At 40.3% G+C, this 72089-nt stretch overlaps 1 protein-coding gene across 1 annotated transcript; it reads right to left on the bottom strand.

Annotated features, from left to right (window-relative positions):
- Positions 1-14670: 14670 nt before the first annotated feature.
- LOC124172704 lies at positions 14671-59897 on the bottom strand. Its single transcript, XM_046552172.1, has 7 exons — positions 59361-59897; positions 58985-59206; positions 42686-42832; positions 35798-36104; positions 28038-28198; positions 22846-26180; positions 14671-14745 (listed from the first exon to the last, which is right to left on the bottom strand). Exons 1-6 carry the CDS (start codon positions 59496-59498, stop codon positions 22905-22907), a joined length of 4251 nt encoding a protein of 1416 aa, XP_046408128.1. The 5' UTR covers positions 59499-59897; the 3' UTR covers positions 14671-14745; positions 22846-22904.
- Positions 59898-72089: the final 12192 nt, after the last annotated feature.

Consider the following 72089-nt stretch of genomic DNA (forward strand, 5'->3'; position numbering starts at 1 on the left):
GTTGATTTGAATGTTCCACCACCAATGTTACCGGGTGGTAGTGATATGTGCAAGGCACTTGTAAGTAGGAGTGTACCAATTAACGTGTTACCTTGGTTGACGAACGTGAGCGAGTTGAAGAACACCATTCACGGTAACCTGAGTGTGAATGAGAAATTAACCCTGGAACCGTACACCGGGGCACTCAGTGCCCCTGAGAATTTTAACTTTGCCGTAAATTTTATTTGGCAACACTGGCTGCAGCCGGATCCCGTGACTTTTACTTGACCATTACGACCTGTCAGTTACTTTGTTTGCTGTGACCGTGGCACATCGCATTCCTTTTCTGGAACGTTTTTGGGGCACTGAGTACCCCAGTGTACGGTTAGTGTGAGTTTTTATTCAAGTGTGTATATTTCGTTTTCGTAGATTTTTTGGAATTTTACCGAAGTATTTTTACACTTTATTAGTCATGGATAGGCTACGAACTGAAGAGGACATTTTAAGTGAGTTAGCTCTCCTCTGAGCCAGAGAATTTTGAAGATAAGTCTGAACGTGAAAATGAATGAGACATTTTGGAGGAAGATGATGTTATGTCCGACTTTTTTTCACCCGACGCATCTGAAGATGAGTTTGTTCTTGGTGACAGTGATTTGGAAGGGGAAGAAGGACAAACAACACATTGAGACGTTAATTCTTGGGGAGGGAGATGCTATAACCATCACCTGGGATGGAGAGAGGCTTACCGTCGAAGATTTTAGGTACCTGTCATATACCTTCATTTGATACTGCATTTTTTTATATGTTTTTATAACATATACTTTTTTCTCTTTCTTTTATTGCAGATTTCTTCAATAAAATAAAAGAATTTAAATATAAATGGAGGAAAATAAATGTAGATTGATTTAGATTATCCCAAGAGTGTACACAAATAGTTTATAGTAGCTGAATAGTTTATATTCAGCCACAAAATTGTTAATTTTCTTATTTTTTGCGTTATAATTGCATAACTAGTATTTCATTCATTTGCATTTTTGACAAAAATGTGTCACCATCTGGTTTTCTATACGCACATGTTTGAAAAACTCATCGATCGCCTTTTACGACCGCCAGAGATGGCGCAGGAATATTCTCTTAACCCCCTTTCCTGCAGGGGGACGTGTTTGTGCAACTTGTCGTTCATTCAATTTCATTTTTGATATTTCATTACAATATCACAAATAATTCATTACAATTAGCATGCATTACGGTCAGCAGCTTTCATTTTCCCTTCTCTTCAAAGGGACTTTTTTCAATCATATCGTCGTGAGCCGACAGGTTGCTAAGGCCCTCTCTCCTGTACGCTAGCATTTGTCAACCCTCGCCCATTAAATTCCATATTCTTTCGCGACCTCCGACGACTATTGGAGTCAAGATTTTCTCACACTATCTATATTGAAAATGAGGTGAGTGAAGTGCGCGAAGGTGATAGAAGTGATGCGAATCAACACCATGAGGAATTGCCTGAGCCTGACGTTTCTGCAGACATGACTTTAAAAACACCTGTTGATGCTTGTGTGAGTGAATCTGTTGAATGCAGTGCAATTTTTTTTTACGTATTTCAGTGCCTGGGGACGGACAATGTTGCTATGCGGCTCTGAGTGTAGCTGCAGGTGTGAAGTCGAATCCCCGCGAACATTTACTGCGTTCGAAGTATGTGAGTGATTATTTGAGTAAATTGTTGAAAGATTGGAATGAATGGGGTGATGAGCAGGTCATTTTTTTGTTTGCTAGGGAGTTCAAGGTTGACGTTTGAGTGCACGTTTCTGAACATGCGCATCTAGGTACTGGGTGCGTATTGTTTCGTAGTGGATTTTCTGACGCGCGGCGAGTGCATTTGGAGTGGAAAAGAAACCATTTCAATGGTCGCGTTCAGCAGTCTCAACAGTTGCGGAACCGGTGAGACGATTTCTGCTGAACGTCCTCTGGGAGGTCACCGGTGTTACTGATCAGACGCCATATTTTCCACTGGAGAAAATCACCGATCACTGGTTGGAACATGTTGAGAATCAATATGGCTGCGCCCAGTACTAGCACGTCTTCTGGTGCTATAGTTGCAAAAACATATGCGTACGGAGGAATGACGTATGAAATTCAGGATAATGAAGAAAAACAAGTAAAACTGGCTTCAGGTTTGTCATCGACCGAGTAAGCTATCGTCCTGAAAATGAGGGACTATCCTTTCGTAATAGTTTTTAGATATCCTATAATAGCCTATTTCTTCTGAGGCGTACGGCTTAGGGATTTCTTCTATAGAATTTCGTCTCGCGTTGAATTAAACCGAACAAATTGTCCACAGTATCATCGTCTCCTGCAATTAAAATCGCCAGCGATTCTACAGGAATCGCATTATCGCCCATTTTAAATGTTTATGCTATTTGGTCACGTGACTGATCACTGCTCAGCAACCGTTCAGCAGATCGCAGCGACCGGTCGCTCACCGGTGAGGGATCTCTTGATCACGGTGAGTATCTGCTGAACGCGACCAATGCGTTGGTTGATTTGAAAGTTCCACCGCCAATGTTACCGGGTGGTAGTGATATGTGCAAGGCACTCGTAAGTGGGAGTGCACCAATTAACGTGTTACCTTGGTTGACGAACGTGAGCGAGGTGAAGAACACCATGCACGGTAACCTGAGTGTGAATGAGAAATTAATGTGCGAAAGAGAATGAATTTGATTAGTGACTCCAAGATTCCAAGTCATTATTTTAATAGATCGCAGGTGAAGTTGTAGGAAATATTTTCAGAATTTGGTAAACCAGAAGGAGTATGTGTAGATCTTCGTGCGGCTCCTGGCGGGATGACACGGGCAATGATGATGTGCCCGCGAGTCACAAAGGTGATCATTGTGACGAAATTTGGTGGCTTGGACATTGGTGGTGACAAGTTTGTGTGCAGGAATGATTGTGAGAATGTGTGGTGTGACATGGATTTGTTGAAAGATGAGTGTTAGGATGAGTTTAGAATTAAGTTTAAGGAAGTTGTTGACTATGGTATGTTTGGAATTGATGATTTTGATAATGAGGGGTGTCAAACGAACCCATTGATTGAAGTTGAAATTAAATTAATGTCAAATATTTTGAAAAAGAAAGGTAAATTTGTTATTAAGTTCATGGATGTTTTCGATATTAAAACTTTAAATATGATTGACTGGTTAGTATCAAATTTTTCAAAAGTAACAGCAGTGAAACCAGTCATTAGTAGGGCCACTTCATCAGAAAAGTATTTCGTTTGCGAAGAATTTAATGGTTGTGAATATGTGGGAGTGAATGTGAATGTCAGCGCCGCTGTGTCAGTGTTTCCATCATTGCTTCCAATCGTTTGTGAGCAGATGAGGGCGTTGGAGATGTTCAATCTGTGTCGGAAGAACAAAACGGTGTCTGTCAATGTGGACGGTGACAGATATTGGCGTATGGTTAACAACAGTTTGGTGGGAAATTATGAGTGGGTAAACTTGACAGGAGCTATTGCCGACGGTTGTGTGATTTTGGATGGTACTATTATATATCATGCGCAAACGAATCCTTTTTTGAGTGGTTATGTGGATGAAACAACTTCCAGTGTGGATGAGAATGAATGTATAAATCCCTTTGAAGTTCAAACCCCTGTTATGCTTGAGTATGAAAGTGACTCTTTTAATTCTGAGTGTGATTCTATTTCAGCTGTAAATGAGGGTGAAAGTATTGCCTCGGTGGGTGACAGTATTCCCGTCCGTCTGAGCTGCGAGTATCAATGCCCTTGATTATATTTATGCAGAGGATAGATTTTCAATTCATTTACTCAGAATATTATTGAAAATTAATTAACATTTCATAAATTTGTTTTTTGTTTCACTTCTTTTCTTTGTGTCGCACACCTCGAAGGTACCCAAGCAACGGCATCGTTCACTTCTATATTCAAAATACCGTCTTTTTCTAAATAATTCTTGTAAAAATAAGCCCTGTGTAATGTTTTATAAACTCATTGATCGCCTTTTACGATCGCCAGAGATGGCGCAGGTATATTCTTTTCACCCCCTCACCTGCAGGGGTAGTTTTGGCTATTATCATCTCCATTTATTCTCATAGTGTTGTAAGAGATATTGTAAAAGCCAACAACAAGTACATTCAGACTAATGATTCACACTCAAGATACGTTGTACCTGACATATTTGGACACTTACAATCTGTACAGTTAGGCCTTGTCCGGACCTCTCCCCTGTTCAAATTTCAAATGGCTCTCGTTGGAGGAAATTGAAAAATTCATGTGTTCCCCTGGACTGAAGCCCTACCCTGCGGCAATGCAGAAACTGCGATCGAAATCTTCAAGTTCCTTGCCACCAGACTTGTCAGGAAATTTGACCATATCTGCGAAGAAGTCATCTTATCATACCTGATATCAATCACTCGTAGAGAATCATTGTCTCAGCGAGTAAAAGACAGGCTGTAGCGAGAGTTCACAGGAAGAAGGAGAAAGGCTTCACTGATTCCCTTGAGTGTCTCGGTGAAAACTTGCTCTCGGGCAAGGAAAAATTTCAAAACAGACTGACTCACATCTGACGAAGATTATCAACATCATCATTTGATCCGAGAACTTACACTTGGAAACCAACCGGTGCTATCTACATCTATCTACCTGCAGAGGGACGTATTTGTATATCTTGTCGTTCATTCAATTTCATTTTTGATAAATGTGTGTCATCAGATTTTTTTCTGTATACATATGTTTTATAAACTCATTGGTCGCCTCTTACGACCGCCAGAGATGGCGCAGGAATATTCTTCACCCCCTTACCTGCAGGGGGAGCTGCCGATGGGTATAATGCATACTGCTACCACACCCAGAGCCTATATGATGATCGGAGGAGCCCCACTCACCTTCATACATTACCTGAACTTACCAATTCGACCACTCACACCTCAGAAGATTCAGCCGACTGCATCTGCCCACCTTTCTCGATCCAGAATCCAGTCGACTTTTGCTGCAACTCTTCTCATATCTCTAAGGCACATGTCGATGGCTAAGATCTAAACAAGACGCATCTGGGCAATTCCATTAACTATGCATTAGGATGTTTCAATAAAATTGTAAAATACACAAAACTCGCAAAACTTCTAGCTGGGCATGATCAAAAAATTTTTTTGAAGGTGATGGTCATATGCATAGAAGAAAAATAAATAGGCTTTGCGCACTCTTCCGCACACTGAAAGGGGAAAAGGCATGGGGGGAACTACGGAAGAAGATTGAATACCCCAGCTATATTGGTAGGCATGATCACCAATTCAAGATGAAATGCCGGCCGCAAAGGACTGACGTAAAGAAATTCTCTTAGTTTCCCTTTTCTTCAGTGAGTGTGCCTAGAAAACTTACCTGAATGACTGTGTGGTACTTCAGGTACCACATTTTATAATTAATAAATTATACTTTGTATTTTAGCCATTCCAGTTTCTCAACACCATGACTTTTTTTTCAATGATACACCATCTTGTAATGTATAATACATGTTCCGGTTGATTCTGGAGCAAATATTATTTACAATTCATAATGAATGGTATCAGAGTTGTGATGTATGTGTATTTATGACTGAAATCACTTTTGTATGCGCTTGGTTTGTTTTCTGTTTTTGAGTTAATTTGTTGTGTTTTATTTGTTTGTAAGCATGTTTGTTTTTATTTTGATTTCTTTTTGCTGATTTGATGGTGGTGGTGGCTATGGTGATAAGATATAAACAAGTGATTGTTAGAGAGAAAGCCATCTTGAAGTGAATGTATACAGTGGAACCCCGATTTATCGTTCCCGCATTCATCGTTTTCCCGCATTCATCGTTCGCCGCTCCTGGTCCCAAATTAAGTTCCATAAAGACAATGTAATTTTTTCCCGCATCTATCGTTCCCCGAAGTATCGTTTTCCCGCATTTATCGTTTGAAGATCGCGGTCCCGTCGAATAATTTTCCCGCATTCATCGTTTGATAAAAATGAGACGAAGTCTTTACAACGTGTTATTTATGGCTAATCACAACAGACATAGTTTGAATCTTCCCCAGGAGATTGAAATGCAATAGGGAGAAGCAGAGTGCCGTGGGATAGTTACATAAGCGCATTTCCCAAGATCCGGTATCCCCCCCCCTGGTTGAAGCTTTCTTCTTCTCTGAAATAAAAAAAAGGTCCCAGCTCGAGCAGGGATCGTCTTACGACGACCTTAGCTTCGAAAGAAAATATCAAGTTACTCGAGAACAAAAGAAACCTTTTTCACGCCTCCCCCTCTCTCGACCGCTAACTTTTTTTTAGCCGACTCGCTTCAAAGGTGGAGGTCAACTGCTGCATGAATCACCTATTAGCCCAAAAGGTATCTAAAAATGAATTTCGGCAATTGGTATTATACTTTTATTATATTGAGATATTAGTGATGTGCACGTAATTCAGTAAAGATTGATACCAAACACGACGTATTTCTAACGTTATTTAAGCATTTTAAGCAAGGAAATAGTTGGAATAATACGATGGTGATTTCTGGCGAATACCGATATCCTCGCAGCTGATAGTGAGCTTCACGGAAGTTGATGCGATTTTTTTCGAAAACAATTACAAGTCTGGTTACAATTTACGAGTTATGCTACAAGTTTCACTTGTCTGAGTTGCTAACGAAGCGATGTCTTCTCAGGATATTTTGTTTCTCTCGACTAGCAATCTGAATTCATCTGCTCATCTAGAGCTACGCTACTTATTGTTAGAAATGAGTGGGTAAGTTGCTTTCTCTATAGGATAAAAAATTTAATTGCGCAGTCATATGGTCATGCTTCACCCTCTGCAGTAAGCTCTGCCTACGCCGTACGTGATAGCATTAGTGCCGAACTTCACCTCGTACGAGTGGTTCCGTACTTTCCGGGGTGGGTTGACTTAAAACCAGCGAGTGTTTTCCGTGTGGGTTCAATGGAGTCCGGTTTCATTTTTATTAGTTTTATTCTTATTCGTCTTCGGACCATGGCCCTTCCGAAGATACAAGTGAGAACTTTAAAAGATGGACTCAAAATAATTGATGATGAAGAGAAGAATCCGGGCTAGAATGCGTGAATATTGTAGAACGCCTCGGTTTGTCCGGTAGCACATCACGGCAGGGATGGGGGTAGAGCGAGATCCCTGGTGAAAACAAGAAGTGGGATGAAGCCGAGGATCAGGTGGGCGTGCCGCTGACGATTAACGCCACATTGCCTCAATCATATTAAAAATTTCATTGCTAGAAAGGAACATTTCCAATAATAAACTATTTTTGGCCTTCTTGATCCATCTCATAACCAATCACTGCGACGGCGAAATCAGTTGTTTGAGGCATAAGACGCACATTTCTCGCGTAAATACGTCTACTTGAAATGGAATTTGATGGATAAGAATGTTTACAGTGAAATAGCAGTGATAATTCCGAGTGGAGTTCAAAAATTTTTTAGCAAGGCGTCTTGTTCCCTTAGGATATTAGAAAGAGAGATAAGTCGAATCAACAATATGACCTAAGTGTTTCGATAAAGTAATAATATTCCTGTAATCAGCTGAAATCTCGTTTGAATCCATTAATGAATGTCATAATTCGCAAAAATCCAACGGATCCTGGGACATAGGCAACCCGGACAACCATTCCCGCATTCATCGTTTTCCCGCATTCATCGTTCTTTTCATCCATCCCCCTGAAAAACGACAGATCGAGGTTCCACTGTATTAAGAAAAGATTAAAATACAGAGTGTCAAGTGATATTTTCCTTGAGTTAAATCGCTTTGATACGTTAGTTGTTATAAGCATTTGTTGGAAATATCGGTAGTGGAGGGATTAATTTATTCAGGTATTATAATGGTAAATTCAGGTTTTTTTCAGTTAAATTCAGTTAAAATGGTAAATTCAGGTCGTGGGGTGTTTGTGAGTGAAAACAAATTTGTATATACATATATATATACACAGAAGTTCTTCTTCTTGAAGATTCTTGTACCTAACTCCGAGGAAGGTGGTAATGCCACCGAAAATTCAGCCAGTTTTGTGAGTTTTTTAATCTTTATCTTGTGTGTTCTACTGCCCATCCTAGGGTTTTTAAGTTATTTACCTTGCCGAGGAACATTTCAAAGTGTATATGTGTCTCCTACCTAACTCTGAGGAAGGTGGTCATACGCCACCGAAAATTTAAAACTTACTGTGTTTTTATTATCTTTTTTTGTGTACTGTGATTCTGCCCAACCTGGGGTTTTTTTTAACGTTATTTACCTCGTTGAGGAACATTTCGAAATCTATACAATTGTATACAATGTATTAATTTTATACAAAATGTATATAATTGTATAAAATGCATTAATTTTTATATAAAATGTATACATCCGTATAAAATGTATACATCTGTATAAAATGTATACACTTTATAAAACTGTATACAATTTATACGTTTCAATTTTGTATAAAACCCTGTATAAATTTTATACAAAATTCTGTATACATTTTATACAGGATTTTATACAAAATTTTCATAGGGGGATATTTGCTATAAATTAAATGAATTTCGTCAATTTCAATTCAATCGGTGGGATGTTTCGGTGAAGTTGTAAAATACCAAAAACATTTCATAACGTCAAACTGCAAAATGATCAAAAACCTTTTATGGAGATGGTGCCAATATGAATAAACGAAATTGTTTAGATACCCTCTAAATACATCCACAATTAACATGCGACGGAATTACTTCCAGGTCTACCTCCCAAGTGTAATGATTTCAAACACTCAAAACTCTGTGAATCGAAAATATAATTCGAAAACTCTTAAAAAAGCCTCTGCATAATGGCCGTTTTCCAATTCGCAATTATTCACCCCCCGTGCACTTTTCGATCGTCAACTTACGGATGTGACGACATCAAGGGTGGATCCAATCGGCGAGGGCGCAAGGGAACGAAGGGTGAAGTGAGCAAGGGAGCGCGGATGCTCCCTCACTACCTTTCCCTCGTAGGAAGTGGACGTCAAAATGGCGGCAATGGAAAACTCAGAAATCTTGAACTGGAGTTGTAAGTAATTTTTTGTTTATTGTGTGAAGGGAGAGCGTCCAATCGGTGCCAGAAAAGTCAAAATACTAAGCAGTCTAAATTGCAAATGTAAACAAACCGAGTAGCAGGGTGAAATTAATTCATAAAGCAACCACAAGATGTCCTAACCCGACCCTGCGCTTCACATTTCGTTACTGCCAATAGTTCACATTTTTTCCGTTCACACTTTATGGCGCCAGTAGAGCATTTGTAAGGGAGCAGGGTGCAAGGGAGAAAGGGGACGAGGGAATGAGTGCATACTACGTGGATTGGAAAACGGCCAATGTCTCCAATACCGATTTCATAAAATTCAATCATGGCATGGTATGGTATTTGGAAGAGGTGACGGACAGCTGAGGTCATTAGCGCCATGAGGGAACCTTGAGAACAGTTGGTTTTTCATGAGAACTTGGAAGGATCAAATAATACATGATTCATATATGCATATCATCTTTTTTACGACTGTTCAAATGCATTTACTCAGGATCTTCCTAGCTGTTTGGACACAGATATTAATTGAATTTCCGACATATTTCTCGATCTTAATTCATTTCAATAGTGCTCATGGAACTGTTTAAGACTTCTAATTCTGACAATTACATCAAAATTCCTCATCATCTTTTCCTTATTGCATCAGAATAAGCATTCAGAGTTGAAAATTTACAAGAGGATTGGAAAAGAGAGAACATTTCGGAGCATGCATTGTTGTATTGCCTGGTCCAGAAATTAACATACTCGATTCGATACTCACGAGTAGTTTTGAACTCAACTTGAGGTCAAAAAGTTCTACTCGCACATCCCCAGTCATTTGTGCCATGGGGGAAGGAGAATGTGGAGGGAAGGGTGGAGATAAACCCGGCGTCGGCGTTAGCCTGCTCTTAACGAAAGGTGCCAAGGGGACCACGGCTTAACGTCCCATCCCACGGACGGAGTGTTGCGCTTGAAATGTCCTCCACACAACATTCAAGCAGGGATTGGGCAGTCTCTGAAAATTCTGTGCCACTGCTGGGATTTGAACCCGAGCCCACTAGGGTGGGAAGCCAACACTCTAGTCACCACACCAACCCGATCTACAAAATATGGATGCTTTTCAACACTTAAATCTCTCATAAGCGTACAATAACTTCATGGACAACATGATAGACCGCATCCCACATTTTTGATACGGGAGATAAATGCAACATATAACGGAAACAAAAGCAGAAAAAACATGCGAGCATTAGCATAGTGATCGGGAGGCATATAAACTAAAAACTAATTTCTCGATAACAGTCACTTTTAGAATTCTGCAATCAATTTCAGCATTAATTTAATTCCAAATAATGTGATTAAAATCATAATTCAATACCTGATACCCAAGAAATATCGGAAATCCGTATAATAATCCTTGAACACTATCCACCACCTCGTTCAATAGATAGAATGTGGAGGGAAGGGCGGAGAGAAACCCAGCGTCGGCATTAGCCTGCTCTTAAAGAAAGGCGCCAAGGGGACCACGGCTTAACGTCCCATCTGACGGGTGGAGTGTTAAACTTGAAATGTCCTCCACACAACACTCGAGCAGGGATCGGGCGGTCTTTTTAAATTCTCTGCCACTGCTGGGATTTGAACCCGAGCCCACTAAGGTGGAAAGCCAATACTCTAGCTATCATGCCAACCCGATCCCCTCCAATCTAACTTGTGTTCCTTGTTACAATAGGTAGTTTTCCGAGGTACATGAGCATGATGTGCTTAGGAACAATTGCAAACACTTTTAGAAGTTCTAATTAGATCCGTTAAAAGTATAGAGGTATAAGTATAAAACTGAAAACTTATTTGAAGTAATCCTGAAGGATTGAATTGTTTCTATTAGACTGAATAGGAAGTAATTACATAATTATATTGTAATTTATATAAAAAAATTTGAAAAACTGTTCCGTGGTACTGCACTCTCTCCTACATGAAAAGACAGAATTGAAAATTGTTCGCCAGCATATCCTGGGCTCTTTTATAATATGGATAGGCTTTCAACCCGATCCCCTTCGATCAGTTGGCTCTCGATTTATGAAGATAAAATATTTCCAGCCTAAATTTTAATTTGAGAGAAAAAGTGGACATTTTCATTAATTTTTTACCGTAACTAAAGTCAAAACTTACTAACTATTACTAAATTGGTAGATTCTCTAAGTTCAGGTAAGACAGGTGAGAAAGAGAATAAAGTTAAGACACAGGCGTTCAGTTCCCTGTGCCAAGACAAGTAAACATCTTTAATATTCATCAAAAAACATAACAAAATGATTTACAAGTGATAAAAGGCCACCTTTAGGCCAAAAGTCATTGAAGTTCAACTCGATTTCTTAAACATCATAATATATGCACAGCTACATCATAAGCTTGTCTTCAGCATGTTGTTTGTTTTATGTAAATTATGCACATTACAAGACATTAAAGTGAAAGTTTGGGTTATCCCGGTTTTCCACTTATCTGTGCCGTCTTATCCCCATCATTAGCCCAGATAATCGGGAATACGCTACAAAATGTCTGACCGCCCAAAATTTTTCTTCAAAAATTTCTTTACACGGTAAATTTCGTTATACGTATTATCGTTACATTGGACAAAAATCGTTATACTGAATATTTCATTACACTGGTGTTCGTTATACAGACATTTCACTTTATATGCATTCAACATACGTAAATCCTTTTTGAAACACCTCATATTTTCCTTTGAATAACCAAGGAGTCTTACAGTGCATCTCATAGGCCAAAAAATACAGTAATCACTGAGGCACTCACTAAAACATTAATGAAACTGTCAACGTCAAACAAATTCTGCTAAGCCTTTGGGAAAACAAACAATACTTAAGCCCATATGACACTTTCCTCAGACATTTTGTAGAATGTAGAGTTGATTTGTAGAGTCACAAAATTTTGAAGAAAATGAAACATAATGCGATCAAGAGACAGTGCCACAACCTAACAGTCATTCCTCCGTGTCATGTTATGAAAAATTCTTCAAAATAGTCTAGTCCAGCGTTGTGCACAATAAAATTTGTTTTCAAGCAGCCCTGAGCCAAATCTCTTCACAATTATAGACTATTCGCACACAAGTAAAACATAAATATATTAAAATAATTTTGATTTACATTATAATTAACCATCTTATTTCCCGACTGTTACCGTATTTCCTAGACCAGAAGACCCACAAAAGTGCCCCAAAATCAGCCGTCATTTACCAGATATCATCATAATGTCCGCGGAAGCCTACTTGGAAACCAAAGACAACGTTTGCGTACATGCTTGCCTGGTTATGGGGAAAATTTGAGTATGGATGTATTGTTAGCGTCACTGATGGAGGACATATTGAACATCTGTAATATAAACTAGAGAGATTTGTAATTAAGTGGGTAAAGTTTCATAATCGTATGCCTTAAATTTTAATAAACACAGTGAAATATCTTTGCAACGAAATCCTGCGGACCACCGAAATACATACGTTAAACTGTAATTTCTTTACATGGGAAATTTTGTTATACGGGAAATACGTAATACGAGAAATTTTGTTAAACGGGAAATACGTTATACGAGAAATTTCGTTATATTGAACGAAAAATAATTTCGTCATACTGAGTATTTCATTACACTGGTGTTCATTATATAGACATTTCATTGTATATGCATTCAACATACGTAAATCCTTTTTGAAACACCTTATATTTTCCTTTGAATAACAGTGCATCTCATAGGCCAGGAAATACGGTAATCACTAAGGCACTCAATAAAACATTAATAAAACTGTCAACGTCAAACAAATTCTGCAAAGCCATTCGGAAAACAAACAATACTTAAGCCCGTATGACATTTCCAAATTTATTGGCCAATTCACTGGATATTGGATTGTGGTGCAACTGACACACACCAATTTCTAGTCCAATATCTTTTAAACAATATTGAACACAATTTCTCGCCCAATTTGGAATTTAGAACAGGTTCTATTTTCTCCCGGCCTGTCTCCAATCGGAAGTCAGTTTTGTAGACTCCTAGTGACCAAAACAAGAAGCTCTTTGCAAAGCATAAGGTTTGGCTGTAAAACAATGTTTTACAGCCAAACCTTATGCTTTGGCTGATGTTTTGTCAAGGGTAAAAATCACACAAATGCTTATACAACGTAAAATCATTAAAATACAATGGTGTTCTCTAGCGGGACATTAGACAGGGTTCCCATCCAAAGCAAATTACAAAATTCACGGTTTATTCGAGGTTTTCACGGCCTAAATTTCGCCAAATTCACGGTTTGTTGATTGGCCATTTTAGGCAGAAATATTGAACGTGTAACAATCACTGGTCGCACATTAACTGAAAATTTAACAAACGCAACAGATGCTGTGAATGCAAATGCAGGAATCTAACGTCACACATCATTTGGAAAATTCATCTCCGGCTTCAGTTTGTGAGCGGGAAAATAGAGGGACCAGGGTGCCAGGGATGTTAAGAAGTGTCTGAATTTTTGCAAGTCGCTACCTTGGTTTGACAAGGTTCTAACTGACCTTCAGCTGGTTTTGAGAAAAACCTTGTCAAAATTTTAAACTGCTCTATTTCTATTATTAAAAGGAATTTATTTTTGATTTTTGGCACATGCACTAGTGATCCACTAAGATACACTAGTAATTATTACTTTATTAATTTTATTATTTATTTTTTTACATGTTTATATGAGTAATAAAATAAGTAGAATGCAGTTAGAACCTTGTCACACCAAATATTAGTTTTTTCTGCTTGCAGTTGGAACTTTGTCACTGTTCTAAATCTGTTATTATTTTACATAGAGGAATAAAAACCAGTGCAACACATAGAGAAACATAAACTTAGTTATCTTGAGTGAAAACACCAAATTTTGCAGAAATGTCGGTTAGAACCTTGTCAAACCAAGGTAGCGTAGTGTTCATGAACACTTTGGTTACCAGTCCCCCTGCTTGGGTACTGGCTTAAGGTCAATGTGTCATCATGGCATACGGACCAATAATAGCGCTTCGAGTATACGTGTGCAATTAAACGTGAGGACAGTGTCTGCATGTGACCTTGAAATAATGATCGACGTATCGATTTTTCTTTTGATCCGTCAATCGTAGATATAAAATCAATTTTGAGAGATTTTTAAGGTTTTACGACGAAATTCACTGCTATTTCCAGGTTTTTTCACGGCAGACAAAATTCACCGCTCATTCACGGATTTAAGGTTTTCACAGTTGAGTGGGAACCCTGTTCGAACACTATTTTGGCCAATATTGGTTTAAATATTGATGCGTGTCATAAGGAACGTAACGCCCAATATTTTTTAAAGTATTGCGTGCTGATTCATTGGTCAATAAATTGGAAAGTTTCATACAGGCTTTACAATGGACACACACAAAAAATCCATCACAAATGCCTTTCAGGACTAAATATCCTTTGCACACGCATCAAATATCCAGATCATTGTAAACATATACGTACAAGAACCGAATAACTTGCTAAATTTCTCAGTAGTATATCATTCCACAATTTGAAATGGACATCCGTTGGAGTTCATAGAGGAATTATTTTATTATGTGGTAGAATATTGAAAATAGTTAAACTAATAATCTCACTGTGGAAGACGAACTTTCCGACTCCTCTTGCAATTCCACGATGGATGTCCAATGTCGAGGCGAGGATAATGTACCACTGCCATCTGTGGGTTGCTCCTAAAAATTTGAAATTATGAATTACATTTTCAAAGATTATACATTACAAATTACAAAGGTTACAAAACAGTTTTTTTTACAATGGTATAATAAAAAATGGGATTTTTTTTATTATATCATTGTAAAAAAATTTCATGTCATGTCATTTTGGGGTATGGCATTCCAAACCAAACCAAGAGCCATCACAATCAAAATCATGTGACATTGCACTATGTTCCGTAAATTGACGAGAAAGAGAGGACAGATATGTACATATGAACAAAATGAAAACATAAGTGCCTTTTTTTCCCATATACATTAAAACCTCTTTACATCGTAATGGAGGGGACCAAAATTTAGGCAATTTGATGTATGGAGGTTCACTATAGAGAGGTTTCAGTGATAGGTACTACTGTATTTTAAACCATCATATTTATGAGTTTACGCAAACATGCATGCATTTGTGAACATATATATTTATTATTTAATAATTATAAAAAGTGAGCTGTACTGTATGATTTTTACCATGATTGAATAGAAAACGATGTGATATCTCTTAATTCAACAGTCGCTTAAAATGATTAGGATAGTTGGATACCTTTTTTCTTATTTACAGTTAGGTATGCTCTCATATGGAACAAAATAGCCATAACTAATGGTTAACGTGAAAATTACCACATAATAAAGGTGTATAAGAAAAAAAAATATGGGTGAAACATTTATTGATGAAAATGTCATTAATTGAATTAATGATCTCTAGTTATCTCGGTACAATCTGTGGAGGTAGTTAGGCCGTCTCGGGGGTGTCTCCTTGGTATGATAAGTGGAAGTTTTACGAGATAAAGAGGTTCACTACAAAGAGGTTTGTCTACAAATTTACATGTAAATCTGATGGGACCGTAGGGGTGGTATGAAGAATGGAGGTTTACGATGTAAAGAGGTTCACCACATAGAGGTTTCACTGCACTAGGGGCGTTCAAAAAGAAACGAGCCAGAGCCCATAATGCCCAAACCGGTGACAGGATGATAATATCCTGTTGTGTGCAACAAGGTGTGGGTCCTAACAGGGAATGAGAATGCACAGCCTGACACTAAGAAATAGTCATTAGAATAGCGCAGGCGAAGAGGGCTTTCTTCAAAAAGAAGAATCTCCTTACAGCTGAGAATATAAGCATAGAATTAAGAAAGCAATCCATCAGATGCTACATAAGGAGTATGTTTCTCTATGGAAGCGAGGCTTGGACGTTGACAGCAGCAGAGAAGTCAAGAGTGGAAGCATTCGAAGTGTGGTGCAGCCGAAGAATGATGAAGATATAATGGATTGACCATTTCAGTGATGAGGAAATGATGAGAAGAGAGAACTCTTCAAAAAAACCTTAAGGGGCAACTTATTTGGCCAATTTTGAGGCATGATGGGTTGATAAAGACAATCGTAAAAGGACAGGCGGAAGGGAAGAAGGGCAAGGAACGGCCCCGAATGAGTTACATGGGACACTGAGTAATACAGGGTGTAAAAGAGAAGAAATACGTCGCTATGAAAAGGCTTGCGGATGGGAGAGAGGAATGGAGAGCTACGTCAAACCTATCTTAGGAATGTTGACTAATAATGATGATGACATTCGAGGCCTTTTCAATTTTATTCGAAGCCTTTTAATCCAAAGGCAACAAAACTTCACAGCTAAATAAAATGCAATTGAAGCTGAGGTGGAATAGCAAACATAGCAAATTCGAGTAATCCAGGTTCGAATCCTGGTCGAGGGAAATGATTTTTTTCTCTGTGAAATTTTGGCACTAGAAGTTATTTATTAGACAGCCTTTTAGGACGTCCGAGTTATTTGAATGTTTTAAAAAGACTTAGAAAAATTTCACACGAAAAGATAATGTATTCAGTAAGTGAGTAATAGCAAAAGCAATATGGAAACAATTCATCAGATGCCACTAATGGATCATGTTACCCAATTGAGGCGAGGCTTGGACGTTGACAGCAGCAGAGAAGTCAAGAGTGGAAGCATTCGAAATGTGGTGCTACACATAAGAATGAAGACGATAAAATCGATAGACGGAGTAAGTAACGAGGAAGTGCTAAGAAGAGCGGGAGAAAAGAGAAGTCTTCTGAAAACTAGAAGAAGGGACAACTTAGTTGGCCACATTTTGAGGCATGATGGCCTCATAATGTGGCCTCATGATTTTTGAAGCTCTATCAACAGCTATAATAATATCAATTCGTCATTATTGGACGAGAATTGGACAAGAAAGTGTCTCATAACCCCTCATGTTGTATAAAACATTTGCAGAGGAATACATTGTCAAATTACTCTGGAAATTGAATGCAGTGAATTATAACTAAACGTACATATAAGTATGCTTTAACTTTTTAAGGTCCATTAACATTCTAGCTAGCAGTCATAGCCGAGACAGAGAAGGATTTGAAGAAGATGTTGACAAACGTGGAAAGGACAATGGCCAGATAAATGCTGAAAATCAACAAAAAGAAGACTAAGATATTAGTTTGCAACAAAAGAGAGGAGGCTAAAACAAACATCAACCTAGGAAAGCATAAGCTTGAAGAGGTGAACGAGTTCTCTTACCTGGGTAGCCGAATTACCAGCGATGGACGGAGCCAGAAAGAAATACACAGTGGAATAGCGCAGGCGAAGAGGGCTTTCTACAAAAAGAAGAATCTTCTTACAGCTGAAAATACCAGCATAGAAGTAAGGAAACAATTCATCAGATGCTACATATGGAGTATGTTTCTCTATGGAAGCAAGGCTTGGACGTTGACAGCAGCAGGGAAGTCAAGAGTGGAAGCATTCGAAATGTGGTGATACCGAAGAATGATGAAGATAAAATGGATTGACCGTGTGAGTAACCAGGAAGTGCTAAGGAGAGTGGGAGAAAAGATAAGCCTCCTAAAAACCTCAAGCAGAAGGCGGGACAACTCAGTTGGCCACATTATGAGGCGCAATGGCCTGATGAATTACAATCATAGAAGGACAGGTGTAAGGGAAGGATGGCAAGGGACGGCCCCAAATGAGTTACAAATAGGACAATGAGTAATAAAGGATGTAAAAGAGAAGAAATACGTCGCTATGAAAAGGCATAGAAGTACGGAAACAATTCATCAGATGCTGCATATCCATGGCTAAGTTCTAACAACACTTATCTCAAAAATAGCAACTTTTTGGGAGAGTAAAAAAAATGATTAAACTTTTTTTTACTTGTACAATGAAATTAAAAACCCAAAAGTTCATAAAACTGAAAAAGAAGCATTCATTTTCAAACAAAGAGTTGTTTTTTGCTTGCATTTTATTTTTTTAAATATTATTACGCTATGTTTAAGATACCCGTCTCAAACCGGCCGAATTTGAGATACATGTTGTAAGAACTTAACCATCGATATGGAGTATGTTTCTCTATGGAAGCGAGGCTTGGACGTTGACAGCAGCAGAGAAGGCAAGAGTGGAAGCATTCGAAATGTGTTGCTAGCGAAGAATGATGGAGATAAAATGGATTGACCGCGTGAGTAACGAGGAAGTGCTAAGAAGAGTGGGAGAAAAGAGAAACCTCCTAAAAACTTTATGCAGAAGAAGGGACAACTCAGTTGGCCACATTTTGGGTCATGATGGCATGATGAAGACAATCGTAATTGAGAATCTTCGTCATCCGTCCGGAACGTTCGGGAAAAAAATGACGAGAATTCTCGCCATCCGTACGCAACGTGTTAAAAACTAAGTTGTCCCGTCTTCTGCTTAAGGTTCTTAGGAAGCTTCTCTTTTCTCCCACTCAAGTCATGAGGAAGTGCTAAACAGAGCAGGAGAAAAAAGAAAAGCCTTCCATAAAATCCTTAGGCAGAAGACGGGACAACCTAGTTGGCCACTCATTATGAGGCACGATGGTCTGATGAAGACAATCGTAGAAAGTCAGTCGGGAGGAAGAAAGGCAAGGGATGGCCCCCAATGAGTTACAAATAGGACAATGAGTAATAAAGGATTTAAAAGAGAAGAAATATGTCGCCATGAAAAGGCAAGCGGATAGGAGGGAGAAGTGGAGAGCTGCGTCACACCAATCATAGGATTGTTGACTAATTATGATCATGATGATGCCTCACAATGTCTCTTCTAGAGAATATTAAACATTCATCATACCACTTAAATTTTATTTTAAATATTTCTGCTTGCTCACACTACATTTCTTTGCTTTTAAACCATTTTTTTTATTTATAAAAAAGTGTGCAGAGTTGAAGTGCAGTGGAACCTGGATAATTCAAACTTCTTTAATTCTAAATAAAGCAGACTCCTGATTATCAGGCTGTGGTATATCCATTGTTGCGGATTATCCGTGCAAGATTTTTCACTCTCGCTCAATATTTCCGAGATCTTTGTGAAAAAATAAATCTCACGAAAAATCACCGGAATGACTGCATTAATTACTATTAACATAAAATTGATAAGTTGATAATAATATTGAACCGAAGTTTTCTATATGGGTTATTTGACATTCGGCAGCAATTTTTATGCTAACTTTAATCTTTGGGCTTCAAAATATGAAATATCTTATTAAACACGCTGATTTCAATGCTCTAAAGGATAAAAGAGATTAAAAAAATAACAGGGTAGATTCTTGCATCAAATAAGATGAAATTGATTGCGATTCGTCACACACCAGAATTACTGCATTTGAATGCTATGATACACCAAGCTCATTACTTCCATTGGAATCCCCGTCGTAAAACGGAAGCGATCACGCACTAGCTGCATTCACTCCTGTGTTCCTGTTTTCCAAGCCTCGCAGTGTGCGATCGCATTCCATGACATTTGGAGGAGGCGACCGACAGCTGAGGTCATTTGCGCCATGAGGGAAGGGTGTGGAAGGAAGGAAGGGTGGAGGGAAACCCGGCGTCGGCATTAGCCTGCTCTTAACGAAAGGCGCCAAGGGGACCACGGCTTAACGTCCCATCCGACGGACGGAGTGCTGCGCTTGAAATGTCCTCCACACAACACTCAAGCAGGGATCGGGCAGTCGCTGAAAATTCTCGGCCACTGCCGGGATTTGAACCCGAGCCCGCCGGGTGTCGCATTCCGTGATCGTGGATACACAGCAGTTGGTACATACAGCACTCTCCCAATTATCCGAATGGGCTAATGATGGGGGGAGGGACGGCACGAATAATCAGACAACACGGATAACCCAAACTTTCACTTTAATGTCTTGCAATATTCATGATTTACCTAAAACAAACAATATATTATTAGAAGTAAGGAAATAAAACTTTGTAAGGTTCACAGTTATTTAATTATGGGCACTACCCAGGTTTCGTAACTTGGTTACATCGTCAGGTGACTGATCTTGCATGCATCATACATTTATACCTCAGACAAGATCAGTCACCTGACGATGTAACGCAGTTACGAAACCTGGGTCATGCCCATAATTAAATAACAGTGAACCTTACAAAGTTTTATTTCCTTACTTCCACTATGGAGAGGTTTCACAAAGTAAAGCCTGAAGTTATTAGTAATATATTATTACTTAAGCAGTTATTCTGTTATTATAGAGTGCTTCCCGGACTCAATGAGAGCTTTCTTTGCCAGTTTGCAATCTTTTTAGCAGCGATAACATGTTTGCACTCATACTATTAATGCTCCATGCAAGGCCTGGTTTTGAAAACTTCACATCCGTGTCTACATGATCATAAATGCAGAAAATTGGTTTGCCCGGATGCTTCAAAACCACTGCGCAACGTCAGAAACTACATTGTCAGTCACCAACGAAGAATAATATGTGTCAAAAAAATCCAAACACATTCTATCTAAACTGCGAAAGACAGTACATCCCAATTATCCTAATGGGCTAATGATGTGGAGAGACGGGACGAATAATCGGAAAACATGGATAACCAAAACTTACACTTAAATGTCTTGCAATGTTCATGATTTACCTAAAACAAATAATATATTATTATTCACGCAGTTATTCTGTTATTTAAGAGTGCTTCCCGGACTCAATGAGAACTTTCTTCTCCAGTTCGCGATCTTTTTAGCGGCGATAACATGGTTGTACTTGTATTAGTAATGCTCCATGTAAGGCCTGGTTTCGAAAACCACACATCCTTGGCTGGGTGATCACCGATACAGACAAGTGGTTAGGACGAATGCTTCAAAACCACTGCTCGACGTCGGAAACTACGCATTCAGGCACCACGCCACGTAGTCGCATCTCGCACATGTTGCCCCGGTCGCAACTGCTGCGTACTGTGTATCTGTGATCAAAGAGTGGGGTCGTGCACTGCGAGGTTTGGAAAACAGGAACACGGTGCTCCCCTGAATGCAGCTAGCACGCGATCGCTTCCATTTTACGAAGAGGATTCTAACAGAAATAATAAGCTCGGTGTATCCTAGCATTAGTGCCATAATTCCGATGATTTTGCGCCCGATTTTTTATTTATAAAGATCGCGGAAAAAATTGAGCGAGAGAGAAAATGGTGCACGGATAATCCGCAACACTGATAAACTGCAGCCGGATGATCGGGAGTCTGCTGTTTTCCGTAAAGGGTATTTAACTCATTGAAATTACCCTGTGTGTACATACTGTTAACCACACTTCACACCAAAAACAACATAAACAATTATTACCTTAACTCAGATGTTCACCAGTACTCCCCCAGAAAAAACAATTGAGCCGTCTACTGAGGCTCCGATCCGAGAACAACCCATTGTAAGCAGTAGTGGAAGTACGACCTCACTGCGGGGCGTAGGCCGAGTCTTCGGACTAGCCCTAGCCGGTCGACTCCCAGTCCGTCGTGTGAAGGAAGGAATCTAATTGCGGGCTCCCTATATATTTGGGAGAGCAAGGAGATCCAGGCTTTTTTCTTGGGATTCGCCCATTGTGGCATGTTGTGCCCTCTCACCTCAACGCCGCTCCGGGGCTGCCTCGCCGCCAGACACCGCCAAACTACGTAAGCTTGGGAGCCCTTTCTTTCCCACTTCCCAAATTATTCCCTTCACCCCTTCTGCTTAGTTCCATGTGCCGTGGTCGACTTTTTGGCAGGGTTTGTGGTTTGCCTGAAGTTATTTTTGTGACAATAAATTGCATTTTTTTTTTAATGTATTACTGCCTGCTTACTGCCACCCACCTTCACTAATAGTTCACAATGATCTGCACCAACCGTTCGTACGCACTAGGAAATCTGCTATTGGGCCTAAACATATGGGGCTTCAGCTCTACAACAAACTTCCCTCACAAATAAAACATTTAGCTACAGACAAAGCTTTCAAGGATAAATTGAAGGTATTTCTCCCCTCTAAATTTTACTACGTTCATTTAACAAATTTCTATGTGATGAGTACTTGTAAATGTTTAAGTCTTTTGTATTAACAATCATTCCCATTGTATTTGATTTTACTCATTTACTATTATTTCACTTATATTTCAAATTTTTGATACATCTAACCCATTGCAGGCATTACCATATTACTGGTGATGGTTCAACCACTTTATATTGAGTTCAACAGATTCAGGCTTCAATTGGTGGAAGTTAGACATATTTAAGTACATAAAAGATTGTAGCACTTTTCCACGAGAATTTTTAATGCGTACAACGCTTTTCGGCTCACTGAGCCATCATCTGGTACAAGACACTTCAGAACATGTGAAAATCCCTTTTATACCCTTGAGAAAGGAGGGGGGGGTAGGATAGGATTTGACGTCTTTGAGGATGGGGGGTGGGAACGGGTGTACAGAGTAGAGACAGAGGGAAAAGATACAACTACGGGATGTGGAGAACCCACGTTGGAGGGAGGGTTCCAGTCATAACTGTAAAATGACGACACGTGGGGAAGAACCATAGCAAAACGGGAGGAGGGGGTGTTGAGAAGAGTGAAAAAAAGGGGCGGTTTAGGGTAAAAAAAAACCCGCGTGTCTTTTGAAAGTGAGAGGAGTAAGTAGCGAGGCAGGAAAAGAGGCGGGTGTGGGTGAGGAGTCCCTTTGGGTTAGCTGAGAATATACTTTATATTGATGTGCCATATATCTGAATCCATGTACCTACTCATTGTTCTCCGATCCTTTGGCAAATAAAGTATTCTATTCTATTCTATTGAACTTTAGTAAATACTAAGTACAAACCTTTAATGAAGCAGTCCGAGTACCATACAGACGCAAAGCATACTTCCAGCGACCATGTCTCACGGATGCTCCGCCTCTTCCTTCCCATCATTCTCTTTGGCTGCCCTCCCTGGCAATCCGGCATTACTTCTCGTCATCGACCTCCCCGTAGCTGTGAACGTACCGTAACTCTCCTCACGTGCTTTCATCCCTTCTTCGGAGCACCCGGCCTCTCCCTCTCCATCTCCAGAAGGCAAGCGCCCCTCCCCATCACAAACACCAGTCTCTTTCCCTTGATTACTCATTCCGTCAATGTTCGTGACTGTTTTTGAAGCACTACACCCTCCTTCCCGCATATTGTCACCCTCGAATGAGCTTACACGGAACGAACGTGCTTCCACCACGCTCGCAGAAGCTCTATTGTGATATTCTGAGGATGAACCCATCCCTTTCTCGCCCTCACAAGTCCTGAACCCAGGCACGACACTTCCATCTTTGTCCGAAACCGTTCTTGAAGCACTAGAACTATCCACCTTACTGTCATAGGAAAGGCAACTCGAGGTGGAGAATAAACTTACCGTTTCAAAGTCAACGCCTGCTCTATTGTGACCTTCGTAGGGCGATTCCATCTTCACGTTCATTTCTTTCGCCTCCGACTCCACAAAACACCTTTCCTCTACATCTGCAGCCATCATTGTGGCCCTTGAACTATGACAACTCAGATCTTCATGCATAGGAGAGCGAGCAGAAAACGAACCAAATTTTTCAAGAGCAGCACCGTCCACGTCCTCCACTTCGGAGTCTCTCTCCACCTTACAGGCAACTTTCTCGAATGCCAACCTTTCATCCGTGCCCACAACTCCCCTCAAGTCACTTCTTCCTATCTTCTCATCGCTCAGGGAAGAACCGACGGACACGCCACCGACGGCACGGACACCGTTTTCCCGTAGAACCGAGGCCAAGCCCTCGTTAGCTCCAGACGATGCCACGCTCCCTTCCACATCGGCACCGTCATCCTCAACTTCCTTCTTGATGCCGTCGGGAGAGATTAAGCCAGCGAACACACCGAAAGAGCTGACGGGTTCCGTGGAAAATGATGGTCCGCTACCATCTTTACTCGCACAGACAGAGCCCTTACGTTTTGACGTGGCACCACACTTTGACCCGAGTCCGGCATCCAGATCTGCTTCAATGAGACCACAACCGCCGGTGGAGGGACGGATGGGTTGTTCTCTTTGCAGCTTGTCCCATTCCTTCTCACAAACATCCTCGGACGAATCCGTGTCGCAACTCCTCTCTCCCGACCACGGGGATATCTTGCCGGCCGCTCGCCTCGTTTCTTGAGCCTTCACTTCTGGTTCTGGAGGCTTCTTCCGTCTTCTCCTCGGTGCGTCCTTGAGTATTCTCCCACTCGCCTCGACGTACACCGGAGCCGTATCCTTTGCCTGCTGGACCAGCCGGCCTCGCGTACTGCGATAAACAAGCTTTCCGGCAAACACATCTATCTGTCTGTCCAAGGAGCGCTTATATCCATCGGGTAGCCCACGAGGGCGTCCCCTTTTCTTTCCGACCACTTCCGCAGTCGATGCATCGCTAGCCGCAGCAGCAGCGTTCTCTCCCTCCGTCTCCTCCTTACTTCCCTTCCTGGGCCTACCCCTCTTGCGCTTCCCCGACACAAGGATCGTCCTACTTTCACTGTCGCAGGCCAGGTCCACATTATCCTCGACTTTCACGCATTTCTCAAGCGTATCGTTTGAAGAGGTGGAAGCTTCACAGTCTTGCACGGAAGGAATTCTTCCGCTGCCCGCAACGGGCTCCCCCTCCTCCAACTTTATGGTCGTCCTCCCGCTAATAATCGAGGTTTGGTCTGAAAGTTCAAGTGTAGAGCTGCCGTTTCCAGTATTTCCCAATTTAGTTTCCGTGAGCATACTCCTTGCACCGAAACTAGTACCCGAGACACTTGGGTCCTCCCGCGAGTTTCTCAATGTTCCCCCAAAGACTCCACCGTGCCCACTCCCCAAACTTGGCCCTGCAACGGCAACGTTACTCGGCCCTGCGAGAGCAACGTGACTAGGCCCCGGGCCATTTTCCAAGCCCTGATGCCCCCTCTGATCTTTTGAACCGGAGGACCCGCTCCCGTTACCAACTTTCCGGCAGCATTTCTCCTCCGAATTGCCCACATTTCTGTTTTCAGGGAAGGTCGTGGACGGCACTTCTTTGGCCTCGGCGTGAATCGCGTTAACAGGATTGATCTTCTTCGACGCAAAGCCGCATTCCTCAGCTTTTAGAACCTCAGGGACTTTCTTCAGATATCCCTTCAGAGTAGCTGTCATTTTATCTTTTATACTGGCATTACCCCCCGCATTCCCACCGCCAACGGACACCTTATCTCTAAACCCAGCGTTACTATCAACACGGGAACGGGTGGTGAGGTCGATAGTTTCGACAAAGGGAGCCCGATCCTCTCCGCTTGCGGTGAGGTCGATAGTTTCAACAGAAGGAGGCCTATTCTCTCCGCTTGTCGCAGATTTGGCTGCGTCCCCAATCCCCTTCTCCGATTCTGGCACGAATTCCAGCGACACGTTCACCAATTCCCTCGACAAACCGCACGCAACTTTGTACTCTGCATCGCCGCTCTCACTCCCCTTTGTGCGCTTCATCACCATGACGACCCGCTGATTGCCGACGTTCGCGCCGGGGAGCACGGCTGCTCCGGACACATTCGGTGCCGTTCCACTGCTGCCTCCAGCGGGTCCTCCCATCTTGTTCCCCACGTTTCCCATCATCCCGCCATCCCCGCCACCGTTTGGGTCCTTATCCTTCGGCCTAACCGTCCCAGCACTCCTGACGGCTTCCCCCACCTTCCCTTGTGGCGAAACGGAGCCGATTTTCTTTAGTTTCCCCTCCTCGTTTATCTTCTTCAACGCTTTGATGAGCGCTCCGCTCCTCCCTCCGGCACCGTCGCCGCTCACCTTGACACACACAGTGTTGCCAACCTTTCCAACCAAACTGATCCCCGTTGAAGATTCGTGCGCCAACCTCGAGACTTTGACACATTTTTCGCCTGGACTCGCGATGTTAGCAGTGCCGACATGGGAAGCGGACGGAGTTCCCTTCTTCAGTTTCTTGGGCATCTGCGACAAGGCTTGGGCGGCGCTTGCCACGTTCACAATTTTCGGCATACCTCCTTGCCATTGACCCTCCGCAGATGATGCCGCTGGCTTCTTCTTCCGTGGCTTAGGTGCTGCACCGGTCCCCTTCTGCTCGTCCTTTCGAGTCTCCCCCTCCAATTCAGACTCGGCATCATCCACGGGCAGACTGGCCGTTCCACTATTGGAAGCGTCCTTCTCCTGTTCCTAAAACACGGTGAGGAATGAAATAAAATTAAGCTAGTTAATATTTGCGGGTGTATTTACAAATAGGGTGGTTTTCTACCATCTATATTATTTCTACAATATAGATACCTTTTTCTCAACTTATATGCAACCAAACTCTACAAATGGGGTACCAAAATGCACAGAATTTATCAGAGAACATGCGACGGCATATCTTACTTCCTAAATATTGCTATTGTTTCCCAAAATTGGTTTTAAAAATGGCCCTTGATATTTCTCTTAGGGGATGAGGTGATCTGCCATCTTGATGTCACTCACTTGCTCCATGGTGCAGAGCAAACCTTTATTTCAGGATATTTAATTGATACCAATTTAGTTTCAGATACATATTATTATATTTTTTGCAATATAATGTGCTTTCAACACATTATTTCAAGTTAACACAGAAAGGTCTTGGACTCAACACGTACTCAGTCTATGGCGAACCATTTTCTGTCTTTCTCTAGCGACGAAGTGCTAGGCATGGTGGGTAAGAAGGAGAAGGTTATAGATGAGATATGTAGGAGACAAAAGGTATGGATGGAGCGAGTATTTAGCGGGGAGGGGATGTTGAAAACAGAGTTATAGAGGGAAGAACCTGGCCACGACATTCAATTTGAGAGAAACTTTTAGTTAAGGAGTGCCGATACTTCCCTAGACTAATCAGGGAAGAAATAGAAAGTCAAAAAACACCATTGAATTTCAATAGAGAAGATGGATCAGGGTTCCCACTCTAACTACATTATAATATTCACGGTTTTTTCCAGGTTTTCACGGTCTAAATGTCTTCCAATTCACGGTTTGTAGATAAACCATTTTAGGCGGTAATATTGATCACGTAACAATCATCAGCCGCACGCTAACTACAAATTTAACAAACGCAACAGACACCGAGAATGCAAACGCAGCAATGAACGTGCTATCTCTCTTAACGTCACATATCGTTCGCAAAATTCAGCTCCGGGTAAAGGTTGTGGGTGGGAAAATAGGGAATAGAGGGATCAGGGTGCCACATAAGTTAAGAAGTGTCTGAATTTTCGCCAGGGTTTAGAAACACTTTGGTTACATGTCTTCCGGCTTTGGTGCAGGCTTAACGTCAATGTGTCATCATGGCACACGGACCAATAATTGCACTTCTAAAGATGTCTCAAGATAAATCCGTGGCCATGTCTGCGCGTGACTGATCTTGAAATGTGATCGAAATATCCATTTCTCTTTTAATCTGTCAATCGTAGTTCTAAGATCGTAAAATCAAGATTGAGATACTTTTAAGGTCTCATGGTGAAATTCACGGCTATTTCCAGGTCTTTTTCATGGCATACGAAATTCACGGCTTATTCACGGTTTTAAGGTTTTCAAGGTAGAGTGGGAACCCTGTGGATACTTCCTTCACAGTGCCTGGAAAAGAGTTATCAAAGAGGGAGCCAATCAGAGAGAAGCGTCGCATGCGATTCTTGTCCTACTCGTGAACCGTTTTGTTTGAAAGCTCTCGCAGAGGTTATGTGGGAGAATTTCAGCCGTGGAAAATAAAAAAAGGCAAAATACGACTGGCACATAGTGAGACTCTTCCCAGATTGCGAGATTGAACAATCATCGGGGGTATCTCAGCGTCAGGAATTTGAAAATGCATTTGGATACGAAAATATCCGATCCGAAAGATGCAGCTCCGAAAATCAAAGATCCGATCCTAATCTGAAAAAATCCTGGATCCGTCCATCCCCAGTTATCTTACTAACAATTTAGCTTACGAACGCAGTCTCGGAATGCATTATGCTCGTACGTCGAGGACTTACTGTAATGCACAATAATAAAAAAAAAGAGAATCAAACTTTCACTCACCGATTTGTTCCGCAGCTTCTCGAGTTCCCAGTACCAACGCTGCAGTGCTGCCCTCTTCCTCTTGGGACCTGAAAGCCACACGTCATCCTCGTCATCACTCCCGTGATTCAAGTCACAGCATCCCCTCTCGCACTTTGCACAGCGACCAGAGTTGGATCCACCTTCAGATAACAAAAAAAACCATAACATTACTATGGGGTAGTTTCCTTCATCAAAGAAAACGACATACAGTAGAATCCTGATTTAAGGTTTTTCAGGGGGGACAAAATTTAAAACACTAAATGCGGAAAAACACTAAATGAGGACTTGACATTTTTTTCAGGTTTTAGGGTCTGTAATGATTGGAATGGCTTTTTATGAATAAAAAATATTATTTTAAGTAACTAAAAGGTGCTGAATGCAGCAAAAAATTCTTTAATGAAATATTCTCTGCCCTATGAAGGTTGGGTAATACTTTTCAGGAATCAGCTAAAAAATGGGTAGTAAAAATAAGTAATGAGAGGATGACAATTGTTTTAATGAAATATTTTAAGAAAATTCTAAAAAACATCAACTTAAAAGCATTCCCACACGGATTATTATTATGGACATTAGTGATTCCATTTTTATGCATATTTCAGTGGTCTCGATGAAATTTAGAATTTTTTTCTGTAAAAGTAGGTGACTACAGCATTTCTAATATAATAAGAAAAGGTGTAAGTAGGTACTTGAAAAATCATGAGGAATGAGTGAAATAAAGGGACAGCAGAAGATCGCTAATCCCGATTTCTCAACTACCGAATATCTAGTAAAAGGGAGGTTTTCTGGAATTTTGCCAACTTAACGTTTTCTGTTGCCTCGGCGAAACAAGGGATTTTTGAGCCTTTAAAAAGCCTCCTATGCGCACATTTTTCATTTCGAGGTCAACCAAAAAAGTAGAATATTATTTTAGTATGGGTACAAGTCGATGGTGATTCAACTCGATGACAACACCAGATTCGTTGTCATATATCCGCGGCCTTATGCAGGTCGAATGGAGCCGGGAGAAGTTGCTTACGCGGCGCGCTGATTACCTTGACTCCGACTCGCCTTGTTTCTCGGCAGCTTTTAATAAAATTTGGTTGGACCTTGAATAACGATTAGCTAAACTCTGTTAAGTGAAAAGGTTTAATCTTTAACAGAACTGGATTTCATCCGAAAAATTGTCAGTACCTTTGGAGTTTGGCAATTTCGTCGGGGATATGATGTCGAAGTCAACCACCAAGGCATACCTGCCGGATTTTCGTATTTTTCCGCGCTCGTCTATTCTTCCGTGAGTACGCGGTGATTTTTTTCCAGCATGAGCAATTTATTTAGAGTCATGACCCGTGATAGTTCGTCAAAACTCCGATTGTCATTCTCTTTTGACATTAATTAGCACCAGATAAATATTTTTGAATCGACAGCGAAATCAACCAGCCGCATGTCGATAAATTGGCTCCGGGATATCTAAATTACGATGTAAAATAATGTTGTTCCGCAGGGAAAGAATGCTCTCACTCACGGTCATGACAGGGGAAACACTTCCTCTGTTCTTTCGCTGTTCCTCCGTGGAAACTGACCTTGGAATGGATTAAAGAAAGAATCTTCTAGTGAACTGCGCAATTGATATTGGGCCTCCACTTTTGAAAAGAGAAAGTAGCCAACTGAAAAAATATTGGGTTAATAATCGACTGCCCTTTGGGAGTAGAGTTGAAAGGGGCATAAGCCATCAATTGAAAACATCACGAGAAAACCATTATTGTAGCGGCCCTCGGAGGATAACTCGTGTCATCAGTCGTCACGTATCATCGAAGTCAAGTTCAAGAAGTGAAGGATAAGGTAGTTAGAGATTATTAAGGGATGATTTTGCTCCATTAGATCGGATCTGATACAAAAAGTGCTTGGTGTTTAGATCAGAAGGCGAGCGAAACGTTAAGAGAAGACAAATCACCCTACTTGCGAGTTGAAGGTCGCAGCGCTGCACTCGCGGAAGATAGCAGTTGAAGAAGCGTTCCCCGGTAGATTCTATCGACTCTTGGTAAACTTTCATGAGACTGTTCTTGTTGATGAGCATAAATACGAGGATTTGGATGAACCGTCATGAAAAAACGTTAAATCGGGCAAAAAATTCTTGAGCGGCACACATTTTTACGACCATAAATGCGGAAAAACGCAAAATGCGGAAACACTAAATACGGATTATTTTTACATTGTCCTAATAGGGAATGAATCGGGACCCAAAAAAATAAACGCTAAATGTGGAAAAACGTTAAATGCGAAGACGTTAAATCCGGATCCGACTGTACTTAAGGCCTGGTTACACGGTACATTAACACGTACAAGTTAATGTACGTTTGCGTGAATGATTTTGGTGGACCGGAACGGAACATGTACCAATGCATGAACCAAATTAGAACAGGTTCTATGTTCCGTTCATGCATTCGCACAAGTTGGGTGGGCACACGGTGCATTTTGGCGTTCATTCTCGTGTTCATACATTTAGACATTAACCCGTACGTGTTAATGCATCGTGTAAACAGGCCTTTACACATACAGTGGAACTTGGTTAGTACGTTCCTCCTTAGTACGTTTTCCTCCTTAGTACGACGATTTCTCTCGGTCCCGGTACCATCGGAACAAAATACAGGTAAAAGTATTTGGTTAGTACGTTTGAAAAAATTGCGCTTTCCTGGTTAGTACGCTCAACTGCTAGCCGTGACGCAACCCGCAATTCGTTCTCCAGTATCTTCTTAAGGGTCATAAAGCTCCGAATTCATGATTTAATTAATTATTACAAGCCATTAAAATTCTTGCATTCATTCCACATCTCTTTCTCCGACTGTGATTTATCCAAACGCATTTCTCAATTCTAGTGACGTGATGAATAATAAAATGCGGCCATTTATCAGGAATGTCTGACTAACTAAACTGCAGCCAATGAGAAGCCCCAATTTTCCCCACCCCGAGCTCCTCACCTTCTGTAGCCTCTGGAGTGCCCACTGCGCACAAATTTCACGAGTGGGCAATTGTTGCTATCGCACGAGTTATCATGATGAAGAAATGAGCCTTATCCAATTTCCACTTTATCTAAAGCAGTACTGCACGACGTCAATGCTACGTAGTACGTGCGTATTTGACTACTGCTGCGGGAGCAGACGATGCTCTGGATCTCCACGCGAAGCTTAGCTTAAAAATTCTTGATCTCGGCACGAAAGCAGACGATATTAAACAAATTTTAAAAGTAAATTTCGACTGTATAATATAAAATCTTCTTGTAATTACCTCGTAATCTAATAATCTTGCGTGTTATTATTCGATATATCGATCGCTATAACAATCGATATGGCTTTATTCCAGAAGCGCGAATGTGTACGGCTGTTGCCGTAATTTAAGGTTAATATAATTTTGTCCAATTTTTATGATGTTTAAAAATAACCCGTTGACATACTCAGGGTTGTTTTTATATTCTCTGAGTATGCTGTGAGAAAGAAGAAATGACTTAGCTATACTTGTCCTCTTTCTATAAATATATATACGTAGGATAAATCGCGGGAGAAAGATGCCGTTTTCATGGAATTGTCTTCGGGAAATCTATGAAAAATTGTGATTTTTTATTCACATAGTATTGTTTTTCAATGTAGCGCCCATTTTCTTTATTTTAAAGGTGAAAAGAGTTCAGGAAGGCGATCCTACGAGAACTACCGTTAGTAATTGTAATTATGACGACTTTTCCACAGATTGCAATTACCCCGACTGCTATTTTTTACTTTCCTCGTTAGCACGTTTTCCTGGTTAGTACGTTCATTTTTTGTGGTCCCTTCAGAAACGTACTAAACAGGTTCCACTGTATTGTTAACGTGAAAACACAGGAGAGAAATAATCTGGAATGTTACGCACAATTTCTTTGAGAATACGTACGCGAAGTTTCAACTTCTTGGCTCGAAAAATATCGTTTTTGAGGTTTGGGCAGCTTTTTTTGATTCTTTTGTAACATTATCCTGGCAAATCCCATTACAGAGTAACATTAACAATAATGTTACTCTGTAATGAAACCATGGTCCGTGTCAATAAATTTCTATGTGGAAATAGCAAAGTTGTTGATCCTTCTATTCCTGCCATAACATTACTATTGGGTAGTTTCCTTCATCAACGAAAACGAAAGGCAATGGCTGTCATTCGTTACCCACCCAGCAGTATTCCGAATCTGAACAAAATTACCATTCTATCTAAGGTAAATTGGACATTCAAGGGGGGGCTATAGGCCCCTAATCCTCCCCCCCCCCAATAGATGCGCCACTGGCGGAGAGCAGACCTGCTAGCAGGTAGCGCTTGGCTTAGATACAGATTATTAATGCCCTATCAAACAAAGGAAACTTTCTGTCCTTAGGTAATTTGATAGGTGATTATTAAGAGATGTTTCCCTGAGCTCTGTGCCACGATGAAATTTCCGTGAGCGATGAAATTTACAAGATAGGTCATAATTTGATGACAATGCAATTTTCTTACTCTCTTACCAGTAAAAGAGTAAAAAAATTGCATACTTTACTTCCAGAAACAGTACATCGTGAAATATTTAGGATTCAATCAGGGTTCACACTCTAACATGCACAGCCACGGATGCATGGCCTTCGGAAACCAGGCATTACGAGGAGCATTCGGAATAATAATGATAATAATTTTATTTGCCAGCAGACACAATACACTGACATGAACAGGGCATGTATACAGGGTGTCCCATTTATCTTGACCACCCGAAATAACTTTTTGTCCAGATGCAAATTCAAAAATGTGTCAAGCAAATGTTCATTATCCGTCAGGGGGATATTTTTTATTCGGCACTTCGACGGACAATGGTTGACTGAATGACTGCTGTGCATTTTACTGTGTTTTCATTTTTTCACCGTCAACGTCAGCAAGTGGAGTAGTCCCTATACCCTCGTACCTGCACTAAGCGCTAGAGTGTCAGTCATTTTTCATAACACTGAGTTTATGGTAATGTTCCAATGTGCTACATTTTTGAATGCGTCTTTAGGAGAGGAGGTGAATTGCCGAATAAAAAATGTAGGGTGCCATTTTAAAAAGACATACCGATGTTCATATCTTTGTAAATGACAAAGCTACAAGGAGGGCAATCATGCTGATTAATGTCCCCCTGACGGCTAATGAACTTTTGCTTGACACATTTTTGAATTTGCATCTGGACATAAAGTTATTTCGGGTGGTCAAGATAAATGGGACATCCTGTTTAATGCGAAAAAATTGTTATCCAACGTGTCGGTCTGTTTTAAACCTCCATCAGGGCTTAGTTTTGCAAATATTTGTTAGTAAATTTCGGTCTCCATCCAATAAAACCGCCTTCTTTTTTATAGTTTCTCCGTAACTAAGTTCTCCGTAATTTCAGCACTCCTTTTAACGCTATTTAAATATCATAAAGAGAACCAAAATTACCAAGTATTCGAATAAGTCTCTAAATATCATCACTGCTTGCTAACAAGTACCATTTACAAAGATATGTACGGCGGTATGTCTTTTTTAAATGGCACCCTATATTTTTTATTCGGCAATTCATTTCCTCTCCTTTAACTCCTCCTGTTCATATCTTTGTAAATAACAAGGCTACAAGGAAGGCAATCATGCTGATTGATGTCCCCCTGACGGCTAATGAACTTTTGCTTGACACATTTTTGAATTTGCATCTGGACAAAAAGTTATTTCGGGTGGTCAAGACAAATGGGACACCCTGTATGAGGCACGTCAAAAAAAAGTAAAGTGCAAACTTAATCACTCAAACTCACACACGTTCATCTCAATTTGTTACAAAACACAGATATTCGTATATACTATAGAAACATTGATCAATGAGAAATGAAAAGACTGCTTTTTTAAATTGAGGCAGTCTCCTTTCACTCTTAATAATCAAAGTTAAGTTGTTATAGATTTTTGCACACATTGCCCTGGGTCCACTGAAATGACACTGCTTAAATACCTACACGCCATTGTGACAATAAAAAAATAGTCTCATGTCTATGCTTGCTGCATTAATGAAAAATTTGACGCTGTAAGATCACAATGAAGACAACAAAATAAACTAAGTACTCGAGGTAACTCGATTACATCGCAGTCAATTTCTCTATCCAGAGGCCGACCCACAGCCCAAAGGACGCAATCGTTGGCTTCAACCTTAGCCGTGAGACTCTTATTCTCTGAAGCTTGTTTGTAGCATCATGCAGCGAATGAATGTTCAGACTGTCTGGAAAGTGTTTATAACCATGCAGTTGCATTATCTAGTTTTCATTCTGGCATTAAGTGGCATTTGACTACAGTGCAACCTCGATATAACGACACCCCACGGTGCACTAATAAACACTCGCTATAGCGAATTGTCGCTTTACCGGAGGTGGAGCAAATAATAGCCAATATACCTGTTGCGAACAGATATACAGGAACAGGAGTGGTGCGGCGACAGATAAACATCTATCCGATAAACGTAAGCATAAATCCAGACGAAAGGCGTTGTTTTTTTGCATCACTAAATTTCCTTACTCAAATAACGACTAACTATTCAAACAATTTATAAGCGCCGCACTGAATAAAAATCATGCAAAGCATTGTTCCGTCAATCATTATATTAATCGAACGACAGTTTACCACATAAATTTGAGACTGAGCACTCCATTAACTTCGTTACTAACAGATCGCTAGCAATTACAGAGGTTAAGGAGTCTTGATGAAAGTCTTCCGGCGGTGAAACTCTCGCTATGGCGAGAGCCAACACCGAAAGGGTCTCGTAAAAACGAATTTTTTAACACGCTTATTATAGGGTCAATTGACGGTGCATCGGCTATCTCTCGTAATAGCGGGGGTGTCGCTATAGCCTGTACTTGCTTTAACGAGGTTCCACTGTAATTTACTTCAATAAATATTTTTTTTTTAATTTTTTATCAAAAAAACTAATAATTTTACTCAATTCAATGATAATTTTTACATCATATATCAAACGAATCAATGGGTGCTTGAATTCATCAAGCGGGTAATTAGGGGTGTGGGAACATATTTGTGTAATATTTGCGAGGCAATGAGCTCCGCTACGATGCAGGCTGCAAGCAGATAGCAGTGTACTATGCTAGCAGGTAGCGCTTGGCCTAAATAAGGACTATTAATACCCTTATTTAAGTATAACGGGACTAGCCACGGTTATTACTTTTTACGCAGTCACCGGCAATGCACAAATAGTACGAAAAATCCACAGAGGAAGAAATCATTCGCCTTGACCGGGATTCGAACCCGGATACTTCGATTTCCGGCCGAGTGCTTTAGCCAGTTAAGCTACCGAGGCGTCATACTCCCCTGTGGAAATTTGTGGACTATACCGGACAAGGTGGTATGGACTGCTGAGCATATTATGCGACTAGCAGTCCAGGTCGTGCGCATGGCGCCACAGCCGGAGAGCAAAGCCCGAACTTTGAACACTAGTCCGGTATATAGTCCACAAATTTCCACAGGGGAAAATGACGCCTCGGTAGCTTAACTGGCTAAAGCACTCGGCCGGAAATCGAGGGATCCGGGTTCGAATCCCGGTCAAGGCGAATGATTTTTCCTCTGTGGATTTTTCGCAATATTTGTGTCTCGTGTGTTCAAATATTTGGTCCATAAGTTGCTAAAAAAAAAAAGCAAAAAAAAAAAACACTCAAAATGTCATTGAAATGGGCCGAATGGGTGTATACCGGCATTTAGGCTTCGGTTGAACAAACCATGGTTACCTTGGGGCTTTTTGGTACGCCTCCGAATGCGAGGCACCGTGGGTGGTACGAACGGAGGTAAGGACGGCGCAGTCGGCATGCTCGGCACAGTTGGTACGCAGGGTGGCGCAGGCTGGCCGTGTCCTGCAGCAGACGGGACACTCGAGTGTGTCGTGAGAATGCCGTTGGAGGCTGTTTGGTGCGCAGCCGACGACAGCTGGACACCCGCCGCACAATCCTCTGCCGTGCCCCTCCGCTCATTGGGGAGAGTGCTGGGTCCAACCGTCCTGATGAGGCATCGTTCTCCAACCGCCTCCCCGCTCCCAGACTGCAAATATAATTTCATCATTTAAGACATCATAAGCAGAAAGACTTAATCCGTGAACAGAATAAAATACAAAGGAAGGCTGCCAGTTTCATCAAAAACCGCTACGGGCGTACAGACAGCGTTACCCAGATGTGAAGCGAATTAGACTGGGAGCCGCTTGAGACTCGGAGGCTGCGCGCTAGGCTTAGATTGCTTGAACAATTAAGAATGGATATATTTAAGAGCGACACAGAGAACATAATATTAGAGCCACACTATACTTCCAGGTCCGATACAAGCGATAAATTAAGAGAGATGTTTTGCTGAACGGATAGATATGGGAATCCGTTTTTCCCCCGAACCATAAAGGACTTTAATAAACGCTAGTCATAATATTTTTTTAGCACTTCCATTTTACGTGTAAACGGATGTTGTCATGACACCCCCTGCCACGCGCCTTTTTTGGCGGCTTGTGGGGTAGTATGTACATGTAGAAATGTGTATTTGTAGTGTTCTTCGAATGAATAATAGATAAGTCACAATTAATGCAACATGGCATCATTGATATGTTCACTACCTTCCAGAAACTTCGTATTCACTCATAAGAAATAAAAATATATTTTAGAAAAAATATATTTTTAGGCCCTGTAAAATATATAATATATTTTATATTTTACAGGGCCTCATGAGCCCTGGAGAAGAATGAAAAATAGTCTAAAACATATTCTCAGATGTACTAAATATACACACAAAATTTCATAGGAATCAATCTAGCCGTTTCGGAGGAGTTTGTCTACTGAGACACGAGAATTTTATATATTAGATATATGTTTTCATGAAGTGCAATTTGAAATGTAACCAATATACCGTAAAGCATACATGTACAGTGGCGGAAAAAATTAACGCAAAGCTCGTTGGTGTATGAGAGCGGCAAGTTCAGGAACTACAGCAGTTAAGTACACGAAATGGAAGTCAAAATTCACTCCACAGTCAACTGCCCAAATGGTTACGCAATATAGTAGTTGAATTTCAACAAATAAATAAGCCCGTAAGAATTCAATAGCCATGCAGCATTGTATGGACCTATTGATAGGTATTGCGAAGTTTTAAGATCAGAAAAATGTTTGAATTGTGCTTGCGAAGCATCAAGTCATCCATCACTGGGACTTGATCTGTGGAATCTCTGATTCGTAGCATGATACTTTACCCACTTCACCACCGGAACAATTGGGATCTAGGCAGTCTCAATGCCCAATATGTCGGCTGTGTCTACTGATGTCCCGACGAGAGTAGATCCCATTGTAGGTGAGTCGAGGGCGAAGCATACTTCGGAGAAAATGGCGAAGAATTCGTAGCTGGATCTTTTGCGCCTTGTCATACTGCGACGAGCATGATAGCCGGGAGGTAGCTGTAAACGCTAACCACTACCCCACCCTACCCGCCTCTTGAATTATGCAATATCATGGAACTATACGCGGTTTGTGAAAAGTACCGCATGAAAATTAATTAATTACAGCCAAACTAAGGCCCATTCAACGGAACCACTACTAATTCAGGGATGAATTCACCATTCCGAAGGCCGTAAAAAATACGGCATTGAAAAAGGCGGAGCAAGTTTCGTGGTATCCCCTTGTTAGATGAATTCAAGTACACTACATTGAAGGAGGCAAAAAAGTCACTAAATCATGACCATAGCTTCTGCAACATGAACTATATAAGCTTAATACTGGATGAGAACGAGAAATAATTACATCTTTTTCTTCATGCTCAACAGCTTTTGTTGTTAGTATTCGCTGGCAGACATTGCGATATCTATAGATACCTTCCTTAGTCGGACAGTAAATCAGTGCAAATGCTTCTATATGTTGTTAATTAATTAATTTACAAATGGGTTCAGGTTCTTGTGCTCAATATTAGAGATCCATACGTGTGTCCCTGCTTAGGTTGTTAGCATATATTCATAGCGTGTGCTAACTTCCTACTCGTCCCAGAACGAGGCTTGGAGAGTGGTGCCACGAGGTGGCAAGTTGAAACACTATGCAGAGGAATTCTCAAACGTTATGAATTTCTGGGTTTCTAGATTGCAGATTTGAGGTCCTGTATCAACTGTATTTAATATTGTAGGAAGCATACATATTGAGTAAAAACTTTTGGGCTATGTCGTCGCGTCTTTTTTTTTTTTTTTTTTTTTTTTTTTTTGTGGCCCCGAAGTTTCTCGAATGAAAATTCCCTTGAGAAAGTGACCAGCATCGTTCCGGAAGCGTCGGGGCGACCCAAAAAAAACTGACGTGGCGACAAAGCCCAAAAGTTTTTATTCAGAAAGACGGGTACCTGCAAAAGTTTTAACGAAGAAACATACATATTGTGATGGTCCGACGCCATCACAGTCTTTTTAATTTTTGATATGTACCCTTGAGAGCAGAGATGTTCGCAATTTTGGCAAGAGGGGTTTATTTTTTTGTTTTTGATATTGTCAAAAATTGTACATTATTTTTTCATGTAAAAATCACTGGGTTTGCACAAAGGTTAAGAAAAAGACTTCGCTGTTCCACAAAATAAAATATATTTGCGACCGGTTTCGATACAGCGTATCATCATCTGGCAATTACAAGTATCAGTACATAGAATTTATACCCTTGAAGGCGTTAGAGGGGCAGTGGAGTGCAGGTGGAGAAAGGGGGATGAATAGGGGAGGGGGTAAGGGAAGGGAAGGTAGGTTTGGGAAGTACGTCGCTGATGGGTCACTGCACGGGGTAGCCGAGGGTTGGTGTATGATGACGAAACATGGGGAGGGGTGTTATGGAGTGGTGAGTGGCATCCGTAATGGTTTCTCGGAAAAAACATTGAACAGTGGTGAATGGTGAGAATACAATTGCTTGTTAACTAATGTGATGCTGGGTGAGGTTTGTAATTGCCAGATGATGATACGCTGTATTGAAAGCGGTCGCAAATATATTTTATTTTGTGGAACAGCGAAGTCTTTTTCTTAACCTTTGTGCATCATGAAGGAGTTCCACCATGTTACGCCTACCACCATCGCATCACTGGGTTTATTTTTAGTGTAATGAAGTGCAAAATCAGTGCAGTGATGTTGGTCGTCTGCGTTCGAAATACCCGCTGAAAAAAAATATTTGAGTATCGAAAATGCAGACGACAGTGTGTGTGGTGCATTGTGGGAGGCAATGCCACCTATATAAGGCTTTCCCAGAGGATAGATAGAGGATTGAGGATAAGAAAGTGAAGGTTTTGAGAAGGAGAGAGCAACCTGAGTGGAGGTCGAAGCAGTCGCAGCAGGGAGTCCGCCATCGGTGTGGAGCCGAGAGAGGAAAAGGCACGAGAACACGACCCAAGGAAGCAGCGAGTTGAACCTGCACAACAGTGGTGTGCCGGGCAAAATTTTGAGTGCGGTAATCGCCGTCTCATTGACCCGCCGTCCAACGCCCAAAGTTCCTGCAGGATCCATTCCTCGCTCAACAAAAACGTCGTAAGAATTCTCGTCGCCACATGTTCCGAAAGTTCCCACAGTTTCATTTTCCATTGAGCCCCTACATTTTCCTTTGAATTGCTAACTCCCATAATTTGCCTCAGTGTTTTGCTCTCCCTTTGTCACTAAAATCCTCAGAAAGAGAAGACAAACACAATGAACTTTAAAAGAAATGATCCATTTCAGAAATTGAGTATTTCGAAGGGTTCATAATTTTATCTATTTAACCCTAATACGGGCAACATATTTTTCTGACGTAATCGGGCAAGGTGAGTCCAATGGACTCTTATAATTTTTGCTTTTAATTTAAACTATTAAACAGAGAAAAATATTACTTTTCACATCCATTTGTACATATTGTGCACTACAGAATCGTTTAACATAAAATTGATTATTATTTGTTTAACGAAAGTTTTACATTACTTATTAATTTCATACGTAGTCAAAAAGAGAGTACAGTGGACCCTTTTGACTAATTGTTTCTGTTTTCACTACATAAAACAACAAATTTTTATCGTCACATGTACATAGCGATAATTTTACATTATTTTGACAATTCAAACCAAATATTTGTAAAATGCACAATACTTTTTACATTTCGTGCAAACGGACTCACCTTGCCCGGATTTGTCGGAATTCGGGGAAAAATATTGTTTTTAAGTTATGTACTTTGATTCCGAAAAAAGTTTGAATTACTCTAATTTATAGGAAATATACAATTAGAAGAAGTAAAAAAAATTACAAAATGTTGATATTTCAATAACATAATAAAATTTTCAAAAATGTGATGCGATGAGTCCAAGAGACTCACGTTGCCCGTATTAGGGTTAAAGGTGACGGCGTGTGTTCTGGAGGGTTAATCATCTTTTCCGCGTATTTGAAGGTGATGCCGTGTGTGTTTTGGAGGGTTATTTTGTTCTGTCATTTTATTTTTTTAATAAATGTGTTTTAAAAGGACGTACAGTGAATTCCGTTTAATGGGTCCACCGGTTACTTGGGGCAGCCGCTTAATCAGGGCAGATCTTGAAGAACAGAACCCAATAGAGGAATATCCCAGAGTATTTTCCCCTTAATTGGGACAGCATTCCGCTTATTGTGCCATGAGTTGGCGACATAGACTCTATACTCGCGACGAAATTAAAAAATTTTTTTTTCAGAATACTTTTTTTTATTTTTCCTCCTTTGATTTACTCTTAAATTTCACCAATCTTCCTATTCTTGCCCCATTTTGAAAGCTCTTGTTGTTATACTATTCGCAAATAGGATAGGACTTTTATTTAATAGGACTCAGTAAAAGACATTCATTCAGCGTCACCCGAGGCTGTGAAAAATATTTTTATTTAAATTGTTGTAATTGTTAAAAATGATAATAAATTAACTAAACTCGCTCATTTGTTAATCAAATTAATGGATTAATAAACTTATGTTGCATTACAAACATTCTTTAGTCTTCTTTCCATCATTTCAACGTTTGTTTATGCCCGTATACAGGATAGTTCGCCTAATCGGGGCAGCCGCTTAATTAAAGCAAAGTGCACAAGTACCAACATGTCCCAATTAACCGGAATCTACTGTATTTCGTTTATCTTGCCAAAGTTGTCGAAACATCCTTCATCCGATCGCTTCTCGGAGTAGCTACGGGGAACCAAAACAGTGCCCTTATTTCATTGACGCGACAAAAGTCTGGTTGTGGAGGGCCATTAATCGCTCTTCGACTGTACAGTGTCATCGTCCGTCACGGCCAAGCAGCAATACCTTTGCACTGAATTGTTGAGGCCTTTACTTTGTAGAATTCCATATTTAATGTTTGGAAGGAAATTTCTTAGCTTTTCTACAAAAAACACACACTTTATTGCCGACTAGTTTCGGTTACACTGTACCATTTTCAAGACTAGTGAAAATGTCTAGTCTTGAAAATGGTACAGTGTAACCGAAACTAGTCGGCAATAAAGTGTGTGTTTTTTGTAGAAAAGCTAAGAAATTTCCTTCCAAACATTATATACAGCAATACCTTTATTTAGTGGGACCCCGACTCACCATCCCCGGTTAAATCCCGTGGGGAAGGCAAATTGGCACGAACCAAGGAGAGAGAGGGGATGGATCGGAACCACTACAATATTCAGAAACGCAGTAATCGATATTCGAGCAAATAATAACTTCTTTGAGACCTCATCACTTGAATTTCAACTCTTTATGTGCCCAAACCAAAGATGCAGTCATTCGTCTCCCTCCTTTATCGTGGCGATCATGACAGTGACGTGCAGAGGCACGACCATTACATCAGTAACAAAATCTGTTTCCACGTATTTTACTGTCTGAAAACGAATTCCTAGGTAAAAATAGCAACTGTAACTTCTGAGTTATTACTTTTACATTACTTATATCCCTAGTGTAATACGTACATGACATTTTGCATTTTATATCAAAATTTCAGAACTCTATGACATTTACATCAGTAAGAAAATCTGTTTCCACGTATTTTACTGTCTGAAAACGAATTCCAAGGTAAAAATAGCAACTATAACTTCTGAGTTATTACTTTTACATTACTTATATCCCTATTGTAATACGTACATGTCTTTTGCATATTATATCCAAATTTCAGAACTCTATGACATTTACATCAGTAAGAAAATCTGTTTCCACGTATTTTACTGTCTGAAAACGAATTCCAAGGTAAAAATAGCAACTATAACTTCTGAGTTATTACTTTTACATCACTTACATCCCTAGTGCAGCGGTTCCCAAACTTTTTCTTTCCGCGACCCATTTTAGCTCATTCTTTTTAGCCGCGACCCCCTAAAAATGGTCGTCCAAGTTTAAGTACGTTGTTCACCATATTATTAGTATCTCGCGACCCCTTTCCGAACGGCCTACGACCCCCTTGGGGGTCGCGACCCCCACTTTGGGAACCGCTGCCCTAGTGTAATACAAACATGACATTTTACATATTATATCCAAATTTTAGACTCTTACAACGAATACTTTAGTCACATTAATATGTACATGTCATTTAGCACATGTTGTCCTAATTTCAGAACTCTACGACAAGTAGACGACGAAAAGTCTCCCTCCTTTATCGCGGCGATGATGACAGTGACGTGCAGAGGGTACTCACCTCTCTCGTCAAGAAGACGAGTTCTCCCACGCACTTCTCCCCCGACGAATCCTCTCCGTCTCCCCCTCCTCCGCCACCGCCCACCTCCCCAACAAATTCCACATCATCTGATCGACAATCCTCGGAATCCTCATGCTTGATATCCTCCTGGAAAAACAAAAGAGGACACAAGCTGTTATCTATATATTACAGTAAAACCTCTTTACATTGTTATGGAGGAGACCAAAATTTGGGCAATTTGATATATGGAGGTTCACTATAGAGAGGTTTTAGAGATAGGCACCATTTTTACATATCCTTTGGAAATGAAAGGCACTGCTGTCTTTTAAACCATTATATTTATGTGTTTAAACACACATAGATGCATGAATGAACATATATTAATTATTTAATGATAACAGAAAGTGAGCGCTATCGAATGATTTTTACCCATGATCCCATGATTCGAGAGAAAACGATGTGATCTCTCTCAATTCAACAGTCACTTAAAATGATTTGGATATCTTTTTTCTTATTTACTGTCAGGTATGCTCTCATATTGAAAAAAATGGCCACAACTAATGAGTAGATATCAACTGAAAATAAGCACGAAGAAAACCAAGATCTTAGTATGCAGCAGAAGAGAAGAAGTCAAGACCAACATTAAAATAGGGAGGCAAAAACTGATAGAGGTGGATGAATTCTGTTATTTGGGAAGCAAGATAACTAGTGACGGGAGAAGCAAGAAAGAAATTATCAGCAGAATAGCCCAAGCGAAGAGAGCATTCCGCCAAAAGAGAGACCTGCTTACAGCGGGAAACTTAAATATGGAAGTAAAGAAACAATTCATAAGAACCTACATCTGGAGTATGCTCCTATAAGGAAGTGAGGCATGGACTATGACCGCAGCGGAGAAAGCAAGGATAGAGGCCTTCGAAACGTGTGGATGACAGAAGAATGATGAAGATCAAATGAATCGACCGAGTTAGTAACGAGGAAGTCCTAAGAAGGGTAGGAGAGAAGAGAAGCCTCATGAAAACCTTAACAAGAAGACGGAACAACCTTATAGGCCACATCTTGAGACATGATGCCCTGATGAAGACAATCGTCGAGGGACAAGTGGAAGGCAAGAATTGAGAAAGAAGGCCTCGAACAAAATATATGGAACAAGTGAAGGATGTGAAAGAGAAGAAATACGTAGGAGTGAAAAGATTAGCTGATAGGAGAACTGAGTGGAGAGCTGCGTCAAACCAATCCTAGGATTGTTGACCAGTGATGATGATGATGATGGCCACAACTAATGATTAATGTTAAAATTACAGCATAAAAAGGCACATAAGAAAAAAAGAGTGATACATTTATCACTGAAAATGTCATTCCATGTACGTAATTATGGCTGCATTAATGGTCTCTGGTTGTCTCGGTACAATTTGCGGTGGTAGTTGGGCCATCTCGGGGGTGTCTCCGTGGTATGATTAGTGGAGGTTTTACAATATAAAGAGGTTCACTGCAAAGAGGTTTGCCTATAAATTTACATGTAAATCAGACGGGACCGTAGGGGTGGTATGATGTATGGAGGTTTATGATGTAAAGAGGTTCACTACATAGAGGTTTTACTATACATAGCATTTATATCAATAGCTAAATTCTAACAACATGTATCTCAGCACAGTAGAACCTCGGATAACAACCACAATCCGTTCCAGAAAGTTGGTCGTTATCCGAAATGTTCGCAATCCGAAACAATTTTCCCCATAAGAAATAAAGGAACAGAGCCCAATAGAGGAGTCCCAGAATCCCAGAGTATTCTCCGCTTAATTGGGACAGCATGCCGCTTTATTGGGCCATGAGTCGGCGACATAGACTCTATGCTCACGACGAAATTAAAATTTTTTTGTTTTCAGAATACTATTTTTTTTTCTCCTATGATTTACTCTTATTTTTCACAAATGTTCCTATTCTTGCCCTACTTTGAAAGCTCTTGTTGTTGTACTATCCGCAAGAGGATAGGACTTTTCTTTAATAACACTAATTGTAAGTAAAACACATTCATTCGGCATCGCCCGAGGTTGTGAAAAATATTTTTAACTAAATTGTTATAATTCTTAAAACTGATAATAATTTAATAAAGCTCACTGATTTATCAATCAAAGTATGAAATGGTTTAATAAACTTATGTTACGTTATAAACATTCTTTAGTCTTCTTTCTATCATTTCAACCTTTCTTTAAGCCCATATACAGGATAGTTCGCCTAATTGGGGCAAAATGCACAAGTCCCGATATGTCCCAATTAACCGGAATCTACTGTATTAGATTGTATTACTTGTAGACCTACTATTGTAGACATTGTATTACGTTGTATCCATTTGGGATCACAGCACCAATCACAAACATGGCCGCTACGCATCTGTTCGCCAACCGAAATTTTTATCAAAATCAAAATAGGCTGCTCATTACTGCCCGCTTCATTGTCCTCCTCCCATCAATCGTCACACCAACATCCAACTCAAAATTGAGTGTTACAAAGTAAACCCCCATAATCTATCTTTGGTTCTAAGCTATAAACATATCTTTAGTACATATTAAGGAAAAATCTAGATGCATTAACTAAAATTAAGTACAGTGTGTCCCAAAAAGAATGACCCTATTTTAAATAAATTTATTTATTAGGAAGAAGGGCTTAACATCAAAATAGTGTATACTAAATTACTCACAAAAGACAAAAGTTTATAAAAAGCCATCATAAATGTTCAATATGTCCTCTATTGGCTACGCGGACGACATCTAGCCGATAGCTGAATTCATCCCAAACTGAGTGTAAGATGTCTTCTGCCACTGAAGCTACAGCGGCTGATATTCATGTGTATTGTTCATCAATTTCACGAGGTAAGGGAGGAACGTAAACACGCCGTATAACATTTCAAAAAAGGAAAAAAATCGCATGGTGTTATATCTGGGGGCCTAGGAGGCCAAGAGTGTAAAGCCTGCTCTCCCGGTCCTGTAAGTCATCTTCAGCGAGACTGGCTGCACCTTATTGTTAGACCAATGGTCTAAGGGTTGCACGCTCCACATCAGCCCTCGCGGTGACATTCAGCGGATTTTTCTAAAACTCTAAACAATGCCGATCACATCTGGCGCTGTTTCGCTTGCCTAGTGGCATTTGTTTCAATATTATTACGAGTTAAAATCGGGTCATTCTTTTTGGGACACACTGTATTTATAATAATTTAAAATCTGAAACGTTGCAAATTCTGGAAAATAGCCTGGGAAGTCTTCGTACATTCCACCCCAAATGGGCTGGCAGTAAAATGGGTTAATACTTATAGGATGTCCTTCCACTACAGGGGCGCAGCTAGGAATTAAATATTAAACGAAATAAAAATTAAACAAGTAAGCTAATTACAATTTCAAATCAAACGTAAATTGAAAACAAACCTATTACCTTTGGAACAATCTCCATTTTTAACAAATTATACAGTCATTATACGTTCGACGAAATGATGCCAAGTGAGTTTAATTTCTAATTGACAACGAAAACGGATCAATATCAGTCAGAACGGAATTTATCAGAACAGAGAGAAGGTAAGATAAAGGTCCAGACGGTATAAATAAATCAGTGATCGGAAAAGTATTGGAAAAATGCAAGCTAGGGCGCAGCTAGGAATTATGGCTAATGGGGGAGGGGGGGTTTAGTGCAACTAATACTCGGCTGTTTGGGGGTATGGACTACCCTCCAGGATAAGCAGTAGGTGCGAGATTAATACATTGCGGAATTTTAAAGATAAACGGTTCAAAATGGTGAGTTTTACGGCTTTCTGAGAGATATTTTATTAATTCCTACACTATTTTATTGGTAATATCTATCCAATTAGTAGTAGTATTGATTGTTCACTGCAGCATCACGTAGTTACTTGGAAGAATTGTCTTTTCTGGTGTGTTAATTCATTTGGAATTCTTGTTAGGTAATTATTCTCCTGTTATAATGCTATTAGACCTCGCGTAAAGTTATGGTATCTACTGTCGGCAAAGTGGCTATTGGATGGGTTTTAGTAATTGGTGCCGGACTGTTATCAAGCGAGGGAGCGAATGAGGGGGGCCAACTTCGGAGAGTATCCCGAGAGTTAACGCAAGAAGTCGGTGCCTCATCGTAGACCGCAGGCTCCTTTCCTGCGTTCGCAGATCTAAAAATATTTCATCACTTCTCCAAAAGTTGGTAACATCGATTTGCTCAACGCCGACGAGGCGCCAAATAAGGGACAAGTCGTCTCACTACGCACCATTTTTTACCTTCTACCATCTTCCGATTTATATTATCAAAGATGAACGCCCTCCTAGCAGCACACGCGGGATGAATTTTGCTGAATTCGAGGCGTGGGAGGGGGAGAATCGAGCGGGGAGGGGACGGGATCGGCTAGCAGCTCTTGTATCCGCGACGCTGCGTGGGCGTTGGAATAGGTATTTTCTTCGCGGGCGCGGACTCAAATTAAGCATTTTGTTGCTAAACGGTGGCAGATAAGTCGAAATGCACGAAATTTTTGCTCAGAAAGGGCAGTAACTCGGCAAAATCTATATGGAATGACCATAAAATATTATATTTTTCGAATTTTGACCCTCCCCCCCTAAATTGCATTTGAGCGAGGGTCAGGGGTTCACGTAGAGGTCTCAAAATTTTCAGGCCTTATTTTTGATCGGTCCCACAACTTTTTTTCATTGGGCCAGATGGATTTGAAAAAAATCGATTTTTGCGATCCGCCCTAATGTACAATCGTATGACGGCATCATGTCATCGTAAATGCATTCACACCAACATCCAACTCAAAATTAAGTGTTACAAAGTAAAGCCCCATAATCTATCTTTGGTTCTAAGCTATAAACATATCTTTAGTATTAAGGAAAATTATAGATGCATTAAGTAAAATTAACTATTTATAATAATTTAAAATCTAAAAACGAGTTAACCCCCAAACCCCCCCCCCCCCTCCTCGCTGCGCCCCTGTTCCACTACACTTCGAATGCTTCCGTCACTTTAATTCTATCATCGGATTATTGAAACATCGTTCGTATTTTTTGGAGCCAAGAGTGCCCTCGAATCGTACATTTTGAACGATTCATTCATGAACGACACATCTCTGCTTCAAGCCGATCGTGTCGAAGAAGTCCTTCATTGAACCCGATGGCCTTGAGGTCTTGCACAGCGCCTACCTAGCACGACGTGGCATTCTGTGGCGGCTTGCCCCCCAAGGACTCTCGCACGCCACCCCTTCCAAAGATTTGAAAAGAGAAAAAAATTAAATACCCATTCAATTTTGATTATGCATCAATTTAACCGTAGTGTTTTTCCAATCACATAATTCGAAAATGTAGGAATGATATGAAGCAGTAAATATACCCATCGCTCACTAAATAAAACAATTTACACACAATAAGTCAACTGGTCAACAAAACAAGGTATTCTGCAACACTGCAACACCAAGTAGACGGCAGATTATACGACCGCCGGCCGGCGCGGCGATGTCAACTCACTATGGATACTAGTGATGAGCGATATAACTGTGATTGAGTCACCGTTACTGAAAACTAGCAGTCACTGTCGGTGATTCAATATTCGAAATCACTGTGATCGGTGATTCGATCACTGGATTCGGTGAAGATAGCTCTGGCTGCTACCAAGTGATATGCGATATATCTCCACCTGTGATTGAAGAGAAGTAGCCGATCACTGCCGGTGACTAAATCACCAAATACTCGAAATCACTGCCACTGTGAATACGGTGAACTTAGCTTCTGCAGCTACCATGATGCTGCCAACAGTAAAATAAGGATGAAATATGAATAAGACATTCTGTGCGAAATATACAGCTAAATCCTTGAATTATGACGGTTTGATTATAAATATGTATAAAAAAATTATTGCCCCTTATCAATTCTTTTGCCACATCAAATGTACTTAATTATTGTAATATAAACTCGGAATCAGAACTATTCCATCAAAAAAAAATAATTTGCCTAATTTTACAATTTTCTATAAGTTTATTCGTTCCTATTGAGGAGAGCTCATTCCTAGGAATTGGGCAAAGTAGCAGGAATAGCAGCGCCACAAATCACCGATGACTTTTAAGAGTGATTCACCTCGGTGATCGCAATCACAGTTCCGCTCATCACTAATAGATACGTCGCGTCGCTCTGCGCATGCTCGGGCGGCGCCCCAAATAAGGCAATAGCTTAGACGCGTCATGGCACCAGCAGCCCCCACCGCTACTACTCTTCGTGTAACTGCTTGGGAATGGATTTGGGCGTTCTGATCTGGACAGCGCCCCGCGGCTACAAATGCGAACTTCTCGCGCTATTTTTGCGTGTTTTTCCTACACTTTCGATGCATGCGATTGAAAAAACATCCACTGCATTTATTTCATTCCATGATGGAGGTAATTAATACGGGCTTGAAGTGAATGTTTTGTATTTCCTGAGAGGAAGATTACAATCCACGCACACGAAAGCTACACCATAATTTGAACGTTTTCAGATCTTACAATTATATTAACAACGTTGCTACGATAGTGATTAACTGCAGTCCGAAAAAGAGTACCCTCTTGTGTAGCTAAAGGGAATTCCATCGGATCTTTTTATCGAGGTGCGATTTTGAGCATTGGTATCCCAGAACTCCGATGAGTGGGTACACATTGAAATTGTGTCTTAGATATTAGATAAAACCAAACTTTAACCCATAAACTTTATAAAATGTAACATTTATTCAATAGGGTAGTTTCCTTCATCAAAGAAAACGAAAGGCATTGATTGCGATTCGTTACCCACCATTAGTGTATTCATAATATACAAATTATTTGGTTTTAGAAATACCGGTTTAGACGAATGGCAATGGTCAATTTTTATGCTCATTTGAAAAAGGCCTGATTGGCGCCCATGCGATGCCACTCCACGTCACGTCACAGGGACCTAGTTTCTACACGAGAGGATAGGAGTTTTACATCGTCTGAGGTTACCAATGCATGCATGAGGCACAGAGCTCAGGGAAACATGTCTTAATAATCACCTATTAAAACTGGCTTAGGTCGGAAAGTTTTCTTCGTTTGATAAGGTATTAATAAACCTTTTTTAAGCCAAGCGCTACCAGCCAGCAAGGTACTCAGCTACCCGCTAGCATCCTGCGTCCTATCAGCGCTCAGAGCCTCGATCAAGGTCACCTCACAAGGCGGGAGGGGGAACCAGAAATGCGTCGCACGGACTTTTTCCCATCATTCCTACTTACGCGTCGCGTTTTCGCGCGCTTGAAAATTTTCACTTTTAATTTAATCGCGAAAAATAGATATCGTCACTTAAAAATCTAAAAGCGTGAAATACGTACTCCAGGAGTAATAATCTTTCGATTTAGGCAATAAAAAAATAATAGGAAACCACCCTATTGCTTAAACTTATACTTTCCAAATTATATTAAGTAATCTTCAGTTAAAAGAGCCATTTTGTAAACATAAATAGAGGGCGCCTGTCAATTTCTTTAGGATGGGAGCAAGGCTGGATTGAAAACACTTAGCTGCATCGTCAAGCTAGCATAATTGCGATTGAACGGGTGTTTAATTTTTTTTTCCTTTTTCAAATCTTTTTGAGGGGCGGCGTCCGAAAGTCTTTACATGGGCATTTCACCACTGGTGGTATTGAATACTGAATATTTTTATTATGCTTAAGGTAAAACCTATGAGAGCAAAAAAAATGGAAAATACAGGAAATGTTCTAAATCTTAATAGAAGGCATCATGACAAAAATAAGGCATTATGGAGATTATTGCTAGGCTAACAAGTAGTAGGTATTTATACAAAAAATGTAAAATATTCAATACTAATAACACAAAAATATAAGTTTTAACTTAGACAGTAATGAACACACACATACATATACACATTTATGTAGAAAGTTTTGTTAACATTACAACTTTAAGATGATAACTCTAATGAGTTGAGGAGACTGAATTGAGCCCCAGACTTCAAATAGGAGTGCAGCCTTCTTTAAAACGACTGAAGTGATTGTGACGTCTTTATAATTGGCGGCAGAGAGTTCCGGAATCTAGACGCAGTTGGATGAAAAGATTTGAAATATATATTGGTGCGGCCTTGAGGAATTTGAAGGTCAGAAACACGACGGGTGGAAATTTCAGTCACTTTTTGCGGGGGATGAATAATTCGTACAGGTGGCGAGGAGACATTTTAAAGCTTTTTTTATAATATAGATAAGTGGATACAACCAGAGGTGTGATGGTGCCAGACCGCCGTTCCGGCACTGGTTAACGAAAGACATAATAGTCAAATAATACTTTTATCAATTTTGGTGATTCAAAATTTCCAATTCATACATTCGTAGCGAAAACAAAAAATGTAAAAAATAACTTGTACTAAAAGAAACACAAAGTAGGATTTCACTTCTAAAAAATTTAAAGGAAAGTGCGTTCCGGCACTGCTAATTTCGCCATGACGACACTGGTTGCAACTCCTTAGTTACGGAGCCATGGCAACGCAGACCCTTTTTTGGATACCTTATAACAGTTACCATGAAAACGGTTTTTCTTTGGCAGCCAGTCTTTTCGAGAGTTCATATTTATAATGCTTTGGATTTAAAGGGCATTGCTTAATTAAGGTTGGACGAAAATATGCGATAATAACTTTCTGAAACAACTAATCTAGCCGTGTCAGGATGGACATTGCTGCCAACGCTTCAAAGACGATGGCATACATGTCCATCGTGACCCGGCTGATTTCCCGAGAAGACTTCATCGACAAGATTCGCCGGGAAAGCACCAGATCCTTCACAACTTATCTAATCAAAGATACCTTTTGATTAAGCTCAAAGGTTATTTCAATATTATACTAGTATTATTTACCGAAATCGCGTGAACAATAGGGTAGTTTCCTTCATCAAAGAAAACGAACAGCTCTGATTGCGATTCGTTACCCACCATTAGTGTATTCATAATATGTATATAAATTATTTTGTTTTAGAAATCCCAGTTTGGACGAATGGCAACGGTCAATTTTAACCTCATTTGAAAAAGGCCAGATTGGTGCCTATGTGATGCCACTCCACGTGACGTCACAAGGACCTAGTTTCTATACGAGTAGATAGGAGTTTTACAGCGTCTGAGATTACCAATGCATTCATGAGGCACAGAGCTCAGGGAAACATCTCTTAATAATCACTTATTAAAATTACCTAAGTTCGGAAAGTTTTCTTCGTTTGATAAGGTATTAATAATCCTAATTTAAGCCAAGCACTACCTGATATCATGGTACTCTGCTACCTGCTAGCATCCTGCGTCGTATCAGCGCTCAAAGCCTCGCCCCTTGGTCACCTCACTTGCGGCAGCGGGAACCAGAACGACGTCACACGGGACTTTTCCCATCATTCCTACTTGGCCATCGCGTTTTGCGCGCTTGAAAATTTTCATTTTCATTTAATCGCGAAAAATAGATATCGTCATTTAAAAATCTAAAAGCGTGAAATACGTACTCCAGGAGTAATAATCTTTCGATTTAGGCAATAAAAAATTATAGTAAACCACCCTATTCATTCATGGGCGAAACAACAAACAGAATTACTTACCTTCGATAGAGATTAACAGCCTCAAGTCGCATTCCGTTGATAGAATACGAAAAAGAATTACACTATCAAGGAAATGGGGACAACGAAGTGCCGACGCGTCCTCACTTCTCACCGCCCACTGGACAAGTGCATACGAGCTGTCTCGAGTGCATTCATGTGAATCGTTCGAAATGAACGATTCATATGAATGAATAGAATGAAACGATTCACCCTACTCGTTCTAAACGATTCTTAAGGCCGTTTCACACGGGGCAACATACGGGCATGCGTTCCGATTGGCTGATATGGGGTTTTAGTGACGGTTTTAGCGACGGAAAAAGCGACCGGACTAGTGATGAAAAACAGCGATGGGAATCCTCATCGCGAACGCGAAAAACAATTGCCGGCGACGATCAATTCGCCTAGTGATCGCGATAGTGATCACTTTCGCGACGAAAAAAAAATGATCGTTTGATTCAGGCTTTAGGTTCAAGTGATTCTTTGTGAACGATTTGAATGAACGAATCACTCGCGTGAACTGAATCGCATGAAATGCATCACCTAAATGAATCGTGAGTCCCACCTCAGCGCATTGAAAATGCACTGCGGTTATTCGAGGTCGATGGCCCTGGAATGGCTTCGCCGTCGACTCGGAGAACTTGTTACCAGGCGGCAGAAAAAAAATCAGGAGGCACGTACGAGGACTCCTTGCCAAGGAAATGAATCCACGTCCTTACGCTCCATGGCTTTCACATTCCGTTGCCAGACAGAGGAAAAAATAAACAGGACGCGGTAACAACGTTGCCAGGCAGCAGTTTACTTCGAACGTGATCAAGCGGTGAGCGAGTCGCCTATACAGTGGAAAATCTTGTCCGACGATTTTATATTTCATATAGAATAAAATGAAATACAGCAAGATTGACAATTTAAAGTGCGCTCATCAACAATAAAAGTTAAACAGGTGAGCTAATTCAAGTCAAACATAAACAAAAATACCAACCGATTATCGTGGTACCCCGGATAGAACCTCGGATAACGATAACCACAATCCGTTCCAGAAAGCTGGTCGTTATCCGATATGTTCGCTCTCCGAAACAATTTTCCCCATAAGAAATAAAGGAAATAGGAAAAATTGGTTCCTAGCTCCTATTGACTCGCTATCTTATGAAAGTTACAGGGTATATAAGTATTGTATTGCATTGTATTACTTGTAGACTTACTATTGTAGACATTGTATCCATTTGGGAACGCACTGCCCCGAACACAAACATGACCGCTACACATGTGTTTGCTAACCGAAATTTTGTTCGCTATTCGAGGCCAATTTAAAGCGAAATTTTCGGTCGTTATCCGAATTTTTTGTTATCAGAGGCGTTCGCGCTAACCGAGGTTTCATTGTATAAGTAGTTAAAAAATTATATAGTCATTATGCGTTACATGAGATGATGCCAAGTCAGTAAAAATTTTAATTGACAACGAAAACGAATCAATGTCAGTCGGGAGAGAGAATTTATCAGAACGGAGAGTCGGTTTAATAAAGATCCAGGCAGAATAAAACATCGTGATGAAGCGATTGAATTAATTTTCTGACCACTACTTAGAGTTTATTATCTTTCTTTCTTTATTTTTCCTCGTAATATTTTACGTACAAAAATTTTGAACTTCCATTTTCTATATTTTCCCGTCAAGATAAGCAGCAACTCATCACTGTTTCCTCCATGGCAACTTTTATACTCAAAGTTAATGTCAAAGGGTTTCTATATCATCTAGACCATACGTCAAAAAAACAGTGATAGTATAGGTATTGGAAAACTTTAATCGGATTTAATTGCAACAACACCGTATTATTTACATCCATCTCTCTTATTATCCATGCTATTGGATAGAAAACGTTTCGAAACATGATTTGTAATCATTTCCATCCGTATAAATATCAGTTCCCAAGGTTTTACGAACTTCGATAGATATCTCCCATTCCCTTGAGAAATGAAAATTCCAATCTCTTGCTTAAGAGTTGACATTCTCAAATATCTTTCCATTCTATTCGGGTATTCACCGCGTTTGCTGTGTTTTAATGACAACGATTTCGCTGGCATTGCAGTCAGCGTATTCAGGTCGAAGGATCATCCAATCAACGCCACGAAAATCTTCGAACCTACATTCTCAAATATCGTTAGTTTACGTGTCGTTTCCATGACAACGGGTGGTAAACGACGCGAAACAAGGAATCTAACCCGATCCCGGCGAAATGTATAGTTTTACTGTTTAACCGAGTGTCGAATGAATCGGCTCCTTACTTCTGAAACGCGAAATCGGTCGAAAATCATGCAATCTCCAAAATCCGTAATAAACTAACTAAAACCATGCAATCGCCGAGAATGTGTTTTTCGAAAATGACCCTATGATGTATGATAAATCTTGTGTTTCAAGTTGAAAAGTTGGTGAGTGTTGAATCTTTCAAAGTTTTTCGGTCAGAAGGAGAACGACTCGTTCGAACGTAAATGAATTGTAATCAGATTTCGTGCTTTCCCGGCGAATGGACTTGGTAAAGAGTTCTCGGGATCGCCACCGGGTCAGGAACTCCATATCTGCCGACGTTTCGATGTCCGACTCGGTCATCGTCCTCAGGGCTGTGAATGAGTGTGTGCTTCACAGCCCTGAGGACGATGACCGAGTCGGACATCGAAACGTCGGCAGATATGGAGTTCCTGACCCGGTGGCGATCCCGAGAACTCTTTACCGAATTGTAATCATTTCCATCCTTATAAATATATCGGTATAGGTCCCTATAATATGCATTTGATCACAATTAAAAGTTGTTCCTTGAAAAAACTATTCTGTTGGATTACGAATACAATTGCTTTACATTTTTTCCTACTGCATATGAAGAATCGCCGTCAGCATTTTCTCAAACTGGCAAATATGGTAACGTTACAAAATTTTCGAGAAAAAAAATGGACTGACTCTTGCCCATATTTCTACGAGTGAAATCAAATGGCTTTTCACGTATTTATCGTTCTCATGAATGCAATTTTGATGCAAGGAAGCAAGATTTATTATTGTTATCAGTGATGGAAAAGTATTTTTTGTGTACCCAAGGTTTTCAGTTGCCTATACTCTTAACTTAAGATCAATTTCATTTCCAACATCAAAATCATAAACTTCATTAAATAAGATATTTATGTCTCTTTTCTTTCTTTTTTGTCCCTCATTGATACATTTTACTGAAGGAAAAACTTTCAATGAAATGCATCACGGAGGAGTTGACCTATTTACCAGCAATGACGTGGAAAGTAACGGATTGAAGCTTCAAAGGAACCACATTGAACTTTTCAAAAATACAACGCGTGTAATGTAAAAAAATAAATTCTTCATATAGCGATAAAAAATATCACAAAATAAGTTAATATTCAGACATGGACTCTAGAGTCTTTTCCTTGTTGTTGGGAATAAAAATATCGTTACTCTGGGGAAATCTAAGAATTACGAAAACGTAAACCCATGGTACTTTCCATGCATATGTCCACCCAAATCTACTCTGACGACTTCAGGTTCATTGAACACACTGAAAAAACATACATTTGAACACGTGACACAGAAATTAATTTTCCATGTACTAAACAAATACATAAAAGCCTTAAAAGAAAAGAAACTTGGGCAAACATGAGGTTTTCTGAATTACCTAAACCATAATAGTTCATAGAAACAAGCGGACAAGAACAAAAGACTTACGATATCATGAATCACCATAGCAACATTTTTAAAAGTTATTTTCTGCAATTAAAAATTATTAGGAGGATGTATACGCAATGCAGGGAGGAGTGTGATTTTTTTATAAATCAATCAAAGAAAAGAAATCATTACGTAATCGGGAAATACTTCATAGGAGAACTATTGTGTTTCAAACGAAATCAATTCTTTCTAATCAGTTTAACTATCAATTGGAAAAGAGTAATACTGAAAGAGAGTTTCCATAATTTAAACACTCACAAAGTTGCTTTTAAAACAGGAAATAAACACGAGAAAAACGCTGAGCGTAATCCAACCGTGGCTGTCATAACACCTCAAATGTCCACATAATTATTTTAAAGTCTTATCACAGCCATTCACCCGCATAATATAGTCATTATTATCTCTCAAAAAAACCTAATGATTAAAATCCTAAAAATTCATGAGTTCGTGAGTAGCAACAAATTCTTCATGCAATACAATTCCCGAAAATTCCTTTTTCTCGTCGTTGGAAATAAAATTATCGCTAAAAAGGGGATATATAAGAATTTAGAAAATGTAAAATGACAATCCTATTTTTTTCTCCAATAAATCAAGAGCAAATTTACTCATTAAAACCACGTAAAAGCCACAGTGCTCTGACGACTTCAAGGTTGTAACTTTTCCTTCTTTATCAATTCGATAGTTTGAACCTTCGGGTTAGGTGTTGCAAATTTAAAAGAATCTTAAGTCCCACCTGTACTCATAAGATGATTAGGTAATATCCAATACGGTAGAATATGGTCCAAGTATCTTAAAATCTCAGGAAACGCGACAATGCTGTGTAAAAACAACGCATATACTGCATAGTTGCATTGGTAAAATCGGTGAATTACTTAATTAATTCAATCCTAAAAATTCCTATTTTGCTGGGTAGCATCAAATTCGAAAAACAAATAGTCCTCCCGAAAAGTCCGTAATCTCGCAGTTGGATATAAAACTATTGTTAAATAGTGGAAATCTAAGAATTGGGATTTTGTTAACTGAGGCTCTCATATTTTTTCTCAAATAAATAAAGGGAATATCTACGCTGCGAAATCACATCAAAGCCACAATACTCAAAGTTGACACTTTTCTGTGATCAACAAAAGAGTAAGAAGAACCTTCGAGTATGGTGTTACAAATTTAAAACAATCTAAAGACTTACCTGTATTCATGTGATGACTAGGTAACATCCATCGCGGTAGAATATGGTCCGAGTATCTTATAATGGTCAGGAAACGAGATAATAAGGTGCAAGTACAACGGATATGCTGCAAAGTTGCATAGGTATAAGCAGCCACGTAAGCATTTGAAGCTATACCGCCTTCCTTCCATCGCCAACCGTTTGAGTCGAAGTCTACCTCAGAAGTGAGAGCCTTGCAGGGAAACCTTTCGTTTCGGGTACAGCGAGGTCACGCCCTATTTACGCCCAGCAACGACTTGCATACCAATGGATTAAATCCTCAATAATGAATTTGAGCATTCACCAAATCACATCTTAAAAACTAAAAAAAAAAAGAATTCTTCATTGCAAAGATTAAACAATAACAGGAATTACCCAGGTAGTATTTTGATAACTTTTCTTTTTCTCAGTTTAAAGGACTGGAGGGGGAGGGGAAAAAATATATACCACTACGTCATAGCTGTAGGGGAAACTGTGGTCTGAAGCACGTATAATGTGAAAAGTAATAACTGAAAACGCTATCCAATAATAAACTACCTGAAATAGTAACCTTACTCTAACTGAAACCCATTGCTGCTAATATTGAAAATAGCAAAAAAACAGCCGATGAACGTTGAGCGCAATCAACCGCTAACAGAAATTAAAATGCATACATTGCATGATTATTTACCTATATTTGCGCAAATATTCGTAAGACTTAATATTGGAATCCTCATCTCTTAATACGCAACCTCACGATGACAAATCTCACATTAATTCCATTATAGGACACAAATGGACAAATATAAAACAACTGTTAGTGGCCAGCAACAACTTGGTACTACAAAACAATGCCCTAGGCGTCATTTTTTCCATTGTTAGAAATTATAATATCACTACCACAGAGTAAATATATACTCTGTGTCACTACCAAGTGGAAATATGTGTCACATAAAACATTAAAATGAAAATGAAACCTCAAGTTGCCTTGCCGACGAAAATTGGCGATTCGATAAAACTAAACTGTTGCCAAGGAATCTTGCCAAAGTCACAATACCTTTACATATAACTTTGTTAGAATTGCAGAGTCTAACCAATATTCGTACATGTATCATCGTAAAAATATCCGCCGAATACATGAGGATGTCGAAAAGATGACAAAACTGAGATTTTAGATGAAGATTTCAGCAAGAAAACCTCAATTTCCCTTACACGAACCTTAATTATGATTTCTTCAAATACCATACTCTTAAGGGTATTCTGTTTTCTACATACGAAAAGGAACATCTGAACATGGAAAAATGTTACGACCCCACACAAAATGGATAATAATATGTGCCTCACAAACTTGAGGTTAATTCCAAATTTCTTCTCATTCTAAATGATTTAAAAACCTTAAAAACAGCCTTACAAACGCAAACAGAAGCTGTACATCCTTTTTGAGAACCATATCATTCGTTCACATGGTCAATCATTCCGTGGATCAAAGAGATGAAATTAAACATTTTATATTCCTCTTAAAAGACATATTTTGGTCCGTAATAACGATAAATAACAAAGAAATCATTATGAACATCAGAAAATAGTTATAAATGCATTGAATCTTTTACACCTTCATCACTACGTCAAAAATAACAAATAGGTAAGTGACGATTTCATGGCACAGTTCAACCCTATCCAGCTGCTAGTGGGTCATCGTAAAGTTTTAATTGATCTAACGATTAACACCACTTATGCACCCGACAACGATCAGAACTACAAATAAAATCCATCAATAAGGTATCAGTGAACAGAAATTCGATTAAAAAAGACAATACCTACCTTCAAAATACTTTTGGACGATCCTCCGTACCAGTTTTGGTCGGACGACAATGCCGGGGAGTTAAAATCCAAGGGATCTCCAGGAGGCTTTTCCAATTCCAAATACCGTGTTTCGAAGGTAAATTTGCATTCCAGGCATCTTATTTTAAAATACCGAAATTCGATCAACTTCCCAAGACAACTTGCACAAACCAGCCAAGGTATATTTTCTTGCTTCTTAATCTGCAACGCAAAAATTCTATCAGGAGCAAATAATGTGTCAAATTACCTCATACAAATATCTTACTCTGCCACGTAACATATTTACAACATAACTGAAACAATATATATGACACACACGAAACACTCTGGCAAAGTTGAAGTGCCGTCAACTTACCTCTATATGAAGTAAATCCTCTATAACGTCATGAACAACAAAGTCTACGAATTCGTTTTCTTTGAAAACGTCCATCAATGTCGTTCCACTGCATAAGCAAAGCCTACAAAGTTTGACGGGCGGGAGGATGGAATACATGGTCTACCACTAATAATAACCCGCACAATCAAAAATTAAGCCGATTATTCACATGCCGTCTTGCATCTCACATCACGGTAATTGAACACTCATATTCACACTGATTTCGCAATCACGTATAGACGAAAACTACACGATTTGCGGTCACAAAAACAAGGAGTACAGCTACAAACAGAAAGTAATCTTAGCCATGCTAACTAGTAATCAGCACAGGTTCGGTCATTAAATCAGCCAATATTCTCCAAACAGCAGTATGATAAGTAATTAATACGTATGGCATTGAAGCACAACAGCAGTCAAACAATATTAACGCAAGTTTCACTACTTCAATAAAACAATAACAACAACCAGCAACAACTGTACGCTTTCCTCAACATGCGCTTCTCAGCTATGCATTTCTGACAAATGAAAGTAGAAAAACATGCGCCGGGCGGCAAAGTTTGAATTATGAAAACAGATTTCCAATATTGCCTATTTCACAAGAATACCTGTTTGTTTGCAACTAATAAAAATTGTTAAATTTAACCTATTTTATGAAAAATTAAGAAATGAAACGATGTTCATTCTTATCAGGCCTCACATATGCACTCCTGTAGTTTTGGCCGTTATATTTGCCAAAACAGTTGAAGGAAGGTGGTTAGAATTCAAAACATGAAATGTGAATGTACTCTTCTGGTAATCTTCAATACTGTTGTCACCAGCAGTATCAAAACACCAAGTTGATCATTTAAACATAATTTAATCTCGTATAACGAAAATATCATCTCGGAGTTTCTAATAATGCAAGATCTATAAACATTTAAACTTATATCTGCAAATTTTCCTCGGGTAAGAGGAGATGAACTGTAAAATTGGTTTCGAAAATTAAAATCGATCCCTTTTTGCGAACCCTAACTCGAGTCGCAGATAAGACAAAAGATATTTTTCTTAACAAATTCCGCCCATGGTTAAAATTTGTTAAAAAAATGGTTAAATGATTTTGAGCATAAAACTGCTTTCAAAACACTTTCTTTATAACCAATAAGACGGAAAAGGTGAATTTTAGCATACAGTAGCGTAGAAGTACGAAGAGTTTACATTTAGGGCAGGTATTTTCATATTAATTGGAGGCGAAATTCCTTTCACCTTAGTCGGAGGTGAAAGGAATGCTGGGAAAACCCCGCGTGACGTTATTCTGGTTCCCACTGTCGCCGTGTGAGGTGACCTTGGTGCAAGGGTCTGTGCTTCGTTGGGATGCAGGCTGCTAGCAGGTAATAGAGTACCCTGCTAGCGGGTAGCGCATGGCTTAAATAAGGATGATAAATGCCTTATCAAAAGAAGGAAACTTTCCGACCATAGGCAGTTTTAATAGGTGATTATTAGGACTGAACCCCTGAGCTCTGTGCCTCATGCATGCAATAGTAATCTCAAAAGATGTAAAACTCCTATCTACTCGTATAGAAACTAGGTCCATGTGACGTCACGTGGAGTGGCATCGCATGGGCGCCAATGTGGCCTTATTCAAATGCGGATAAAATTGACGTGATTGATGAGAAGTGGCCGATCACTGCCGGTGACTGCCCCCAACACCGAACTAGACCCTTCTAACAGTCATGGGACAGCTGTTAGCGGCTGGACTGTAACTGGAAGGTAATTAAATTAATTTTAACACTATTCATAAACAAAAAAACTTCATTATTCAAAGAAATCTTTTGTTAATTCATTATTTTCAGTATCTTGTTTTATTATATAAAGCAAATTAATTGTGTGTTTACATTTCGGGTGGGGGAGTTTCGGCGGTACGGACCTACCCCCTAGCTACGCCACTGGAACCCTATTGGAAATATTCTATTCCGTTCAATTGAAAAGTGACAAATTTCTATTGAATATATGGAAATTCAATTGTATTTCCTCACATTCAATAGGGTGGTTACATATTATTTTTTTTATTGCCTAAATCGAAAGATTATTACTCCTGGAGTACGTATTTCACGGTTTTAGATTTTTAAATGACGATATCTATTTTTCGCGATCAAATGAAAAGTGAAAATTTTCAAGCGCGCTAAAACGCGACGGATAAGTATGAATGCCGGGAAAAACTCCGCGTGACGTCGTTCTGGTTCCAGCTTTCGGCGTGTGAGGTGACCTTGGGGCGAGGATTGATCACTGATACGACACAAGCTGCCACCAGGTAGCTGAGTACCATGCTAACAGGTAGCGCTTGGCGTAAATAAGGATTATTAATACCCTATCAGATGAAGGAAACTTGCCTACCATAGGTATTTTTAATGTGATTATTAAGAGATGTGTCCCTGAGCTCTGTGCCTCATGCATGCATTGGTAATATCATACCATGTAAAACTCTTATCCTCTCGTGTAGAAACTAGGTCCCTGTGACGTCACGTGGAGTGGCATCGCATGGGCGCCAATCTAGCCTTTTTCAAATGAGGTTAAAATTGACCATTGCCATTCGTCTAAAGTGGGATTTCTAAAACTAAATAATTTGTATATTATGAATACACTAATGGTGGGTAACGAATCGCAATCAATGCCTTTCGTTTTCTTTGATGAAGGAAACTACCCTATTAAGGCTGGGGGATGTTTAGGTGCGACTAGTACAGGGGTATGTGGGGGTATAGTATACCCACCACGATAAGCGGTAGGTGCGAGATTAATAAATTCTACATATACACCAACATAATACCCCGCAAACCGCCTAAAAGGCGTGTGGCAGGGGGTGTTGGGACACCAGCCGTTTATTAATAAAAAATGAAGCCCCCCAACGAAGTTGGGACTAGCGTTTATTAAAGCCCTTTATTATTCGGGGGAAAAACGAATTTCCATATCTATCCGTTCGGCAAAATATCTCTCTTAATTTATCGCTTCTATCGGACCTGGAAATATAGTGTGGCTCTAATATTATGTTCTCCGTGTCGCTCTTAAAGATATCCATTCTCAATTGTTCAAGCAATGTAAGCATAGCGCACAGCCTCCGAGTCTCAAGCGGCTCCCAGCCTAATTCGCTTAACATCTGAGTAACGCTGTCTGTACGACCGTAGCGGTTTTTGACGAAACGCGCAAATTGCGGAATTTTAAGACAAATGGTTCAAAGTGGTGAATTTTACGGTTTTCTGAGGGATATTTTATTAATCCTTACACTAGTCTATTAGTAAAATCAATCCAATTTAGTGAAATGAATTAAACTTAAAAATTTCTCTGAGCTCTGTTGGGGGGGGGGGGGGATTTATACCCCAATTCTCCCCCCCCCCTCGCTGCGCCACTGGTTGCCATGTCTTATTCATCTTTTATGATCAATAAGACATACTTTACGAAATATACAGCTATCGGTTTGAATCATGATGATTTGTATGTAAAATATGTTTTAAAAAATGCAAACGGGATTTTAATGATTTCCACTTATAAATTCCTTTACCACATAAAATTTACTTAATTATCGTGATATGAACTCAGAGTCAGAACTATTCCGTTAAAAAAAATATTTTGCCTACTTGTTTAAATTTCAATAAGTTCATTTGTTCCTTTTTTGGAGAGCTCATTGGTTGGAATTGGACAAAGCAGCAGGATTAGCAGCGCCACAAATCACCGCTGACTTTTAAGAGTTCTCCTCGGTGATCGCAATCACAGTTAAGAATCATCGTTCATCAATCACTGATGAGTAGCAGTCACATTTCCGCTCATCACTACCACAATTTTTTATTCTATCCTATTTGGCGTGACCAGGGGTGCAGCTGGGAATTAAGGCTAAGGGGGGGGGGGTTTAGGGTAACTAGTACTTAGGGGTGTTGTGGTATTGCATACCCACCAGGGTAAGCAGGAGTTGCGGGGGCCTTCCTCCAGAAATATTTTAGGAATAATGGTTCAAAATGGCGAGTTTTACGGCTTTCTAAGGGATATTTGATGAATCCTAACACTATTCTATAAGTAATACTAATTCAAATACGTAAAATGGATTAAACTTAAAAAATTCTCTGAGCTCTGGGGGGGGTTTTATCCCCCAAAACTCTCCACCCCTCGCTGTTGCACTGGGCGTGACATGGAAACATCAACATGGAAATTTTTGCTGCATTAAATGCGTTAATGTTGACCTTAGAACTTTGTTTAAAATTTGACAATGCTCAGAAAAAAAATGAGGAATTCAATTGAAAGTCTGCATTTTACGTGCAAGCAACAATTATCCATGCGCCAAATACATATAAGCAATCCATAAGTTGACCGCGAAGCAATGCGGCAGGTACAGTCCGGCCGCCGAGAGTTATCCGTTGACAGCTAGACGGGGTAAGGGGCAAGGCTGCCAGGTAAGAAAAGGAAACGCCCACGTAACAGGTAAACAAAAGGTTTCCGTGGTGAAAGGAACCAGAAGGGACGAGGAGCGTGAAGGTACCAAAGGAAGAATCCTTTGTTTTGGCGATTCGCAGAAAGGGCTTGTTTTGGTGGTTCACAGTGGTGTCATGGTGCCGCAACGTGCCAGAACGCTGTTCTGCCCCTAGTTAACCCGTTAACGCTTACTGGTACCATATGGTACCAGCTAGTAGTGCAATACTAAAGGAACATTTTATTTATTTATTGTAATTTGTTCGGGATTTTGCGAGTTTGAAACTAACAAGCATATTTATAATTACGTTTTTCGGAAAAGTTTGCCTTTTTAAGCAAGATTTGACATTTTTTAATAATTTTGATAATTTTATTGTTGAAAATTGAATTTTTTTCTAATGTGAAATCACTAACGCCAATTTAATTTCGATTTTTGACCCCGTAAGGGCCTAGCGGTACCACATTGTACCTGGCTGTATCTTCAAGACTATTAGTGCTAAAAGTATTTAATTTGCATCTAACCAAACAGATTTTGAAATTGAATATTACGATAAAGTTGGGATGAATTTTTTAATTCAGGCGTTACCAGGTAAAGAAAATATGTTATAATCAAATGACACTTTTATCAATTTTGATGCCTCAAAATTTTTAATACATACATTTGGCGACCAAAATTTAAAAAATGTAAATTATAACTCGAAAGGCATTTCCACAGTTGGGAAATTCAAATCTGAGTTGAAGAAGTTTCTCATTGAGAATGCGTTTTATAGCATCTCTGAATATTTAAATGATTAGTATTATTACTACTTTTCCTCTTCTATTCTTGACCTTGTTTAATAACTTTTTATGATGTTTCTTGGAGTTTAGGTCAATTGAAACCAGGTTATAGCCAACCTTTCGATTTATGTACCTTAGCAACACAACATCAATAAATATGTACAAAGTTAAGAGCCCTGAGGATGATTTACATAAATCGAAAAGTTGGCTATAACTTGGTTTCAATTGACCTAAACTCCAAGAAATATTATAAAAAGAAAAAAAATATTTAAATGGTTAATTGTGTGCTGTAACTGTATATAATTATGTTTTTGTTATTATTATTTTTTTTAGTGTATGTATGTAAATGACGACATTTCCATGCCTGCATAACCTAATGGAATAAAGAATTATTATTATTAAAAAACTTGCTATAAAAAAAGAGACAGATTAATATGAGGCAGGGTCTCAGGCGTTACTTTGTGGAATTGCTTTATCATAGAATAAAATAAAATCACATTGTTTTATTCCACAATTTATTTTAAATCGCACGACCCAGGATTCAGATCATCGGATGATAGCATTAGGTGCTGAAACCCGGGTAGAGCTATTTAAAATAAAGTGTGGAATAGGACAAAGTGATTTTATTTTATTCTATGATAGACTGATTAATATTTCACTTCTAAAAAATTTAAGGAAAGTGCGCACCGGCACTGCTGATTTTGCCATGATGTCACTGGTGGTTCAGGTTTGTTTCAGTGCTTCATATGCATGTGACAACATTGTACGACTAGGCAGTAGCGCCGACTCCATATGGGGCCTGAGGGGGCCCGAGCCCCCTCAAAGATTCGTTTGGGGGGGCGGAGCACCCTCAATAATTCAAGAAAATAATTTAGTTATATTATGCTTTGTGAAATCACAAAAATATGTTGGTATTTTTTATTTCCCATGCTTGACGATAGTTACCTTTTAAAATAAATTCAACAATGTGTTAAAACAAATGCATAAGGTAGTATGCCGGTTAACTGAAAACAAGTGGTATGAATCATGATAGTGACATCATGATATGCTGCGACACACTTTGAATTTAACCTCTTCCCGGAGCAAGACCTCCGATATGGGCCCCCCCAATATTTTTCATGAGTCGGCGCCCCTGCGACTAGGTGAGGGTGTGAGGTGCTTTTGGGGGACAGCGTTTGGCCGTAAAACGTGCTGGCGCAGTGTTCTCCGCCCCTCCTTTTAACACTCTGCGTGCCATGGGCGTAATATCACGTCCTGCAAATTCTTCTGAGGATTGCCATGGATGTAATATTACGTCTTTCCATGAAATTGGCTTTGTTTGCGTGAAGCTGTAATATTTCGCCCATCTTACTTTTCCAGTTTACTGCTCCGTGGTTCTGCTATTTCAAAAATCAACTGCTCGATGGAAAAAGAGTTCTTTATAGTCTTGAGGCCGATAAGTCCTCTGTAGTTGCCGGCACCCTTATCTCAGCCTACTTTGTGTGAAAATTCTATGGAGGAAAGAACCCGTTCGTTGAGGGTGCAGTGACCCTTTTTGTCATCCAGGATTTTGGATGATTTGCTTGGAACAATGCTTTTGTACGATTTCCACGGTTTAAATACTTCAAGTTGAGCGTAATAAAAGAATATTAAGTATTTTATGGCGGTACATCATTTGTTGCGACTTTTTTATTTCTCTAAAATAATAGGCTTTCATTATTGAAATATATATTAAAAAATTTATTGATTGAAGCTTTCGTGGCTCATGATGATTAAAAATGAGTCACATACGGGTGTATGCCGCGTGTCGTGATGGAGATTGCCCCGACGTTTCGCGACCGACTGCTGGTCACTTTTTCAAGGGAATATAGAGAATAAAAAATAATTATTCCCTTGAAAAACCCAGTCGACACAACAATTATGGCCACACTGTGGCCGAACTGTGGTTTACCTGTGGCAACTATGGCTATGGCTAGCCACAGCTTGCCATACTATGGCCAGACTGTGGTTGCCCTGTGGCAAGCCATAGTGTGGCTTGCCAAACACATATGCAACTATGGCCACACTTTGGAAAGCCACAGCTGCCACAGATGATAAAGTTTGTTTACGGTTGCTATAGATGCAGACTTGTTGATGAGGTATCAAAATGAGAGTTGGTTGATTTCATTGATATAAAGAAAGTGTGTTAAAGAAATAATAATATGTATTAAAGGCTTCCACATTATTTATTGATTTTATCTATTTCGGCGTCTTTCCGTGAGTACTGTGATGTTGAAATGTGGGGAAGATTAGATAGACTACCGTAAATGTTGTAATGACTAAATATGTTATTTTACCTGTTACAGATTGGTCCATAAGCCTAGCTAAAATAACTTGAGGTGGATGTGTAACATGTTACTGTCTCAAATCCAAGGCAATATTGTAATACTAGCTTATCTGCAATGTTGTTATGTTTTTTTAGTGGCTAACCTAGGCGATCATTAATGGTTATATTATGTTATTTATGGTGAATTTACTGCAATAATAAAGTACTTACAAACATCATTTACTAAGTAGGAACTTTTATTTGCATTTACCTTTCTGATACTCTATATCGCAAAGTGCTACTTGGGGTATGGGGTGCCAACCAGAGGGCATTTTAACGTATTTATTATTTAAATTGATGGTAAATTAAAATTTTTGGTTCGCATCTAATTTTCCAAAAAATCATTATTTTTGCATTGATGGGCATAGCTAGGATTGAAGGAGGCATAATAATACTAGTAAAAAGGAATTATTATATGTATAAATATTAATATATTAGTAGTGGAGCATTGTGGCTAGCCAAAATGTGGCCATAGTGTGGCTATCCACACTAAAGCCACATTATGGCTAGCCACACTTTGGCCACAGTGTGGCCGGGGGTCAAAACCATTATGGCGCCATAATGGCAACCCACTATGGCCATAATGCCTTGCCACAGTATGGCCATAGTGTGGCCACATTGTGGCCATAATTGTTGTGTTGACTGGGAAGTGACCAGCAGTCGGTCGCGAAACGTCGGGGCTATCTCCATCACGACACGCGGCATACTTGTGTGACTTATTTTTAATACATATTTAAAAATTACATACGTATGTGACTTATTTTTAATATATATTTAAAAATTAGCAATAGATGTTATTCAACTCATTCACAGAGAAGAGCAAAGTCCATTTTTATTGAAATACACGTCGATATAAATATATATTTGATGCTAATGTTTTTAAAAAAATTACGAATTTATTAAAAATGGCTGGATTTCTCAGTAGGGCTTTAAAATAAGCGGCCAGCACTCAATGCCATCGGGCAACTCTCGCCGGCTGGACAGTACCAGAATGCCCCGCAAGATGTCGCTGCGGCTAGAGTCAACCGTCTTGTACAGCGGGAACAGCGCCAAAGCGGAAATATAAACAACTACGTGCAAGTACGCTGGACCGCAAAGATATAAACCACTGGCGGCAAGTTGAGGTAACGATCGTAAAAAAAGAAGAAACCTTTGAAGAATATTAATGCATTTAATGCATTCATGGAAAAAAAGAACAATCACATTAGATTCCGAGATAAATACTCAATCCTTTAGAATTGGTCAACTACAACTACAAACGAGTACATAAGTCCTTGAAGTACATAAGTAGCTGAATCAGCAGTTGAATCTTACTCGTTAGGAGATCCAAATAACAAACTGAACGATTGGGTGGAATTTTTTGGTTGTCTCAACTATATGACCTATGGATTTGGTTAATGGGGTGGTTTCCTATTATTTTTTATTGCCTAAATCGAAAGATTATTACTCCTGGTGTACGTATTTCACGCTTTTAGATTTTTAAATGACGATATCTATTTTTCGCGATTAAATGAAAATGAAAATTTTCAAGCGCGCGAAAACGCGACGGGTAAGTATGAATGTCGGGAAAAATTCCGTGTGACGTCGTTCTGGTTCCCGCTACCGCTACTGAGGTGACCTTGGGGCGAGGCTTTGAGCGCTGATAAGGTCCAGGCTAATAGCAGGTAGCAGAGTACCCTGCTAGCAAGTAGCGCTTGGGTTAAATAAGGATTATTATTACCATATCAAACGAGGAAACTTTCCGACCTTGGTAAAATATGAAGGCCGTTTTACACGGGGCAGGTACTTGCACAATCTGACGTGTGTGTGTGAGTCAAAATTGCGTCGTGCAAAGCGGTGCATTGCTAGAACATATGCGTGGACTTGAGATGACAAAGTAGCCCCTGTTCTAATTTCGTTCATAAGGCAGTTTTAATGTGTGATTATTAAGAGATATTTCCCTGAGCTCTGTGCGTCATGCATGCATTGGTAATCTCAGACGATGTAAAACTCCTGTCTACTCGTATAGAAACTAGGTCCCTGTGACGTCACGTGGAGTGGAATCGCATGGGCGCCAATCTGGCATTCTTCAAATGAGATTAAAATTGATCCTTGCCATTCGTTTAAATCGGTATTTCTAAAACCAAGTAACTGGTATATTATGCATACACCAATGGCGGGTAACGAATCGCAATCAATGCCTTTCGTTTTCTTTGATGAAGTAAACTACCCTATTGCACATTGATCGCATGATATATCTTGTTATTGAAGTAATTCCTTTAGTTTATCACGTATTTTAGTGCCACCATCGCACTTATATAAGAGAATAATTTAAGTTAATAAATGCAATGGTATCGTCACTTGCCGTCACTTGGCGAAACTTCTGAATGACTTGATGGATGGAAAGAATAAGGCTTGGCTATTGCCACGTAATTTATTCGCTTGATACCGGTTTAAATACAGCCAGAAGATTACAGATTAAGACACTGTATTGAAACCGGTCGCAATGGGGTAGTTTCCTTCATCAAAGAAAACGGAAGGCAAGGATTGCGATTCGTTACCCACCATTAGTGCATTCATAATATACAAATTATTTGGTTTTAGAAATACCGGTTAAGACGAATGGCAATGGTCAATTTTATCCTCATTTGAAAATGGCCAGATTGGCGCCTGTAGGTCGCACGCTACAAATGATACTCAGCGTGTTGGTCGTGAATTATCCGATTGGACGTATTTATTCTCTATCACGGTTACATGTAATGATCACGATCACAAGGTACTATTCACAAGGGAGAACTGTTCGTGTCGGTGGTCGGAGTCGTACTGGCGCTCTCTTCTCTCCCCCGGGCGGCCCGAGCATCCTCTCGTGGCCGCTGGAAGAACTCACAGAACAATTGATTCTCGTTTGGCGCCGTGTCGTCTGCATTCAGCGCCGCCACATCACCCCCCTGGCAGTAGTTTGGCCTGCGTATAAAAGAAAGAAGAAGAAAAGGGTGGGGGAAACTGCTAGATGGCTGCGTCCCGGTTAGAGGATGAAGTCGTCCAGGTACTGTGGGAAGTGGACTCGACGCCCAGATCTTGTTGTTTTCTGCCCTGGTCGTTCACCGAGTCCTGCTTCAGGGTGACGGTCCAGTGGCGGCTCCGGAAGTTGAATAGGCGGCGGTGCTGGCCGTTGTTCAGGTGGTTGTGTAGGTGGCGGTTGATGGCCAGGTGGTGGTGGCGTGAGGAGGATTATGTCGTCCTCTGCGATGGGACGCTGTTCTCCCCTCATGTCGTCCTCGTTGACGAGAAAAGCTGGTTTCAACCGGTCCACGGACACCCACACTTCGCGGTCTCTTATCTTCAACAAAAAATTCTTCTCCTTGCGGTGCAGTACTTTAAAAGGGCCGTCGTAAGGTGGTTGTAGAGATTGCTTTCCTGGCCTGTCGTTCCGCACGAAAACGTGCGAGCAAGTAGCGAGATCCTGGAAAATGAAAGTTTTCCGTTCGCCGTGCCGCGATGCCGGTACTGGTGTGAGCTTTCTGATGTGTGCTCGGAGCTGTACCACGTAATCAGAGGGGTCATTGGCGGCGAGAGTGGATGAAGGTTGGAGAAACTCGCCAGGTAGTTTAAGAGGTTCCCCAAACACCATTTCCGCTGAAGTACATAGGAGGTCCTCTTTCCAGCTGGCGCGGAGGCCGAGGAGGATTCCGGGCAGGACGTCGACCCAATCGCTCGTTTCATGGCAACGGATCGCGGCTTTTAACTGGCGGTGAAACCTTTCAACCATGCCGTTTGCCGAGGGGTGATATGCTGCCGTCCGAATGCGAGTGAATCCGCACATGGCAGCAAGTTGTTGGAATAAATGGCTTTCAAACTGCCGTCCCTGGTCGGTTGTTATTTTGGCTGGGGCTCCATAGCGCGCAATCCACTCGCGAAAAAAAACTCTGGCAACCGTCTCTGCCGATATATCGGCTATGGGAATTGCCTCCGGCCAACGTGTGAAACGGTCTATGCAGGTGAGACAATATCTATAATTGCGGGAGGGGGGAAGGGGACCAACGATGTCGATGTGGACATGTTCGAAGCGAGACCCCGGTGTTTTAAACTCTTTAATGGGGGACGAAACGTGCCGCGACACTTTGGATTTCTGGCATTTGATACATTCACGCGCCCACTTCCTGCAGTCCTTTTGGATGGATGGCCACACGAATCGGTCTGTTATCAGTTTGGCCGATGTTTTGATCCCTGGGTGAGACAGTGAGTGGAGGGAATTAAACACTTTCCGCCGCAGAGCGGCGGGTACGAAAGGGCGAGCGGTAGAACGAGAGACATCGGAGAATAAGTAGGTATTAGCTTCGGGGTGGGATATTTTGCGGAGGTTGAGGGAAGTAGAGTTCGATGTTAGGAGAGTAGTCAGTTCCTCATCGCATTCCTGGGCGGCTGCGAGGTCTTCGTAGCTCACGGCGGCGTCAATAGCTTCCACTCGTGACAACGTGTCGGCTACTGTATTTTCCTCCCCAGGCACATGGCGGATATCGGTGGTAAACTGGGAGATGTAATCCAAATACCGGAATTGCCTCGGCGAGCACTTGTCGGCCTTTTGCTGGAAGGCATACGTGAGCGGCTTGTGGTCCGTAAGGATATGAAACTGTCTGCCCTCTACCATGTGACGGAAATGTCGGATAGCACAGTACACCGACATCAGCTCCCGATCGTAGGCACTGTAATTCTTTTCGGCCGCGGATAGCTTCCGGGTGAAAAATGCAAGCGGTTGCCAACCTGTTGCGCACTGCTGTTGTAGCGCCGCTCCGATAGCCACCTGGGAGGCATCGGTAATGATTGCCAGAGGGGCGGATGGGTCCGGGTAAGACAACAACGTTGCTTGGGAGAGGGATGCCTTGCACTTTTCAAATGCTTGTCGCATTTGCTGTGTCCACACGACGGGGTGACTGCCTTTGACGTTCTTTCCGAGAGCGCTATGTAGGGGAGCTTGGATGGTGGCCGCGTTCGGAATGAACCGCCTATAGAAATTGACCATTCCCAAAAAACACCGAAGTTCCTTCACCGTATTGGGTGCTGGGAAATTCGTCACAGCCGAGACTTTTTCATCTAAGGGACGAATCCCGTTCGTCGTCACTGTGTGTCCGAGGAATTTGACTTCCGGGGCTCCTAGGACGCACTTTGAAACGTTTATAAGG

The sequence above is a fragment of the Ischnura elegans genome (assembly GCF_921293095.1).
Source record: "Ischnura elegans chromosome 13 unlocalized genomic scaffold, ioIscEleg1.1 SUPER_13_unloc_2, whole genome shotgun sequence".
Taxonomy (NCBI): Eukaryota; Metazoa; Arthropoda; class Insecta; order Odonata; family Coenagrionidae; genus Ischnura; species Ischnura elegans.

What these genes read in the sequence shown, in the direction of transcription:
- LOC124172704 (XM_046552172.1), bottom strand. Translation starts at nt 59,498, where the DNA reads ATGTATTCCATCCTCCCGCCCGTCAAACTTTGTAGGCTTTGCTTATGC. An exon ending in AGGATTTACTTCATATAGAG is followed by an intron (nt 59,207 to 59,360) that starts GTAAGTTGACGG and finishes TTTGCGTTGCAG; the next exon opens with ATTAAGAAGCAAGAAAATAT. An exon ending in TCGTCTTCTTGACGAGAGAG is followed by an intron (nt 36,105 to 42,685) that starts GTGAGTACCCTC and finishes TTATATTTGCAG; the next exon opens with TCTGGGAGCGGGGAGGCGGT.